Source organism: Epinephelus lanceolatus, chromosome 24, assembly GCF_041903045.1.
Source record: "Epinephelus lanceolatus isolate andai-2023 chromosome 24, ASM4190304v1, whole genome shotgun sequence".
Lineage (NCBI taxonomy): Eukaryota > Metazoa > Chordata > Actinopteri > Perciformes > Serranidae > Epinephelus > Epinephelus lanceolatus.
The window spans coordinates 6,984,777-7,045,724 of record NC_135757.1 but is presented as its reverse complement, the minus strand read 5'-3'; the positions used below and the strand labels follow the sequence as shown (position 1 = coordinate 7,045,724).

The 60,948-nt window shown below is 42.3% G+C and overlaps 3 protein-coding genes across 5 annotated transcripts in view; 1 reads left to right on the top strand and 2 right to left on the bottom strand.

The window, feature by feature from the left end:
- Positions 1-3,927: 3,927 nt before the first annotated feature.
- On the bottom strand, positions 3,928-14,861 carry gucy1b2 (guanylate cyclase 1, soluble, beta 2). Its single transcript, XM_033616351.2, has 17 exons — positions 14,841-14,861; positions 13,816-13,889; positions 13,629-13,723; positions 12,523-12,683; positions 10,202-10,301; positions 9,828-10,000; positions 9,636-9,732; positions 9,451-9,554; positions 9,205-9,306; positions 8,998-9,091; positions 8,672-8,868; positions 8,420-8,543; positions 8,194-8,342; positions 7,417-7,563; positions 6,077-6,231; positions 5,714-5,895; positions 3,928-5,400 (listed from the first exon to the last, which is right to left on the bottom strand). The coding sequence occupies exons 1-17, from the start codon at positions 14,859-14,861 to the stop codon at positions 5,210-5,212; spliced, it is 2,166 nt and encodes a 721-aa protein (XP_033472242.1). The 3' UTR covers positions 3,928-5,209.
- Positions 14,862-17,735: 2,874 nt separating this feature from the next.
- Positions 17,736-32,755, bottom strand: sonb (SON DNA and RNA binding protein b). Of its 2 annotated transcripts, none has more exons than XM_033615436.2 (20): positions 32,642-32,755; positions 30,169-30,384; positions 29,960-29,994; positions 28,878-29,077; positions 27,887-28,074; positions 27,489-27,697; positions 26,757-27,030; positions 26,433-26,626; positions 25,745-25,897; positions 25,409-25,581; positions 25,169-25,303; positions 23,072-23,161; positions 22,618-22,836; positions 21,892-22,002; positions 21,676-21,792; positions 21,431-21,578; positions 20,423-20,491; positions 20,113-20,228; positions 19,508-19,609; positions 17,736-18,433 (listed from the first exon to the last, which is right to left on the bottom strand). In XM_033615436.2, exons 1-20 carry the CDS (start codon positions 32,722-32,724, stop codon positions 18,356-18,358), a joined length of 2,910 nt encoding a protein of 969 aa, XP_033471327.1. In that variant the 5' UTR covers positions 32,725-32,755; the 3' UTR covers positions 17,736-18,355. The 2 variants fall into 2 exon arrangements, with proteins under 2 accessions (XP_033471327.1, XP_033471328.1); XM_033615437.2 differs by having other exon boundaries at positions 23,072-23,158.
- Positions 32,756-45,578: 12,823 nt separating this feature from the next.
- anos1a (anosmin 1a) overlaps positions 45,579-60,948 on the top strand; it is a 21,479-nt gene continuing 6,109 nt past the window's right edge. For both annotated transcript variants that reach the window (XM_033615638.2, XM_033615637.2), the window contains exons 1-5: positions 45,579-45,787; positions 48,407-48,454; positions 58,070-58,135; positions 58,983-59,205; positions 59,700-59,884. In XM_033615638.2, coding sequence (XP_033471529.1) covers positions 45,590-45,787; positions 48,407-48,454; positions 58,070-58,135; positions 58,983-59,205; positions 59,700-59,884 — 720 coding nt within the window. In that variant the 5' untranslated portion in view covers positions 45,579-45,589. The remainder of the gene's footprint in view (positions 45,788-48,406; positions 48,455-58,069; positions 58,136-58,982; positions 59,206-59,699; positions 59,885-60,948) is intronic.

The following is a 60,948-nucleotide window of genomic DNA, read 5'->3' as shown; positions in this document are numbered from 1 at the left end:
AACAAATAAAAATGGACTTAAAAACTAATACTAAACTAAAAGCTTTATTTGACGATCGAAGGGATCTCTCTGGTGTGTACTCTGTGAACATGTCAGCTAAACCATTAAAACATTTAAAAACAATAAGAAGTATTTCAAAAGAAATTCTTTGTTTCATTGGGAGCCAGTCAAGAGAAGATACAATAGGAGTTATGTGGTCAAGACCTTTCAGTTTTTGTTAAAACTCTGGCTGCTGCATTGTGAATAGACTGGAGTTTATTTAATTTCTGCTCACAGTAAAGTGTGAATCAGCTTTTCAGAGTCTAACTGAGGTGATAAAAAGCAGTCTTTCATTCCTCAAAGCCTTCGGTCCTACAAACAGATTCTCTGTTTTGTCATGACTAAGCTGTAAATAAAATCTTTACAATCAAAAGTCTGATATCTGCGATGCATTGGATGAGGTCATTTAGTGGGCTAAATTTATTGGTGGACACAGATATGTATGACTGTGTGTCATCAGCATATAATTGATATGTAATATGATATTGTTGTATTATGGTCCCAAACGGAAGCATGTACAAATTAAACAACAAAGGACCAAGTATTGACCCCTGAGGGACTCCATATGGAATCCCAACCTCATCAGATTTAGAATTACCGATAGACAAAGAGAACAATCCTCCTGAGAGATATGAAAACCACTTTATAACAGTGCCTTTAAGGCCTACAAAGTGTTCAAGGTGCTGAAGAAGAATAACATGGTCCACAGTGTCAAATGCTGCACTGAGGTCGAGGAGTACCAGAACAGAAACATTGTGATTGTCAATGCTAATTTTAAGATCATTAACAACTCTGACCAGGGCAGTTTCGCAACTGTGGTTAACTTTAAAACCAGACTGGTAAACATCAAACAAAATATTATTTAACAGATACATATGTAATTGTCAGTAAACAAGCTTTTGAAGGTTTGATATTGATCTGTAATTCTCAAAAACAAGTGGCTCAATATATTTCTTTTTACTGTTTATAATCTGAGGAATTTGGTGCCTCAGTTCCCCATCTAAATATGGATAAGTACACCATACAACCCTACAACAAAAAACTCCCACCTATCCCTTTAATACAAGCTATCAGGGTGGGTGTTTTGGGTGAAGTGTCTCTTAAATTGCGTTTCTTAAAACTGGAATGGGACTCCATCAGCTGAGCTGATCTCCTGGTTATTGTTAGACCTTTTTCTTCTCCTTGCTAACATCTCCCTCCAACCCTTGGAGTCTAAATTTATTCTCGCCCTGTGCTTTGCAACCCTGTCTTTACCAGATGCATCTTTTAAAAAGCATTTATACCATAAATATTTATGAAGTTTCAGCCATGTATGTAAGCACTAAATGTCCTTCATATTAACTTTCAACAAAGAAGTTGTATATATGTGTGTGTGTGTGTGTGCATGCATAAAATTACGCTGAGGTGTTGACTTGTGTTGTGAGCAGAAGGGAGTAATAACTTTGTGTGTGTGTGTGTGTTTGAGCCAACAACCTTATATAAGAAACGCTATGCTCTAGTCACCTCACCTCTGTCACACACACACAGAAACACACACCGCATGTGTCATTATGGATTGAAGTGGGCTGATTTTGGCTCAGCCATTATCTTCTTACACAACCCACTACAGTGAAGAGAGTCTGTGTGTGTGTGTGTGTGTGTGTGTGTGTGTGTGTGTGTGTGTGAGTGTGTGTGTGTGTGAGCACTCACATTACTCATGTGCTTATGTGCCATTTCAAGTCATTTCTAAAATTGCACACTAATAAAGCCGTGTGCTCCATCTATCAGCCCTCTGCTCTCTCTTTGTCAGCAGGGCTGGTTGTGATGTGTGAAAGTCTGAAATGCAAAACTGATGCAATTGCTATCGCTTTGAAACCTCGAGTCACTGACAAAACAATTCCTTTAACCTCGGTGCAGGACTTTCTCGAGGCTCTTATTTTCTTTATGCCAACATGCATAGCAGCAATTTCATCAGTTATGTTAAGATAAATTAAATCTGATGATTATCACAAGGATGTTTTCTCACACAAACATCATACAGAGCAGAGTCATGCCTTTCTGGTTATATTATATGTAGTAGAGTCCGACCACCAGATGGTGGTGTAATAACCTTAGGAAATACAACTTCTATGTCCAAAATATTGAACACAATACACAATATGCTAAAACATATGTAAAACTGCCCAGTCATCTGTTCAAGAACTCAACAGGGGCACTGCAACCTTTGATCATAGAAAACAAGTGTGGCACACCCTGGCTCCATATGCATGTCTTTTATTTTGATAATGAAGTTTTGGCCTTTGGGCCTTTTTCAAGATCAGCAATCAAAACAATCGCATCTTGAAGAAGGCCTAAAGGCAAGAAATGCATATAGGGACGTGTTTGGACTGCAACCTTTGACATCAGAGAATTTTCAGACTGATCTTGGGTTGCCTCATTTTCTTGAGGCTGCTTTCACACCTAACCTGATGGGTTAGATTAAAATCATTCTCGGAACCCATCGGCTGTATTCAGCATCTGACTTCCAGCAGATGGTGATACAGCCTCTGGGGGCAGACCCCCGATTTTTTGGTATTCCGGTTTGAGGAGGCGAATTTCCGTTTCTGACTTCCATTTATATATAAGTAAATATGCTGAACCATTGCGATGGATTCAGATTTTGCAGTGATGCCAATTATGTTCCGCCTCGTTAGTTCACCGCACGGACCGTTTAACCTGGCAACAACTGCAGCCAGCTCAAACGTGATTGGTCAATATCACGCGGACTACAAACGGCCTACAACCGGAAACCAGGGCTCTTTCGCTCTTCTTCCGGAGGCAAGATCTCCGGGGTTTGCCTACAGACTCTACATTCACTGAATGTAGAGTCTGTATATAGAGACTAGATTAAAACGAACTCAGGTCAGTTTGCTGGTTAGTACGGTTTGTTTGGGCTAGTGTGAAAGCTGTCAATTGAACAATGCTGGGTGTAAAGCATCACAAAAGTAATGCATTACAGTAATATATGTAGGAGCAATACCTTTAGAAAATGTTTGCACTAGTAATAAATTTAGGGGCACCACCCTTGATTATGAATTCTCTATACAGTGATCTTACTTCCTGCTCAAAAGAGATCTCTACAGACAACGACTTGGCGATAAATTAATTTTTATTTAGGATAAATGGTCAACAATTGAGTAAATGAATAGTAAACAAGGATGATATGAAATGACACAACAGTATGTGTAAATGGATTAAGACAAGAGGTAACCCCTTTGTCACTTATTTAGTTGGGCGACAGTGAGAAAGAGTATGTGACTATAGATAAATTGGGGACACAGGGATGCGCAAAACCATTCACCTAACAAAACCTAAATTAAGATCAGAATAACTAAAGTCCTTTTTAGATAGGAGTTGTGCAAATTTGCAGGAAAGCCCAATCAGTCTTCTTTCAGCGTTGGCAGTATAAAAACACCTACTGCCTACCTACTTTTGTTTATACAGAATGTGCCTTTTTCGGGGCAATGGGGGGCGTGAGCAAGTAACAAAATGTGTAGCTCAGTGGGTGACATAAACAGTGACGTGGGAGGGAAGCCGTGGCTGGTCAGTCCGGCGATTCTCTTGTAAGTCGGCCCATTCTTCACCATCCCTGTCATTTGACGGTTAATGGCCTCTTCGTTTGCGAGGACAAGGAGGGTGTGCAATTCCTTGTCTCCCCAGTTGCTCATCTTTACAGTGTCTGTCAGGTTTGCGTTTCCCTCTTGCTACTAGCTGCTCGCTAATTCCTGCTATCAGCTGTTTCCTGTTTATCCACCGCCAGTGGGTCGCACGTGTGGCGTCATCAACAGCTCCTCCCACAAGTCTTCAACAGCCCCTCCCATTGCGGAAGGCCGCCTCAGTCAAAAGGGGCGCCTCAGATCAACTCGCCAATCCGGCTCTATGTGTCTAAACGCTCGCAGCTGGATGGCAAATCGGCCCAACATTCGCGGAAAATCTGGCAGTGTAAAAGGGTCTCCTATTCGACATCAATTCTTATCACAACACAGCGGCTGCATCAGGTGCGGGAAATTTTGCCTACTTTGAGCAGAGTTGGCTCCAGGTGACGTTTCTCCGAGGACTCCGGACTGTCACTTTGAGGCTCCCAGACTTCCCAGCAGAATGACATCGGCTGGAACACATTGGTGGAGGAGCGGTTGAGCCTGACTGTGACGTCTTTCAGGTGGCCCTCAAACGTCGGTTCTCTTAGGCTGAAGAAAGTCTCTTGGTTTGGCCAAAGAATCCCTGCTTTGCGGACACTCTGACAAGTGGCTGGCAGCCGCTGGATCCGATGAATCTTGGATTTAGTTGCAAGTCGAATAGTCGCTCATCTATTTAGCTGCTCGCTTAGAATGAGGTTAAAAACAATCTCGTCGGCCGTTCGATATTATTATCAAAGTTATTATCAATACGTAGAAAAATGTTGCAACCGGCTGGCTTCGTCGTTTCAGGTATAATGTTGAAAGAAAGAAAGAAAGAAAGAAAATTCAGGACAGACAAGACAATCCTGGACGTGTCGAGCAAACGAAAGGGTTACGCAGGAACCGAGTTTAAGGGCGTAACGGGTTAAGGCATAAAGAGTATAACTAGAAGGAGGGACAGCAAAAGAAAGAAGAGAAATAAAAGTAAAATTAAGTAAAGGAACAAAATAAAGAGGAAAGAAAGAAGTAACAGGAAAGATAAGTGCGGAGATGCAGCAAGCTTAGTAGTTTTATCCGACCATGTTGAGTGGGTGTGTTTGAGGCAAGGCGGGTCTCTTAGTTTAGACATTACTTTACTTCGGAGGAAACTTAATGAAGTATAAATATTTTGTGCACAAACAAACCTAGTCTGCAGTTACTTCAACATACTAAATGTCGAAGCACATATTAATAAAGACCAGTTGATTAATCAATCCAACTATATTTTAACTTGAAATATAATATGGGATTCCTTACGGGAACCCTTCTTAACTATCGCCACAAGATGGCAGTATGGCTCCGTGTTAAATGAGGGATTAAACACATGAAATTACTACTCACTCATACTATAACCTACAAGAGTGGGGAAAAAATCATTCAACTAACAAACAAGGAATACGCACAGTTACAGTGTCAGAACATGGATAAAATGTATATCCCCATGTCTTAAACAATCAAAATTTCAACGGGCAATAAGAGGCTCAGGTGGTTCTCCGTCAGAATAAAACACAGAGTCTGCTGTTGAAGTTGGTTGCCGATGTATTGTCGGTGGTGTCATACGGTGGGGTGATGTCCCAGGCAAAGGGAGTGACGGTGTGCAATCGGCTGGGGTGGGGGTTGATGGCTCCATCTGAGGATGTGTCGCTTGGCTCAGGCTCACTTTTCACATCAGGCTCTGTGTCTGATTCTAAATAAAAAGGGAATGTTTTTAATTTTACAATTTGATAAACCATTGCACCCACACCTAAAAGTCTCTGACACTCAAATCCATCCATGGGATTTATTATAAGTAAAACAAGCAAACAAGACAATAAAAATCCCACAGAGAGGTGCTGCAGGACCATGAGCACATATAAGATTGAAACAGAAATCAGTGAGGCATTGTAGTGCTCCAGTCTTGATGGGCTATAAGCTTTGCAATCCACCAGATGTCACTGTGCTGCTGCGTTTGAAGCCCATAAGCTTCAAGTCTCTCTTCAGAACAAAATTAACCTACCTACCTGTTTTGTTCTGGCCATAGAGGTGGTCCCTGTACAGACAGGTCCCTCCAACCTCTCTTCCCATGATGCTATCTTCTGACACCAACGGGTTCCCCACCAGGAAGTAAGTGGTCATCTGGCCTTTACCCTTCACCTCAATCTGCCCACGCTCTTGTATGTTGAACCCAGCATCCTTTAACTGACTAAAGAGGGAATGGGGGCACAGAAAAAAAGTATGTAAAAATCTGGGGAAAACAATTAATACCGCAGCCCTGACAGGGATTAGGGACTCTTAACAAAGTGCACCCCTGGTTAAGGATCCCTGAAACAGCATACATGCACACACACACACACACACACACACACACACACACACACACACACCTATATGTGGAAGTGCTGAGATGAATGTGGTCAGGGACTCCATGACTCTCCATCCTGGAGGCAGTGTTAACAGTGTCTCCAAACAGGCAGTAGCGAGGCATCTTCTCCCCCACCACCCCAGCTAACACTGGACCAGTATGGAGACCCACCCGGATCTGAAATACACGCGCACACCATGTCAGCAGATGCATGCTGGCTGGAGTACATGAGCACAATAATGGTCTACATTGTGACATTAATCCATGAAGAAAGTGTGACATCCTGTCGTAGAAAATCACAGTTATATAATCTTTTGAATAACTCAAAAAACGGCATTGTGACCTTTGACATCAAAGGTCACGGTTCAGATTGTCCATTTGTGGAGATTAGAAGAACCTGGGATGTTCCAGTTTCTTGAGGTATGCTGGTTGCCCTTTCACCACCAAGCTCTGATCAGTTCATTCTTGAGTCCAAGTGGACGTTTGTGCCAAACTTAAGGAAATTCCCTCAAGGCCTTCTTGAGAAATTGCATTCATGAGAATGAGACGGATGCAAGGTCACAGTGACCTTGACCGCAGACCTTTGACCACCCGAATCTAATCACTGTGCAGTCCATTTGGATGTTTGTGCCAAATCTGAAGAAATTTCCTCAGATGTTCTGAGTATTATGTTCATTGATTGATTATAAGATGGATGCAAGGTCACAGTGACCTTGACCTTTAGCCACCAAAATCTAATCACTTCATTCTTGAGTCCAAGGGGATGTTTGTGTCAAATTTGAAAAAAGAAGAATTCAAGCTGTTCTTGAAATATTGCGTTTATGAGAATAAGACAGGCGGTGTCACAGTGGCATTGACATTTGACCTATGACCATTAAAATCTAATCAGTTTGTTGTTGAGTCCAAATTGATGTTTGTGCCAAATTTGAAGATATTCCCCCAAGGTGTTCTTGAGATATCACATTCACAAAAATGGGACAAATGGATGTACTAACGGACGTATGGATGTGTACAGGGACTTATGGGTACTTACAGGTATTTACGACTTACGGACAACTCGAAAGCACAACACCTCCGGCCATGGCTATTGCCAATGCGGAGGCATAAAAATTGCTGAAAATACAGGTGCAACGCAGCATAATCGTGACCACAACCAGCATTACTTGGCAAGTATGCAAAGGTGCAACAGATTTGAAATTTTAACCAGAAGGCTAGTTTGTCTATGTAAAAATCTTTCCATAGGCACTGACAAGAAGACACCTCCCCTCACTTGGTCATATACAGTATATGGACAAGATATCATTTCGGAAGAACATATGAAACGCAGTTCACAAATGATCTGAGATGATTAAAAATTCCTACCTGTATGGGTTTGCCTGTTACAGGGTTGGTGACCTCTCTGGCAGCTATCTTCATACCCAAAGCAAAGTTTGCCACTCTGTGAGCATGGGTTTCTGTTGGGACTGGAACACCACCCACCACCATGTATGCGTCACCAATTGTCTCAACCTTTAGGAAACCAATAAATCCAAATATGCTAATAAACCCAAACTAATATGATGTTCTACAACAATGTTTTTCTAACATCAATGCAGATTATTACATTTTGAGCTCATAAGCTTAGCTAGCTCAGTGGTGCTAGGTGAGCTTGAGTAGCTGAATTGATTTCTGGAAAGAGACATTGCTGTTGAGTTTTTCAAATGTATTTCTTTTTGGCACCTTGAGCACCACAATCATTGAGTCCAAGTGGATGTTTTTGCCGAATTTGACAAAAATTCCCTCAAGGTGTTCTTGAGATATCTAGTTCATAAGGATGAGATGGACGAGGTCACAGTGACCTTGACCTTTGACTGCCAAAATCAAATTAGTTGATTGCTGAGTCCAAGTGGACGTTTGTGCCAAATTTGAAAAATTCCCTCAAGGTGTTCTTGAGATATCATGTTCATGAGAATGAGATGGAGGTCACAGTGACCTTGACCTTTGACCGCCAAAATCAAAATAGTTAATTGCTGAGCCCAAATGGACGTTTGTGCCAAATTAAAAAATAAAAAATAAAAATCTGCAAACTTGATATATTGCATTTACAAGAACGAGACGTGCAACCTGAAAACATATCAAATATCAAACTCATGATAATACCTTGTAGATGTCGTGTATGTTGGTGAGTCGGTCGAACTTGGAGTACATGGAGTTGAGCATGTGAACAATATGGATGGGCTCACAGGCGGCACAGATGTTTGTGAAAGTTACCACGTCACTGAACAAAATAGTGCACACCTCGAACTCCCCTGAAAAAGACGGACACTTTGACAGAGAAACACATAGACATGTAAAGACAGACAGCCAGGTTGACAGACGGACAGACCTGCTTCCACGCTCTTCCCATCCTTCAGCTGATTGGCTATGTGGCGCGGCAGCATGGAGTACAGCAGAGTCTCTGTCTTCTGTTTTTCTGCTTCGAGGTGCCGTGACAGGATTCTCAGTTCCTCCTACAGACAGACAGAAACACGCACAAGTATGATGAAGACAGAAGTTCTGTTAAACAATTACATGTGATTTATCATGTTTGTAAACTGGGCTGCCACTTTGAACAGGAACAGAAAACTTGCTTTCCTACTTTTTTCCTCTCCAGCTGGTTGGTGAGCTCCATCTCAGCGAGACGTTGCTGGTTGAGGAGAACCAGGTCTCTGGTGACGTCATGCTGGGCCAGGTCAGCCAAGTGGAGGCCGACATCTTGAAGTTCCTGGAGGCTTCGAAGCTTTGGGGAGCACAGGTACAACATACAGCCGAGAGACTCCATCCACAACATCTGACCTGGAGATAAATGGAATACAGGTTTACCTGTGCAGGTCAGATATTATTTTGCAGCGGTTGCTGACGCTGCTCTTGGGTACCCTCAACCCTACCTAACTTTTCCTAAAAAGTACTGTGGTTAGAACTCACCTCTCAGTTTGATCGATGCGTGTTTGTCGTTGTAGCCCTTCAAGACAAACTGACTGTTGATGAATTTCCTGATGCTCTCAATGGTAAAAGTCACCTGGAGGACAGAGATAAATCACAACTGAAATCACCGACAAAGCAGCGATATTTCACGACTTCAGAATAAGAACGTGCTGACACTTTCGACCTCTTGGACCTGCGACTGTTTACCTGTGGGTGTATGATGGTAAAGCATTGGTCCAACGTAGCATCTCTGGCCTGGAGACCTGGAAGGAACTTTTGGATGTTCACCCCCGTTTGCCTGACCTTCAGCTGATGGACAGCCCAACACAGAGAGACAGATAGGTGACAGAAACACAAGGTATTAGGAGTTCAAGTCAAATATGATATTTTTAGCATGCCAGTGAATTTGATTTAAAAAAATACCACCAAGCACAAAGACACATGGAGCCTTACATCCTCATCAAAGACAATATGGAAGGGGAAAGCATTGCAGAAAGCTTTCTCTTCCACCCACAGCTTGTTTGGATAACATGGACTGAAGGTACAATGGAGGCTGCCTGAAAAATAAATCAAGCAAACCCATCAGTGGTGGAGAAGTTACCCTTAATAGTTGACACAGGAAGTAGACAAAAGTTAACCTTTATCTGAGAGAACCACGGCTCTGATCAGGGCCCAGCCTCTTTTTCTCCCAGCCAGTGACACACACCGCTCCCTCATTGTTCTGAATAACGCCTCCTGAGGAAAATCACACAGACCATAGATGAGCCAAGAATCAATTACACATATATCATATAGAAACAGATCATGCACATACACCCACAGAGACCCACCCCTCTATGACTGGAACGGTCCTGGTCTCTAGTCTTGCTAGCTTGGTTAGTCTGTTTGACCAGAAACACAACATGCTCCTTCTTCCCTGTGCACTCCATTTCCTCGGATTGATTGAGAACCACCATGGTCACTTTGCTGTCAAAAAACTCTCTGGCAACCGCCTCCATGATACCTGTAGCAAGGTGGGGAAATGGAGGGAAAGGAAGGAAAAAGGAGTTTGAAAAAGATGGAAGAAAGTGAGCGATCAGGGTGTAGTTGATGGTTCAGTCGTTGTCTACTGTACAGTAAAGCACAGGGTTAATTCGGAGACATTCACGTTGCTGTGCTAAAGATTCTGTGTGTAACAAGTATTTCCAGATGTGGTTGATCTTACCAGGTACAATATGGTACAGGCCCTTTCTGTCAGAATAGTAGTGAAGCAGCATCTTCCCATCGTCTGTCATCTCCACTCGGAAAGAAGGTGCATTCATTTCCTTAAAGGGAGGGTATGATTCAGATGCAGTTTAAGTTAAAAAAAAAAAAAAAACAATATTAAATGTCTACATGGCAGAGTTCATAAAATGCCTAGAGGTCTACAAGTGGACTGCATGGTTTTTCAGAAACACATCCTGAGCTACTTTGGTCATGCTGGAGATGAAGACATGTTATTTACAAAGCTTCCATTCAGAACAGATCCAGAATAACACTCATCTCTACAAAGATCATGCAAAATACGATTGGATACTTCAGAACATTTAATAGGAAAACAGCAGTTCATAGCCTGATATAGTTCACTGTCCAAGTTGATGTGTGGCTTGGTGATGTTGCTTCACTAGCGTGAAGCTGTGCTATGCACTGTATGTGACACAATTGACCATCAAATTCTGGTAAAGAGTTAAAGTTCGTTCTGGAGTTCCACAAGGTTCTGTGCTCGGACCACTTCTGTTGACTTTATATATGCTTCCCTTAGGTAACATTATCAGAAATCACTCTGTAAACTTCCATTGTTAAGCAGATGATACACAATTCTATCTATCATTGAAGTCCACCTTGGCTCGGTTCGGATCGGATTGGATTTAGGTGGAGCCTTCCATAAAACTGATTGCTGAATAACGCTTACTGGTGTTTGGGGCCAAGAACAATAACTTCCGTCTTGTCTGAATTTAACATAAGGAAATTGGAGCGCATTCAGGGTTTTATGTCTTTAAGGCATCTTTGACGTTTAGTTAATTAATCTGTTTCCTCTGGCTTGATTGATAGAATTGTGTATCATCCGCATAACAATGGAAGTTTACAGAGTGATTTCCATTGATGTTACCTAAGGGAAGCATATATAAAGTCAAAAGAAGTGGTCCAAGCACAGAACCTTGTGGAACTCTGGAACGAACTTTAGCATGCAAAGATGATTCACCACGAACGTGAACAAAGTGAAAATGTTCAAGTCTCTGTAGCACAGTTTGACACTAGTGAAATAACATTTTTAATAAAATGACCCACTGAGGACCCAGAGAATATTGTTGGAAGTATATAGGCAGGGCTTGATGCTAACTTTTTTCCCAAGGACCACATGTGCTCCTAAGTTGAAAAAGTAAGGAGCGCACAAAGAACTTTAGGGGCACAATGTAAACGTGATGCAAATAGACATTTACAAGCAAAATTATTTAATGAATTTGTATACAAAATGTACAGGAAGATAAAATCATCAAGTTTTGAAAAAGTTTTGCAATTTAATTTTGTCTTTAATGTTATTATCTTATATATATTATCTTTGCAATATGATTATCTTATATAATGTTATTACTATCCTAAAACATTCTCCAGGTCCTCTGAAACTCTGCAGGACTTATTTCCACCCTGCCCAGCAGCGGTACCGTGGCGAACGGTCCCTAACTGCGGGGAGAACAGAGCAGGCTTCCCCGGAGGTCTGCCGCTTTTCCCGGTCCCTCTTCTCCACACTTTGACTTATTTCCACACTGCCGACAGTGGGACTTACATTCAGAGGCGGTCCTGGCTAGTTTTACGCCCTGGGCGAACCGTCCCTCGGCGCTTTTTGGTTGTCCAGGTACTACTGGGCAGTCATGACACCAACGAAAGAGGAAATTACTGGACCTGGAGTCGGACTTCTGTCGCCGATAAGCCGTTATCTTGCGCCGCAGAGCACTATGAGCCTCTACCGTATTCCTGTCTGTGACCCCCGTTCAACCCACAACTGCCAGGATTCACCTTTCCTTTCTGCTGCTGGTTGAAACGTGATAATAGGGGCGCCCCAGCGTCCACTCCACTAACTTGATGTGGAAATGAGTTTTGTTTTTTTGTTTTTTGTTTTTTTTGGAGGGTGCTTGTGCGCCCTCACATAGAATGCGCCCTGGGCGGTCACCCACATTGCCCATAGCAAAAACCGTCCCTGCTTATATTCATTGTGCCGACAGTGGCTTGGAAAACCGCCCATAACCGTGTCACACGGGGAAGAGGGAAGAAGGAAGGCGGCTGGAGTTCTTCCAACATCTGCAGTTAGATCATCATATTTTTTTACTGACAAAAATATAGGCTGCTTCGGCTGATTTTTTTATGCGCACATGTGCCCCTAAATATTTTTTACAGTTCGCACACACCTATTTTTAGTTGCAAACGCGCGTGAAACGCTCGCACTGTTGAGCCCTGATAGGGTCATTGCTCGCAGGATACAAACTGGACCTATGACACACATGAGCATACCTCATAGGACAGAGCCAGGTAACTGTGGAGAGCATCCAGATTTCCAATGAATTCAATGAGATTTGCTCCCAGTGTCCTCAGCATGGTGTCATAGCCCGCGTGCTTACAGAACATAAAGAAATGTTCTCCAAAAAGCTTAAGAAATACATCTGCAGACACATCTGAAAAACACATAAAGAGGCAAACTGTCACTGAAATATATACACACATATATATATTGATAAAAATCATCACATATCATTTCATAGTCCTGTTTGTATTATTATAGCACTGGCAGCAAACAGATATTCAATTACAGCAAATTCCCAGAGGTATGTACAGACAAGATAATCAGACCTTTGGGAAGAGTTCAGTACCCTGTTGGCATTCCCTAAATAAACAGTTCTTGTTAGGTTTTACACATCTGTGCTCAGGGGCCAACTATTTCATAATCTATTAGTGTAACGGCAAAATATGATCTATATCTCTATTAATAAATAACTTACTTTTCATGTACAAAACTTTTTGTAGCTGCTGCTGTGTAAACGAGCCATCCTTTATAAATGTGTAGCGTAGAAAACATAATAATCTCTTGCATTAGATTAAATTAAAACAGGACCTGAAACTACAGTCTCATGGCGATCCTTTCTACACAGCAACTGTTGAAAAAATTGAATAAATACATAAGAATGCTTTAATTGTGTTCAGTTTTAAGGCAGTGATTGTGCATGCACAGCTGTAAATATGCTCTGGGTGTTGGATTTCATTGGGGATATTATTAACACTTGAGATACGCCATGCACACACGGACATAAGTTCACACCTCAGACACAGGCTTTCAGTTTGTGCAAAATATTGTTTACACTTAATAAAAGCAGAAAAAAAATTAAAAATAAAAAAATGCACGTGACCATATGTAAAACACAACGTCTAAAATGATGTAATCTGAGTGAGTGGAGCACTGGAGCTGTCCATGGTTCTGTAACACTGAGTCCATGTTAGTGAGTGGAGCTGTCCATGGTGCTGAAACACTGAGTCCATGTTAGTGAGTGAAGCTGTCCATGGTGCTGAAACACTGAGTCCATGTTAGTGAGTGGACCAGGATATAGAGGAAATAGCACCCTTACCCAGTAGTGAACAGGCCTCCTGCACCAGGTTGAGGGTCAGGATGTCGTCATAAACCGTGTACGTCATGAAGGTATCCTGGACCTCTGATAGAGAGCTGTACAAAGACCTTGACTCTTATTAACTTTGTACACTAATGTCATAATCGTCACAATTATCATCTTGATCCTCATAAGTGACTGTACACACCTCAGTTTGTCCCAGGTCTCCTGGCCAAACCTCTCCATCACCAGAGACTGGAGGCAGCTGTTGATGAAACCGTACTGCAAAGAACACAAATACTTTGTCTGGTCACAAATGACCGCACAAATAAATACTTCATTTCCTGCTTTCTGGTGAATTTTTCTGCATCCATTTCCAACAGAAATGTATTTATTTATGTGAAGGAAATCCAAATTCAGGTGGCAGGTGATGAATTCAAATAAAAATATAATCTCTCAGGCATCTGTGCTGCTTTCAAATATTTATTATCTTGTAGATCAGCTTGTCTTATTTCCTGTTATCTCTGCTGAGTCAACACACGTGTTTTACTGTGTATTAATGAGGGAGCGTGTTCTGCAGTGAGGTTTAAATGGATCTGGAGGTACAGAGTGGAAAGGCTTATTTTATATTTTTGCCTGTTGTTACATTTCCATCAGAACCCTTTAATTTAACCCACAGTCCAGCGAAGTGCTTTATTTCCCGTTGGTTCACAAATTAAATAAAGTTCACATTTTTTAAAATTCAATCCACCGCCCAAGAATTTGTAAACAATAAAGATTGTGTATATGCAAAATCCACTGTGATTTCACTATATAGTCACATACTAATACTTAAAATTATCCTCTAAATAAGCTTTAAATATTCATGAAGAATCCCAGAGAACAGACGGCTGCAGATATGTGCTCCTCCTCTCCTTCTCTGCTTCTCGGCACAAGGCATGTGCAGCACCAAACCGCATTTTAGATTTATTTAAATAAATTATCAGAGCCGCAGCATGGGAGATCTAAACATTATTTCAAAAGAGTTTTGGTCTTACAAAAGTGGTAAAGCAAATTGGCTTCTGTCTTTGTTCACTCTGGACTTTCCTCTTTGATAGAGCTTATAGTAGTTAGGGCTGGCTCAGGCTTGCCTTGTACCAGCCCCTAGTTAGGCTGACTTAGGCCTAGTCTGCCGGGGGACCTCCTATAATACACTGAGCACCTTCTCTCCTTCTCTCTCTCTCCTTTGCTAACACTCATGTCCTGTAACTGCATGTCCCTAACTCGGCTTCTTCTCTGGAGCCTTTGTGCTCCACTGTCTCTCAGATTAACTCATATCGCAGCGGTGCCTGGACAGTGTGACGTGTGTGGTTGTGCTGCTGCCGTGGTCCTGCCAGATGCCTCCTGCTGCTGCCATCATTAGTCATTAGTCATACTTCTACTGTTATTATACACATATGATTATTGTCACACATGTATACTGCCAGATATTAATATATTATTATTAATTATGATATAATTATATTCATTAATGTTGTTGTAAGCCTACTGCATCTCTCTGTCTCTCTCTCTCTGTCTCATTGTGTCATACGGATTACTGTTAATTTATCATGCTGATCTGTTCTGTACGACATCTATTGCACGTCTGTCCGTCCTGGAAGAGGGATCCCTCCTCAGTTGCTCTTCCTGAGGTTTCTACCGTTTTTCCCCCGTTAAAGTTTTAGAGTTAGAGTTCTTCCTTATCCGCTGTGAGGGTCCAAAGGACAGAGGGATGTCGTATGCTGTAAAGCCCTGTGAGGCAAATTGTGATTTGTGATATTGGGCTTTATAAATAAAATTGATTGACTGAAAGATTGAAATTAGTCTGGCTGTACTGAGATGTTTTAATAGAATGGAAACTAAAATGCAGTTGTCAGGCGTTACAACACGCTTTAAATTGATAATTTATGCCATGGGCCAAAATTAAAAACTAAAATATTAAATTAGAAAAAAGAGATAGAAAAGAAAAAGGGATCTTATAGTCAGAGGACAAAAGTGCTCTATCTGTGCACGTTCCTGGACTACAGAATATATCAAATACAACACAGCTGAGACATAATGCATTAATATGCAAACAGCAAACAGTTTCTAATTAAACTATGAAACCCCCACCCTTATCACAATTACACACCCTTCTCCTCAATTCTTTGTGTTCCAGTCCAATGACATATAAATATTTAAATATATTATTTCTTTTAGTTTCTCTAACATACACTTGATGCTGACAGGGTGTGTATTCTTATTATGCTTCCTTTCCTGTTTGTTTACTGCCGTTGTGCTTACAGCAGAAGCCACGGTCCACAAAGAGCTTATAAAGCATCGAAGGGATCTCACTGCTGAAAGGTATCAGTCAGGAGAAGGGTACAAAACATTTCTGTGGCATTAGATACACCATGGAACACAGTGAAGACAGTCTCCAACAAGTGGAGGGAATATGGAACAACGTTAGGTCCCTCCAAAACCGATGAAAAGCCAAGATGGAAACTGATCAGGGAGGCTGCCAAGAGGCCTACAGCAGCACTGAAGGAGCTGGTTGTGTGCTTTATGTGACAATAATCTCCTGTATTCTTTCTACGCCTGGACTACGGGGTAGGGTCGCAAGACAGAAGGCTTTCCTTGCAAAGAAAAACATTTAAGCCTGGCTATATTTAGCAAAAAATTACACCCAAAAGCATGCAGGGAAATGTGTTATAGTCTGGTGAAACCAAGGTGGAACTTTTTGGCTGTAATTCTAAAAGGTACCAGCTTCAAATACCAGTCAAATGGCCCAAAACCCTCAGGCTGAAGATGAAGAGGAATATCACCTTTCAGTGCAACAATGACCCAAAACATACATCAAAATCAACCAAAGAATGGCTTCACCAGAAGGAAATCAAAGCGTTGGAATGGCCCAGCCAGAGCCCACACCTAAATCCAATTGAAAATCTGACCTGAAGAGGGGTATGCACAGGAGATGGCCTTGCAATCTGAGTCGCAGCACTTTTGCCAGAAAGACCAGGAAAATATGCTGAAGTGAAGATGTGGCACGCTTCTACTCAAAAAGACTGAATGCTGTGATACAATCAAAAGGTGCTTCAACCATGTATTAGATTAAGGGTGTGCACACTTATATATTTTCACCCCTAAACATTGTTTTTGTTTTTCAACTGAACTGGACAGATTATGTCACATTAAAAGGTGAAAAAAGTTTTTAAATTATTTATCTTGGTCTAATTTTTGTTCCATGTTTACATCACATTTTAGCAAGACTGCGTAGACTTTTTATATCCACTGTATTATCTTTGGAGAAACATACTGCTAAATCACAGTAATATGCAGGCATAATTATTCTCAGATCATAGTATATTGCTGTAATTTAACAATAGTTTACTGTGAAAATGATGCATGTAATTTACTGTAAATGTACAGTAAAATATTTTACAGTGTATGTATGTTAACAGATTTTTGCAAAGTCTGGAAAAATGATGTGGATTGAAATGTCCACTTTAGATGTTCTTTGTTTATATCATTGATATATTAAGAAGATATAGATACAATTCATGTGGCTCAGAGCACGAACTTGACACCGAATGGAAGTGACTGAGATTTCAAGTGTAACTGTATGGCTGTCTGGTTCTGTGACCCCTGGGCTACAGGTGCTTTTAGTGGAATGAATAGATTTGCATTTAATGTTTGTACAGCCACTCATAAATATCAATGTCATTGCTTTGTCCCAACCAAAACCTCAAAAATTACAATCCACGGTTATTGACAAAGTTTTTAATCTGTCAAAACATGAAGACATACTCACCATCTCTGTGTGATGTGATCCTGATGAGTTCTTCAACCACAGCTGTGCAAACGTAGAGCGAACTATATACTACTCTCTCTCTCTCTCTCTGTCTGTGTCGGTCTCTCTAGAGAGCCAAATTCGCACCTCCTTTCATTGTAGCTTGCTCCTGTCTACCTGCTTCTACTTCTTACAGCTGGCTGTGGAGGCAAAAACATCAGAGGCAAATATCTATCCTTAATATATGTATCCTTAAAGAGGGACAGCCGAGATCCTACCTGGGTCACGTTAAGCACTGATGCTGAAAGACACACAGTAATGACTCTTCCTCGACTAAGTAACATAAATAGACTCTTTATTCTGTGTACACACTTTCAGACGGTCAGTTCCATAAAATGTAACAGCCTCTCGTATGAGAGACATCATGTTAAGAGGAGGCCACAACTGTAATATCAGGCCAACGGAGAAGTTAACCAACAGAACACATTTACAGATATACTTTTCATTTAACAGCCCAACTAGGCTTTGCTTTGTTGTGACCAACAAAACCACTGCAGAGCAACGAGTCCTGTTCAGTGGGTCATCTAATAAATAGGCTGAAATGCTACTTTATCATACATACATACTTACATACATACATACATACATACATGCCGTCCACTTTTAATACGATGGAGAGTCTTTTTCAATCCTAAAAACCTGGCAAAAATAGATTTGCCACCTTGTTATGAACATAGTGACTTTAAAAATGAGTGTGATTCTGTGGGTATAAATCCAGTTGCAGGCAGCTTCCGTACAAAGATACTCTGTGTCATGAGTATACTGTATAAATACATCACCAAAGTGGAAATGATGGACTGGTTATTTAGTCGTACTCAAGTGTCCCACAACTGACAAGAGAATACTGTGAAACCGTTGCAGAGTGTGTCCCAGTGTCAGTGTGCCACGGTTGTGTGTGTGTCTACGTAGAGAACAGAGGGCCTGTAGAAGCAGCAGTGAAGACAGGGCCGGTGTACAGTCCAGGTCCATCCACAGGAACCTATGGACAAAACAAAGCACACTTGAAACAGGCATAGATTAATCTGATACCACGTGATTAGCACACAAACCTATTTTCTTAAAATGAACACCAGGATTTTAAATGATAGGCAAGACAAATTCTGTGCTTAGAGAAGCGATTCGCATGTGTTAACCCTGCTCTGGATTAAATTAAACGGCAATTTAGGACAAAGAATCTTATCAGTCAAATCATGTAATGATTTTGGCTCCTTTTCTGTGGATACATTTTCTAGTTTCAGTCTGGGGGAAGGCACGGTCTGCCTCACAGGGTCCAAGACTTTCCTCTTTCATAAAGCTTATAGTTAGGGCAGGCTCTTACAGTTAGGGCAGACTCTTAAACTTAGGGCTGGCTCTTATAGTTAGGGCTGGCTCTTACAGTTAGGGCTGGCTCTTACAGTTAGGGCTGGCTCTTATAGTTAGGGCTAGCTCTTACAGTTAGGGCTGGCTCTTATAGTTAGGGCTGGCTCTTACAGTTAGGGCTGGCTCTTATAGTTAGGGCTAGCTCTTACAGTTAGGGCTGGCTCTTATAGTTAGGGCTGGATCTTACAGTTAGGGCTGGCTCTTGTATTTAGGGCTGGCTCTTGTATTTAGGGCTTGCTGTTATAGTCGGGGCTGGCTCAGGCTTGACTTGAACCAGCCCCTAGTAAGCCTCACATAAGCCTAGTCTGCCGGTGGACCTCCTATGACACTCTGAGCCTCTTCTCTCTCTCTCTCCATTTGCAAATATTCATGTCCCATTAATGCATTTTACTGACTTTATGTCTTTATGCTTTCTTGTGGTGTAGGTTGCCTTGGATCGTAGTTGCTTCTGGATCGTGGGTTGTAGTTGCGCTGCTACTGTGGTCTTGACTGATGCCTTCTACTACTGCCATTAATAAAATCTGATCAATCGCCCAGTCCTTAAGTGTGTGTGTATTTCCCCATGTATATTATAATACATGCTTTTTACGGACCTGACTGCGTGGGGAAAATCCAAACAGAGATAAGACAAGTAAAATAAAGTGAAATGTTTGAGAAGCTCGCTGACTGTTTACATCATTACTTTCAATATTACCTCTCCCAGAGCCTGCAGTGCAACTGTAGCTGCCATGGCCTTGGCATGTTTCTTATTGGGACTAGCTGTCTGGGGCTGGTAGTCCACGCCGTTCACTGTGACCTGCAGACAACATGACACAAGTTAAGACAAGTTTTCATTTAACCTGCAAAATATTTCAACATGTACGACATGAACTGGGGTAAAATTTGATACAGACATTCATGGTTTCAAGATGATGAATCCTTCGACTGGTGATCCCCTGATCCCCTATAGTGCCACCATCAGGTCAAAATTCTAATATGTCCAATACCTTGGTTTATGAGCAAATACCTTAAAACTAAAGATACTCCCACCAGCATCTGCACGAATTAGCAAATGTTAGCATGCTAACACACTAACTGAACAGGTTGCACATGGGAAACGTCATGCTGTCTGTATGTATCAGCACTGTCTTTGTGATCACGTTACCCACGTTAGCATTTACTTCAAAGCATTCTTGCGCCTCAGTGCAGGCGCCCACAGCTGCTCGAAGACTCTTTAGTGGCATCTAGTGATGAGGTTTCAGACTGCAACCAACTGAAACTGAGGAGTAAGAACACACACACAGGTTTAAAATGACCCACCTTGAAGAGGAAATTCTTGCGGTGGTCAGGACCACTATGGTGAACCATGACGAAGTCTGGCTGCATTATCCGTCTCTTGTTACACAGCTCGATGAGAGCAGACACTGGGTGCTTCCCTGTGCGTAAATGGAAGGGCAGAATAAGATGAAAGAGCTCAGAGGTAGAGCGGGTTGTAAATTAATCAGAAGATAAGTGGTTCGATCCCAAGTGATGCCTGTGTCAGGGTTAATCTCTACATCTGTAGTAAAGTGTGGGGCTAAAGGCTCATTTTCACACTACATGCTGTGACTGTTTGCTGTGCATCTTGTACCCATCAGATCCTTGGTTACCACCAGTCCTCCTGTCTGCTTCTGTGGTTTCTCTCCTTCAGCAACAAGTCCTGAAACACATAAAAATCGCATCAGTGCTGTCACAATCTCGTGAATATAGCCACAAGCAGCAGTTGTGGGTTCAAGCCATTACTCCGCCAACTTCAGAAAGTAGCCCAAAATATAAAAACGCAAAGTCCTCGGATGTGAAAGAAACTTGGTGAGCATGTTCAAGACTTAATGCAGGATGTCACCACTGAGTTTCATTAGGATTACTCAAGACAACTTGGCCTACTTCCTGCTTAGCCCCGCCCTTGATGAGACTTTTTTCATTGATGGTGGCCATGCTTTTTTACATATCTTGCTCATTTATGATAGCAATGTGTACTCCTGTCCCACAAGGCTGTTCACCAACTTTATAACTGAGACAAAATTCAAAAACATAATTTCATATTAATGGTTTTACATTATGCAAATTCGCAAGAAATCCATCATGGCAGACTTTCATGGTTAAAAGGCTTTTTGTGGAGCACATTAAGCTGGATATGTGTCCCAGAATTCAAGTCAGCTGGGACTTATGGTATGAGGGGCACGACCCTTCCAAAATTGCGTTTCTGGGTGCTAAATCCAGCGCCACCATGTGGCCGACTGAGGTCATTACAATGGCAATGCTGACTGCCAAAATTTAATTTCAAGCCCATGACACTATAGTATTTCAAGTCCTAACCATTGGAGGATCTCCAAGACTTATTTTCCATTGCTAGCACTCAGCACCCAGAATGCCTTTTCCCTTTCCCCACAGGCACTAGGGGAAAGCATCCATGAGGTACTGGGAAAGGTCTGGATGAGCTGACAGCCACTATACCATGTCTTCATGAGGAGATATGCGTCTGTTTGATCACCTGGGACCTGTTTGTCTTCACTATCCTTCTGTAAAGTGCACAGTGTCAAAGCTCATTGTGAAACTCTGCACCGCTATGATGTCGGTCCAGTGTTCTGTGGTTTCAGACCTTTGCGGTCGACCTTGAAGTCGATAATGATCGGCTCCACGGTTCCCTCGCGGTTCCTCCCAAGGCCCTCTCCCGTCTTCCAGCCCATCTTTCTCATCAGGAACTCCCCGACACCGCCCGACACTGGAGCTGCCCTGAGGAACTGGTCCTGGCCGAGACACAAACAGACAATGTGAGACATCATGCTCATTTCTGGCACATCTGTCTCAGTGGTTTTGTATCCTTGTTGGTGTTTGTTGTGTTACCTTCTTCAGCCATGCTTGTGGTCCGCTGGTGGAAAGCTCCTCAGAGCTGAGGACCTGAGCTCCAGTCGAACCAGTGAAGAGCCCAGGAACAGTGTTAGACTGAGCCCACGCATCCACCTGTCAATGAGGACACTGACATGAGCTCAAACAGTCACAGATCCAACAGTCTGATCAAGAGGACTGTCTACTTTTTAAGTGTATGTACTAATAACATACCTGCTCTTGTGCCCGGCTGAGCATGCAGATGGCGCTGACATCATAGGGGTTCTCAGCCAATCGCCTCTGAGCTTTGATTCTCTCTGTCACAGCCTGAGAGATGTCTACTGGCTGCAGAATGAGAGACAGAGAGAGGAAACAGAGGTGACAAAGAAATAGTATTATGAGGAGAGAAAAACTGAGAGGGCAAAAAGAACCCAATTTCAAAATGTAAAAGGCTAAGTCAGTCAGTCAAGAATGTGTCTGCACTCAGAGTTTAAAAGGGACAAACCACAGACTGTATAAAAGCATCTCAATCGCCCCCTGGTGGCAGAATGCAGTACATGTCATAAACCCTGCCCCATTCAAGAAAGACTTTCTGTGGAAAGAGGGCTCGAAGGAGGGGTTTTAAAACGCTGACAAAAACCTGAAATCATTTTTGGGACTGACTTTAAGCAGGGTGCAAATGAGAACACACACAGCTTTGCATTGACGATAATTTCAATCTGTTGGATGTGTCACAACCAACAATTTCCTAATAAACTTTGATGTAATAGCTTAGTGTTTAATTACAGCTCTGTTCCCAGCAGTAAACCTCCTGCTGAAAAGTCAGTGTATTGTTGCAAGAATGACTACTACTTATCCTAACAGTGGGATGCTCCATAAATGACTCTCAAATCTGACTTTAAGGGAGGAGTGTTTTTGCTCCTAGTTCCTTGGCTCTGGATCTATACTTCCACTTCTTACCTGCAGCAGCGGGTCAGGGAAAACGCTGTCTTTATCTGCCGCAGACGCCGGCTGTTCGACATCCTCCGGTAACCCTGGCGCTGCTGCTGTTTCACCTGACGATGAGGTGGCTGTCGCTATGGGAACAGTGCTCGGGGCCTTCCTGGAGCCAGCTGCAGCTTTGTCTGCTGTTTTGTCAACCGGAACCCATTCACCGTACGCACCCAGCGCCTCACCCTCCTGGATGGCAGAAGACATTGCTTTACTCATAAAACACTATCAAACCGCTGAGCAACAATATATTCAGATATTTCATCTGTAACAGTTATTACACAGTTAATCGATAGCATGCTCTTGGTGTTCTTGTGATATCGTGTTCAGAAGTTTGCTGTAGTTCAGCACGAGCTGGTAGATTTTAAAACTACACTGTTAAACACTGTTTTGAGATCCAAATCTAATGCACATCTATTCAGACCTTCTTACGATGTTGGGAACCTGACGACACAGGAAACTCCTTGGCCATGCCCGCATCACTACGCACTGCTGGACGAACTGTCGTGTTCTGCTGGGAAAAAGAGGACAGAGTGTTGGTTTGGTTTTAAGTACTAAACCTCACATTAATTAATAAGGTACTGGCACATGTGTGTTAAAATCATACACCAGGACATCTCTACTACTCTACATTGTTATTTAACTCACTCGTGAAAGTAACGTGACCATGAGAATGTCTCCCCTTCTGTTCTTGACTTTTTGACATTAAATAACAGCCAGAAAAGTATTTTTACAGAACATTATGTTGTCACAGTGATGTTGACCTTTGACTTTTTGGATATAAAATGACATCACTTCATTATTTTATTTTATTTTTTTCCAAAAAACATGTTTTCTGAGGTCACACTGACCTTTGATCTCTGACCACCAAATTTGAGTCAGTTTACTCCTAAGTCAAAGTGGTCGTTTGTGCCAAATTTGAACAAATTCCCTTACGTTATTCTTGGGTATTGTGTTAATAAGAATAAGATGAAGGCAAGGTCACTGTGACTTTGACCTTTGACCACCTAATTCCAATCAGTTCATTGCTGAGTCCAAGTGAATGTTTGTGCCAAATTCGAAGAGCTTCCCTCAAGGCGTTTGTGAAATTTTGCATTCACGAGAATGAGACGGACGAAAGGTCACAGTGACCTTGACCTTTGACTGATGACAACTATAATCTAATCGGTTTTATTTATTACCTCCACCAATGAGGTTATGTTTTCGCCGACGTTGGTCTGGTTGTCTGCAAAATAACTCAAAAAGTTATGAATGGATTTTGATGAAATTTTCAGGAAAGGTGGATAATGGGACAAGGAACAGATGATAAAATTTTGGTGGTGATCAGTTGAAGCAAAGTAGATAAAATTATAAAATAATAAAAAAGTCTATCGTCTGACAGCCTTAGCAGCAATTCCAATTTCTAAGGAGACGGTGAAAATAGCGCCACCTGGTGCCTGGAAAGCACGTCTTGTTCTACTTGCTAAATACTGTTGTAATTCTAAAGTTGAAATTAATGTTCTGTGTTGGAAAAAAAAGTGAAAAATACAAAAAAACATATTATATTCTGTGTTGGTACAAAATAAAAACGAAATAAATACACCACAGTGTCTCCATGGTGAAGACATATAAATAATGATAGTGATGCAAATAACCTAATTGTGATGCAGGATGCAAAATCTGATGCAGAGGGGGAGGGAATATCACCTACTTGGCGGAGGTCTCTTTTCTAGTTTTCTAATCAGTTCATCATTGTCCAAGTGAACGTTTGTGCCAAATTTGAAGAAATTCTCTAACGGTGCTCTTGAGATATTGTGTTCACATTGTGTTACAGCTCCCCTTGTTTCTTTTGGTTCATATCTGATGTACGAGTGGGGCTATCACAATCATAAATTATTTCTCTGACAATCGATTAACTGTCACACAAGTTATTACGATTCATGATTTAATTATCATTTTTCAGAATGAGTGTATATTTACAAAAATAAAGTATCAGTTTGCAGATTAAATATCTTGTCTCTGTATTCAATTGAAAATATGTTTAAAAAAAGATTCGCAAATCATTGCATTCTGCTTTTAATTACTGATTACTGAGCGCCTCAAGATAAACAGTTGGGGAGCTAATCCTATAGTCATATGCCATTAAACCATCGCAGAAGAAGAGATGATGTGATTAATGAGCGCCAGTTAAACCTCAGACGGTTGAAAACAATCTGAAAAAGTGATGGAAATATTGAATTTATGTTTGTTTCATGTACTTGGACTAAAATTACTTTGATTGTGGAACAATTTGATACAAAACAACTGCAGCCAGCAAAACTCTCAAGCAATAATGGGGCAGACATCTTCACAAACCCTCCACTCAACAATTTTCTCTCTCTCAGTGTGATATATTATGGGAGTAATGTTTCAATAGAAAAGGGGAACAATACCTATAATTAAGATAATATGCTCACACATGCCTTAACAAGGGAGCAAACTGTCATTCATATTAATATATAAACTCATATAAGATGCAGTGTGGCCTGTGTGTGGATGTTACGTTGATGCTGAAGTTGATAGCTTTCTGCTCTCGAAGGGCCGATCCTCCGAAGGGTTTCCCTTCGTCCTCCTCGTCTGAAACATGAGGCATCGCCACCGGCAGCTCTCCTTTACTGTCCACAATCATTTTGCATTTCTGCAAATACACACAAACACACAGCAAATGACATACTATCTTAAAGCAATACTGTTTTACCACACCACTGTTTGGATGTTCCACTTGGCTGCTCTGTATTCTTACATCTGTAAACTCCTTAATGCTGATGCTGTTGGCCTGCTTCGCCACTTTCCTCTTCACCTCCTCCAAAGCAGCGATGTTGGTTTGGGCGGAGACAGGAGGTGGCTTGTTGGTGATGGACGGCAGTGGGAGCAGTGAAGACATGCCCATGTTGGACAATGCTGCTGTCATGGTGGCTGTAAGGAAGACAGAGACACAGAGAAAGAAAACAAGTAAGGGCCTGATGAAAGACAATGACGAACACAGCAACTTAAAACAGACTTTTTTTTAGGTCTGAAGGGATGACCACATCAGTAATTTTAGAAAAAATAAAAAATGAGATACGAGTCAAGGTCATACCGGCAGTCATACTGGCCATAGCAGCGTTCATCGCCATGGTCGGCAGAGCCAGGGGAAGCACCGTGGACCTCAGGCTGGCAGGGATGGGCATACCTGCTTTGGCACACATGGCAGCAGCATTGGCCTTGGCGATTTCTAGCAACTGGTCCTTATCTGAGGAAACATGAAGAACAGATATAAATACAACAACAAAGGAATCAATTAAGTGAATGGATGTGTTGATTCAGTGACAGCTCGCACTAAGGTGAGGTTACATCCCTGGGGTCTTCTTCTTGACCAAGTAACCACGCTTTTTCTTCACTTTTTATCAGTTTACAAACAAGAAATTTGTTTCCTATACCATCTGGGATGGAATTATGGATTGCTCTAAGAATGTGAGACCTTTTAATGTATAAAGACAATTAGCAAGGCGGACATTTTATTGTATTTCATAATGAATAATAATGAAAAACACCAGATTTGACTGTGTTGCAATGCAGTGTAGTTACTCAATTACACCACAAGAGGGACTATCACTCAATAAGCTATGTGCTAATGCATAACAGTTGAATAAATAAATGATGTTTGAATGACGTGCAGGTTATTAACACGTCTAAGCCCTGCATGTGCGTCACACTGAGTCAGAGTGTGGGAAAAGCTTTCCCAAGTCAGGATTCAAACTTTCAAAAATAAAAACATAAAATCTGACCCAGTTCACTGATGCGTTGAGGACTGTTGCTTGAACTACAGAGTTTCCGAGTGGGGGATCTGTTTTTCCGGAGGATGAGCACAGGTGAGTGACTCGGCTCTCGTTTCCAGCGGTCCCTCTGGCTGTATGTCGCCCTCCTCCGGCCGCGTGATACCGACTGTGAGCGTGACCTCCGTGACCGCCGGCCCGCTGACCTGCACAGACGACATGTAGTTTAATTCATTTGGAATTCAGACAACCTGGCCATCTCCAATATTGGATTGTTGGGTTAGGGAAAATTACTCAAATTGTCAGACGCCCCCAACCCCCAAACAGTCACGGTACCTCGACCGTGATCTCTTCTTCTTCGAAGGACTCCTGGATCTTGACCCCCTCCTGTGGCTCCGACATGGCGACTTGGATCTTTTCTGCCTCTTTGATGACTTTGACTCTTTCTTCCTCTGTGGGGAATTGGATGGTTTCCTCTTCTTCTTTGCTGGTGATTTAACAGTAGCGTCCGAGGACCTGGGGTATTTTGATGCTTTAAGCTGAGGGCAGCTGGGCTCAGTGGTCTGGTCAGGTTCAGTAGATATGGACTGGGGTGCGCCAGAACCTGCAGCTTTGGCGTTGGACAACAAAGTACATTACTTGGACGATGGACAGATCTTGAAGAACTGCACAAAGCTATTATCTAGTGATGGCCAAATGAAGCTTCATGAAGCACCAGTTGTATTTGCTGAACCCACTAGATGGCGCTCTTGGTGTAATGAAAAAGGCTCAAGGGATGGCAGTGCAGTTTGGTTTCAACCCTTTGTTGAACAAAGAGTGCCAGAGTGGAAACCAAAAATAAAGAAAATGCTTCATAAAGCTTCATTTGGCCATTGCTAGTTGAAACCAAACTGCATTGCCATCCCTTGATCCTTTTTCATTATATCAAGAGCGCCATCTAGTGGGTTCAACAAATATAACTGGTGCTTCATGAAGCTTCATTTGGACATCACTACAATAATAATCAAAGGTTATTTATTTATAAAGGTGTTTACAGTATAGAAAACGATGCCATCAAACATGTCCTACCTAGATGTTGTGTTGCATTATCTGCTGTCTCTTCTTTGTTCTCCGGTGGCTTCTCGCTCTGGTCAGTGCTCTGCAGCTCTGTCCTCGACTCTGTCAGCTCCTCTGCTTTGATGCTACTTCTGGTAGGGCTGGAGGCCAGTTGAGGGGGCTGGAGGCCTTCTGGAGGACCTTGGGTAGATCCATCCAAAGCTTCTCTCTTCTCTGAGGAGCTGCCAGCGGCCACATAAAGTAACATGACAATGAGAAAAGTCCTCTCTGTTTATGTACCATGTGAGTAACCATTCATGGACACTTACGCTAACCTCACATCTCGCTTACATCTCGCTTCCTATGAGAATTCCCACTTAATGTTATGTATTTCTTTCAAGAATCAATCAACTGCTGGTTCTCCTTCGTACCTGGAGCGGGTCCTGCGGCGCTGAGAGCCAGATCGGGAGCGACTCCTGGATCTTCGGTGGTGTCTAGACCGAGAGTTCCTCCTCACTGAACAGGAATGTGAATGAGAATGGGAATGTGACCGTGAACGGGAACGACAGCTCCTCCTGCCGTGTCTTTCCTCACCTCCTCTTGCTTTATTGGAACTGTCCTGTTAGTGAGCGATAAAGAAAGAAAGGCTAATTTTATCATTAGTCTTTTATGTCACTGATGCGTATATCAGTGATAATCACATTCTGCTCACAAAGTCACCTTATTTCTAGTGATGGCCAAATGAAGCTTCATGAAGCACCAGTTGTATTTGCTGAACCCACTAGATGGCGCTCTTGGTGTAATGAAAAAGGCTCAAGGGATGGCAATGCAGTTTGGTTTCAACCCTTTGTTGAACAAAGAGTTCCAGAGTGGACCCAAAAAATAAAGAAAATGGTTCATGAAGCTTCATTTGGCCATTGCTAGTTGAAACCAAACTGCATTGCCATCCCTTGAGCCTTTTTCATTACACCAAGAGCGCCATCTAGTGGTTTCAGCAAATACAACTGGTGCTTCATGAAGCTTCATTTGGCCATCACTACTTATTTCCACCCTAAAAGATGGACCCCACAGGTTCAGAGATAAGTAGTGATGGCCAAATGAAGCTTGGTTTCAACTAGCAATGGCCAAATGAAGCTTCATGAACCATTTTCTTTATTTTTTGGGTCCACTCTGGCACTCTTACTTTCAAAGGGGTGAAACCAAACTGCATTGCCATCCCTTGAGCCTTTGTCATTACACCAAGAGCGCCATCTAGTGGGTTCAGCAAATACAACTGGTGGTTCATGAAGCTTCATTTGGACATCACTAGGGATAAGGGTTGTTTTTAGGTAAGGGTCGGGGATAAGCATGTAGTGATTACATATATGTTAACTAAGATTAACTAACATCACGACAGCATGTGTTTGTTTTTAGTGTGTTTACCTGTTTGGGGATGATGTCAGGGAGCTCCTCTCGTCGCCTCGGAGATAAGCTTTGACCGCAGTTATTATCCCTCTGCTTTGACACAAACTCAGAGTCCGATTCCGACGAGTTCTCGTCACCTTTCCGTCTTCTCTTCTTCTTCTTCCTCTTTCCCGTCGAATGCCTCTTGTGGCATCTGGACTTGCTCTCGTGATCCTCACCTGGACACACAGTTCAGCAGCTCTGTGCCAGTATAGCATGTTTTGTATGACAGAAATTACTCTACGGTGCCTTGATAAAGTATTCAACCCCCCCTAGTGTTTTTTATTTTGTGCATTGGACCTACACAACAGAGTCAAAATTGGTGAAGTGTCTTGATGAAGTGTCAATTGTAGTCTTATATGATAAGAGTGCCTTCTTCCATATGCATTTTGGCAAACTCCAACCGTGTTTTCTTATTTTTTTGTTAAGCAATGGTTGTTTTTCTGGCCTCTCTTCCATACAGCCCAACTCCAGACTGTTGCCTTTCAGAACAGGTGTATATACTGAGATTCAACTTTGAATACTGGTGGAAATTGTGAAGCTAAGTAGGGGTAGGAGCCACTAGACTATCCACGATATGATAATATCACAGTACTTAATTTGTATTTGTCATATTAATAATTCATGGAATAAAACAAATTGATATTAGGCACTGTGTCACAGTATGATATTGCCGCACAAAAACATTGCGATACTGTGCTGTATCGATCGTTTCCCCCATCAACGGTGATTGGTAGAACCAGAGCTTATTTAGGAGCTTCATGGCAATTTGACTTCATCAGTTTTGTCTATTTTGTGTGGGTCCATTACATAAAATCCAAAAACACATTTATAGTATAAGTTCTAATGCAAAAGTATAGGAGAAATGCCAAAGGGGTGAATACTTTTGCAAGGCACTGTATACCTACAGATGATATATAGACAATTATATACGAGTGTGCTACACAGACTGTATATAAAGATAGATAACATGACAGCTTCATAAAGCAGAACCAAAACATCTTGATTGCTCCTTGGTGGCTTTTAGTACAGCAGATTAATGCAATCACAGAGAGTCTTACCTTGCCCCTTATTTGACTCTGTTGGCGTTCCTCTCCTGTGAAGTAAAGATAAACCTGATTTAGGGACATTTGGAAACAACAGGATCAGAAGCAGGAAACCACTCACGCCGTAAGGCCGATAATGCACAGGGGTTGACCCTATTAATACATGACAGCCAAAACATCTGGATCACCCCCGTTAGTTCGGACAGCCATTCACAAAGTTTCACCTCGGCTGGTGTTTGGCTCCTCCGTCCAACTCCGCCCCCGACTCCGAGCTGCTCTCCTTCTCCCGGTTCCTCCTCTTCTTCTTGCGCTTGTGTTTTTTACGCTTCTTGTGTTTCTTCTGTGAACCGCTGCCCCTCAGGTCCTCCTGTTTGTCTCTGTCGGAAGAGGCTTTGTCGGCTCCAACCTTGTCGATGCCGTCGCCCGCTCCTTCAGCAGCACTGGTGGACACACAGAGACGGAGAAGGAGATTTTACCAGTGGTTTTAATGCTTTGGCAGATCGGCGTAGTTTTTATATTCATACAGGTAAAGTCTGAAGGTAAATGAGTAAAACCCAGGGCAGATGTTCTGGTGCATGTTGTAGATTTGAGAGGTTTCTAGGTTTTATAAAGCCAAGTTACCCGGATCATTTTAGACAACAGCAGCAGCTACTTTTGTGTCGGACATGAATAAACACAGAATACACTGATTTGCAAATCTGATGCTTGCAGCACATCCTAACAAAGTTGGGACAGGGGCAACAAAACACCTGGAACATCCCACAGGAAAACAGCTTAACTGGTGACAGACTTAAGCATCACTTTTGAATATGAATGGAGCATCCTCGAGAGGCTCTGTTGTTTGCAAGCAAGGACGGTCACTTTGTTAAGAAACTGTGAGCAAACAGCCCAGCAGTTTAGGAAGAAACTTCACCTACACACAGCTGCAACAAATTTAAGGATTTCATCATCCATAGCATCCATGGACGTCGTGTCCTCCGGGCTAAAGAGCAGTGATGGCCAAATGAAGCTTCATGAAACACCAGTTGTATTTGCTGAACCCACTAAATGGCGCTCTTGGTGTAATGAAAAAGGCTCAAGGGATGGCAATGCAGTTTGGTTTCAACTAGCAACGGCCAAATGAAGCTTCATGAAGCATTTTCTTTATTTTTTGGGTCCACTCTGGCACTCTTTGTTCAACAAAGGGTTGAAAGATGTTCTTCAAGATGTGTCCATCGTCCAAGTAATGTGCTTTGTTGTCTAATGCCAAAGCTGCAGGTTCTGGCGCACCCCAGTCCATATCTACTGAACCTGACCAGACCACTGAGCCCATCTGTCCTCAGCTGAAAGCATCAAAATACCATTAAGACCATCATGAAGCTTCGTTTGGACATCACTAGCTAAAGAGGAAAAGGACCACCCAGACAGTTATCAGCTCAAGGTTCAAAGCCAGCATCTGTGATGGTATGGAGGTGTGTCAGTGCCCATGGCATCATGGGTAACTCACATCCGTGGAGGCACCATAAAAGGTACATACAGATTTTGGAGCAACATATGCTGCCATCCAGCCGACGTCTTTTTCAGGAAGTCCCTGCTTATTCCAGCAAAAGTGTGATGTCACACAGTGGTAAACACACTCTTGTCCCTACTCTATTATCACATGTTGCAGGCATCAAATTCAGAATTAGTGTATTTTCACTAGGGGTGTAAATTGATTTCGATTCGATTCAGGAGCCTGCGATCGATATGACCCAATATCATATGCCCATCAAACACAATCGTTTACATCAGCTCACAAAAACAACTAGAATATGATTTGACCATTTTATTTCTGAGCTCTTCCAGGTATCAGGCATTTAAATGAAAAACAGTATTCTTCTGTAACAAAAAATAATAAAAATAGACCTGTTCACTAAAATGGTGTCACAGACGTGCTATGTGAATTTCAAAATAAAGGTGTATCTTTAAAATGACGATATGGATCGATGTTTTCATTTTTGCATCGATATAATCGGATCGTTAATCAATGAATCGATGTATCGATGTGGATCGATGTATCTTTACACCCCTAATTTTCACACACACAAACCCTACAGAAGTCTGTCAGCTTGAACATTAAACATCTTGTCTTTGGACTGTATAGCATAACATAAAGTTAGAAAAGGTTTCCAAATCACTGCAGTCTGTATTTAGCTACGTTTTACACAACTTATTTTTAGATTTAAGGTTGTAGCAGGTGGTTATAGTTCAGGAACACAGGAAATGACTTTGTCTGCAAGGTGCTGTAGACTTGCTAAATAAATAAAAAAATATAAATTCCTCCCTCTGAAAGCAAGCAGAGGGAAATAAGGTTACTTTCTGCTTGTTGACAGATGCATGCACCCTGGAAGTTAGCTAGCTAACATGTAACACTGTGTCAATTACACAGACTGTCACAGTAAACACAAACAGCACCGCTTTACCCGCTTAATAAACTAGGTACTTTAAACCGGAACCGTATATCCACCGCAGCAGCCCTCTTTAAAACACCGCTACTAGTTGCACCCCGACGTTTACACGCATAGTAATAAAGCATTAGCTTGTATGGTAATGTTATATTTGGCACCCAGAGCGGCAGCCGGCCGCTGTAACGTTAGCTGTTTGCTAACTTCTCTTCGCTAGCTTGCTAGTTGCATTTAACTGCCGCTAACACCGAAACAAAATACAACAGTGACGTACGCTTTGTCTTCATTCTGGTCTTCAATTTCTCTGATTTTATTCAATATAAAATCTTGGAAAATTTGCTCCAAGTTGGCCGCCATGTTTTGGTGTGCATCTCATTTTAAGTCCGGGTAGGAACTGTTTGGTTCTCCGCTCTGTTCCGGCTGTCTTTTCGTTCCTGATGCTTCTTCTTCGTTTGAATTTCCTGCAGCCTAGGCGCAGCATGAGCGTGTTGCTGCCCCCTGCAGGTCATTTGCGGAAGTGTATTTGATGACATATCCTTAAACAGAGTCCAAGCACAGTTTTTGTGGTTTCACACGCTGGTTTTGCGCTAAGAATTGATTGATTGACCCAAATTTCTCACTTGGTATGCATTATTGATTTCTCCTTGCTATGTGGGACGAGAAGGACCAGGAAAATATATAAAAAAGTGAGCAAAAAAATCCCCATATGGAGCCACATGGATCATTTTTAATAGTCACAAGTGTGTGATGAAGCACAGTTCATTTCAGTGTATAAACATGGTTGTGCAAAAGCAAAATTACAACCAATACAACATTTATTTAATGTTTTGTAACTCTATGGGTTAGGGGTCATTGTCAAAGTCTAAAACTGTTCCAAAGTGGTCAGTTCAATGCCTGAACATGCCTCTGCAAAAACAAAAACTCTGTATGAATGTTCCCTGCTCCATACTTGAAGCTAGGAATGTCCTTTTTGTCTGTAGGAACAGAAACAGGAACTGAATCCGGAGCGTTGGACAGCCAGGAGCCCCAGGTCAGCTCATCTGAGGGACCTGAGGGTAGAATAAGGGGTTAGGAGGTCTGCGATAAAGGATTATGATATTTGAAATAGATAGACCAGTGATCTGATGCTACTTCAAGGACCCCATCACAAGGCTGTTGGCCATGGCAGGTGGATAAATGAATGTCTGTTAGGACAGGAAACTGTTATACAACCATTGTGCAAACTGTTTGACTTTGGTAATGCAGTACAATGCAATCATACTATTGCAGAGGCAGCAGTTTAACTGAAATACCAACGTTTATACCGTGTAAATGTTTTGTTTCAATGATATTTTCTTACGTACCTTACCTCACAGAGTTCTGGCTGTGATGGTGGGATGAAGCCTTATAAAGCTATGGGCCTTCAAAATCAGCAGCACAGTGACATCTGCTGGTTTGCAAAAGGTATAGCAGTCCTTCTAAGAGCTACAGCACCTCAGTAAAAACAGTTTAATAGTTAAATCTTATGTGTAAGTGAAAGTCCAAGTTCTGCATGTTATTTATTATGCTGTCATTTTAGCCCATAAGCTCATAGGGATTGTTTATGAGGGGGAGGGATGTCAAATATTTTTTTAAGGACTGGGGAGAGACTCATGTTGCTATTTTTTTTTGTACAAAATTAATGGTTGTATTTTAGTTTTATTGTTCCGCTAATTTTCTAAAAGAAAAAATGCCTTCCAAACATTTTTATCTTGAAAAATCTGTCAAATTGCAGCATTTATCACTGACAGAAACTGTAAAAACAGAAATTATCGCTGGATTTTTAAATTTGCGACAGTCCTTGGACACATTATGTGTGACGAACGTTTCTGTCAGAAAGAAACAAACAAAAAAATACATAACTAAATCTTAGCATAAATATTAGTGATGTCCAAATGAAGCGTTAATTGGCCATTGCTAGTTGAAACCAAACCGCATTGCCATCCCTTGAGCCTTTTTCATTACACCAACGGCTCGTCCCAATACCCCCCCTTAGCCCTACCCCTTGGCCCTACCCTGACATTTGCGTGTTCTCGCGAGGGGTAGGGGTGTCCCAATTCCTTTTTGCGTGTAGGGGTAGTGGGTGTGAAACTAGCCCTTCGGAGTGAGGGATTTCAGATGCTGACTTGCCAGTGAGGGGTAGATGTTGCCATGGCTACCACCGAGCAAGAGATGGGGAAAAAAGTTCACACATAGCTAACGTTACCGTCGTCAGGTTGCTTGTTAGCTAGCTAGCTAGCTCGCGCTATCTGGTGTTTGTCATCTGTCCTGTTCTGCAAAATTGTCAGACTTTTCACATTACGATAACACGCCAGCTAGTTTGACTATGCTGCCTCGTAATGTTAGCTAGTTAGCTAGCTAGCAGAAGTCCCCTGTCGTCTGTCGTTCATCAAACAAAGCATGATGAATAATGCAAACGCGATAAGTAGGATAAACTCAACCGGAGACTCCATTGTAGATGCCGGCTGGAAATGTGGATGGCTCGCAGCTTCCTGTTTAAAATAGTTACGTATGCGTGAACGTAACCGACGCGGTGACGTAGTGAGTGGTGTCCCAATTCCTAGGGAAAGATTTCTACCCCTACCCCTCGTTGCTTCATTTCGAGGGCCAAGGGGTAGTGGACAAGGGGGGGTATTGGGATTGGGCCCACCAAGAGTACCATCTAGTGGGTTCAGCAAATACAACTGGTGGTTCATGAAGCTTCATTTGGCCATCACTAGTAAATATGTCTTATTTAAAATTTGGCCAAAAATAAACAGTTTGCACCAACTGACCAGCATGCACAACAAGAATAATAAAACCTCTCAACTCCAGGATTTAATCTTTAACTTTTAACTTTCAAACATCAAAGAGTAAGTTTTAAAAATCTAACAACTAATTTATGATGGAGAGAGGGTTGTCCATTTTCCGCCAGTCTCTCAGGGAGGCTCAAGGAAAAATATTTGTAGCTTCAGGGAGGGACAAAAAAAAAAGTCCCATCCCATCACCCCTCCTCTGACAGATAAAAAACAGTCCTTTAGAAACCAATTTCTAGCTAAGAAAGGTGTAAACTGGATCACAATGAAGGACAACATGTGTGATTAGAAACAAATTACAGTTTGAGAAACATGACAATATTGAATCACTACAAATGAAAATTTGACTTTCATTCTCTTAGAATATTGTCTCCACACAGCAGATTCTCAATTTCAGCCTCTTTCGAGATTAAAAAAAAGCGATTTCCATCAGTGTAATTAGGCTGTCGTCTCTGCCCAGAAGCTCTCAGAAACACTTTTCTTTGTAAGAAACATGTCCTTCATGGTTATCCAGGTTTACAACATGATTTGATCTGGTTGTCTTTAAAAAGGTGTCTCCAGAGTCGCTTATTTTGTTGTGAAAAGCTTCAATTAAATTCAAAATTCAATTTGAGGCTCTTGTATAAATTACTTTGTCCAGGGTAACAGACTTCTCTATAGACCATCTGCCACTATTTGTCCTCTTATCTTTAGTGGAATGTGTCAGATTTATTCTCAGACCCTGTAACAGTTATTTTGATGTGATTTCAATTATTAATATTCACCTGATTAAAATGTATCTGTACAGCCCTGCTAGGTCTTTAGAAGCATCCTAGTTTGAATCTCTAGTTCTCTGTGTGCCAGTCCGTCCTTGCTGCCTTATACTTTCAATACAGCAGTGCAATCACCTGCAATCAACCACAGGAGCATGCTCTCTGCCTGTGTTGCAGATAGAGATTGGTCAGGACTGATTACGACATAACTGACTTTCCAGCTGTGTTGCAAAAGAGGGACGTACAAGGAATCTACCTACTCAGTCATCAGGTGTTTGTGAGTCACTTGCAGTCCATTCAGAATGAACCCGCGACCCACTTTTGGACTGTGGCCCACCAAAGGGGAACCACTGGTTTGTGACCATCTCAAGGCACACCTGTGTAGTAATGATGCTGTTTAATCAGCATCTGATATGCCACACCTGTCAGGTGGATGGATCATCTTGGAAAAGGAGAGGTGCTCACTAGCAGTGATTTTAATTTAATTTAATTTATGACCAAAGTTTGAGAGAAATATGTCTGTTAAGTTCATTAAAAAGTCTGAGATGTTTAACTTAAACCTGTGAAAACTGGGAGCAAAAACAAAAGAGTTGCATTAACATTGTTGTCTGGAGTACTTTCAATGTGCTGATGAATCCTTGATCCAAATCCTTGATTTAGAGTGTAGCATTGGACTGTCTGATTTGACTGAAGACCGCAATAAATCAGTGCAACTCAGGTCATCAGTCTGTCAGTAACTGACTGAATACATTGTGCATTCCTGTTTTGCAACACAGCCGTCAGGTCAGTTATGTTGCCATGACTCGTGACCAGTCTCAGCTTGTCAGCACAGACAGGTCTTTGTGGTCGATTGCAAAACCATATATAAGGAAGAGCAAAGATCTGTGAAGCCAGTGCTTCTCTGGAGAAAACAGGAACACATCTCAGACTGAGCATCTGATTACAAGGTAACAACCCATCTTTGCATTTACAGATAGAGCGGTGCTTCATCTGCATACAATGTAATTTCTGTTTTAAACACTATTTTAATAGTTTGTACAACACCTTTATCTCTACCCTGTTCATCCAAACTACCAGCACAATTATTCATTTGTTGAAATGTTTAAAGTTCTTTAAGTTGATCTGACAGGTAACCTCTTGTGGTCCTCTGTAAAACATGTTACAGAGCTGCATAAAGTTAGAGAAGATGATTAGTCATACAAAATGTTTGACACATTGCATGTCCTGATTTCGGCATGGCAGCGACTATTTTCAGTGGCAGATTAATCCACATTTGGTACTCTAATCTATATCTTTGTCTGAGGATGCATGATATACATTAAGTAGTCATACATGAGACATGAAATACAGTGCTTTTCAATCTATGTAATCATTCATTTTGCAGATTAATTAAAAAAATATATTTTTTGAAACTGATAAGAAACTTTGCTTTTATGTATTATTTGAATTTTAGACATCAAGATGAAAGCTGCAGTGTGTGCCATTCTCTTGCTGATTCTATATCAAGGTATGTGTGTTTTTATGCTTTTCATTACTAGATATAATTTTATTATTCTCATCATTGTTGATGCATTTTGTTGTCTTTAAAATGTCCGACATGTAAGGGACTCAATTTTATTGTTGGACGATAATCTCTGTGCTTTCAATATTCCTCTGGATGAGGACATAGTTAGTCCCTGTTCTTACAAGGTTTTTGAAAATTAACAAAGATATTACCGGAAAAATATATGCATCGCTGTGTGATGCCAATATCACTGACGAAACATATTGTTAGGTTTTAATTGTGAAATGTAATTTAGTTAATCACTCGTTTGAGAGCAGCTAGCAGTAATAACTTGGTGATGGATTAATACTATTTGTGTGTGTGCGTGTGTGTGTGCCGTCCACAGGGGAAGCACTGCAGTGTAACTACTGTTTCTCAAGGGAGAGTAGTGACCTCTGCACAGCAACCAGCGTCCAGACCTGTTCAGGCAGAGCTGACGCCTGTGCTGCCGTCATATTCCAAGGCGCGCTGAGTAAGTCCCACTGTGGAGGCTGAAGTGTGCTGAAAAATGATTAGCTTCCTCTGTTGTTATTTTCTTTCCATTGCTCTCTTAGTTTAATAAAGTTAAGTATTTCATAAAATTATATTAAATAGATAGAACGACAAAAATATTTGTTGAAGTATTTTGAATGAGGCACCCTGTGGAAAACCTACTGCAGGGTATCTGCAGGTCCTTAACATCCTGAGACCCGAGCTTTTGTTTGGTATGCATTATTAATTTCTCCTAGCCACAGTATGTTGGATGAGAAAGACCTGACAGATATAAAAAACAAAACAAAACTGAGCATTTTCTTTGAACAGTGAGTAGTTTGTGTGTGTGTGTGTGTGTGTCTTCATATGCAGATATAGGGTTTATTTTTCATAGTCACTATTGTGTAATAAAGTATGGAACTAATTATTTCAATGGCTGAACATTGTTGTGCAAAAACAAAATTACAAACAAAGCGGAGAGATATGAACCAAGAGAGAATCCATTCTTATCCTCTCGAGGGTCGTGGGGGGGGGGGCTGGAGCCTACCCCAGCTGTCACTGGGCGAGGGGCAGGGTTCATCCTGGACAGGTCACCAGACTATCACAGGGCTGACACATAGAGACAGACAACCATTCACACTCACATTCACACCTACGGACAATTTAGAGTCACCAGTTAACCTGCATGTCTTTGGACTGTGGGAGGAAACCGGAGCACCACCGTGCCGCCCCAAGAGAGAATATGACAGTAAAAAGAATATAACACTGGAAGATACCCACTTCATGTTGTTAACTCAATTCAATTGTCAATTGTATTTATAAAACCCAATATCACAAGGCCTATATCAGCCTAACTAGGGGCTGGTTCAAGACAAGCCTGAGCCAGCCCTAACTAAACTTGGGCTACCTTAGATTGCTGAAGCCTCATATTAGCCGCAGATCAATTTTGGAGTACAGAACAAGGGACGCTGATTTTGTCCCCCATCACTTACTTACTTGATTACTTGGTAGTCCATCAAGAGATCCCTGAACGGCCAGTATGATCAGCACGAAAAGCTTGTTCACAGGAGCCTCTGATTATTGATTCACTACAGACATGAACCATCCTTCAATCCAGCCCTGATAACAGTTTGATTTAACCTCTTTTATCATTCCAGGGTCCTCGTTCCGTCAGTGCATGAACATGGCGGTGTGTCAGGGCTACCTCACAACACCCGGCGTGTTCGCCAGATGCTGCAGCACCAACCTCTGCAACTGAGCCTCCTCCCTTCAGCCTGGGATTTTACGCTCTCTGATCAAACTCTGTTGACTGCATATTGCTGTTTAACTGCTGCCATGAATACCAAAATCTGCTTCCTTAAATGGAATTAAAAAGATGAATTGTGTTTGTACACAGCTATACTCACATTGTACCATTTGTGCCGGGTTAAATCTGAACCAGTGACGCTCAGTGACACTGGATGGCACCAGAGCACTGTACAGAACAATAAGCATTCACTTTGGCCAACGCTGCATATGTCTGTGTGTGTTTTTAAAGAGCATTATTAAAAGACAAATAATGAAATACGTGACATTTTGAAAAATGAGTTTTGTTGTCTCTCCTCTTCAAATGATGGAATTGACAATTACGACAAGTGGTGAGGCTTATCATTCATTAAAGCAAAATCAGTTTTGCTGACGGCTTAATAATGTAGCGTCTGTTGAGCAGAACACAAATGCAATACTTTTTCCAGTCGCAGGCAAAGATCAGCGGAAATAAAATGGATGTGTTTCCCTTTGTGTGGGCTGAAGCTTGTGTGCCTTATGAGATGATGGCTTGGCTTGTCACTTGTAAGAGTAATTTAGGATCCAGAGGCTATTGTACATTAATCAGCCTCTAAATAACTGTGGCAGCCACTGTTCATGTAGGGAAAACATTCTGCTGCAAAAAGTTCTCCAAAATCAATGAAAGGATGACTAGTCAATCAATCAATCAATGTATTTGCAACATTAAATTGCATTAAATACAATATCATCCATCCATTCTTAACCACTTATGCAAAGCCAAGTTGCGGGGGCAGCAGGCAAGAGCAAAGTACTCCAGACGCCCCTCCTCCCAAGCTCTTCCAGCTCCTCCTGGGGGACCCCAAGGTGTTCTCAGGCCAGACGAGATATATAATCCCTCCAGAGTGTTCTAGGTCTGCCCTGGGGCCTGGGCGTGTTTGAAACGTCTTTTAAGGAGTCACCCAGGAGGCATCTAAATCAGATGTTGAACCAACCCCAACTGACCCCTTTTGAGCAGCTCTACTCCGAGCTCTCTCTGGATGTCTGAGCTCCTCACCCTGTCTCCAAGGCTCCCAACTACCCTTTGGAGGAATCTCATTTTGTCTGCTTGTATCCATGATCGCATTCAGTCACTACCCAGAGCTCATGACCATAGGTGAGGGTTGGGACGTAGATGGCCCAGTAAATTGAAATTGCCTTCTGGCTCAGCTCACCACAACAGTCTGGCAGAGCGCCTACATCACCGCAGAGGCCGCACCAAACCACCGACCCATCTCACGCTCCATTCTACCCTCAGTTGTGAACAAGACCACGAGATACTTGAACTCCCTTGCTTGGGGCAGTAACTCTCCCCCAACACAGAGAGGGCAATCCACTCATCTACAGAGTTTACCAAGCAAATTTGAGTTGCCAGTAGAGGGCTCTATAACAATAAGTAATTTTGGGCATGTAGATGTGTTCAGGGTGGCCCAGGCATGAAGATTAGACAGATTAGACCATGTATGCTAGAGTTACAAATTTGATGCCTCACCATGGTCACATGGTTCGACAAAAACTCAAACTTTGAGTAACTTTGGATGTCAAAGGTCATAAAGTGATACAAAATTTGAAGTCAACTGGTTCAAACTTCTGGGAAGAGCTTGCTGAAGTATGACCCCTGGAAAAGGCCGAAATGCACAAAAATTGCACAGTAAATTCAAAATAGCTGACTTCCTGTTGGGTTTAGGGTATGGCTCCAAGAGACTTTTTTGTACATCTTGGGATGTTACTTGTCCATACCAAGTTTTGTACATGTAGGTGAAACCAGCTTCAGGGGCTGCCTCATTGCAACTTTATAGTGATGCTACTGAGCCATTTTTTCACACCCAATCATGACACCCATATCAGATGTTTCACTAGTTCTGATTGCTGCAACCTTTCGTGAGTTTTAGAGCCCCTCGAATATACGACTCATCTCAGAGAATGATAATAACTCCTTCAGTTTCTGGCCTTAATAATCAAGCAAACATCCACCACGCTGCTGATGGAGAGAAACCCCAGAACGTGGACCTCCTCCTCCCCACCACACACTCAGTAAAACCACGGGGAAATGATCAGCCTCATTCTTTATGAGGTGTACCCCATTAAACGGGGCTTCCCTTCAGTAACAAGTGCCTGGAAGCACTGTGGAAATACCATTCAGCTGTCCATGTGGAGCCTTTAAACTGGGATTCCACCAGAGAGGAAGACACTCACAAGCACTGACAGAAGCAATGGAAAACACGTGTTGGGAAACCCGCAACAGAGTTTGATGCCTGTGGGTTTTTCCAGGCAGATACCAGTGGAGATATTTATTTATCATTCACGTTTGTTTTCTCTTCGAAAAGAATTATAGAACTGATTTTTCTGGACATGTCAAGACTATTTAAAAGATGTCACAATGTTCCTGGTTTTCAGCATTTGGATCATCAGTCAGATCCTGTTGCTGCCCCCCATAACAATGACAGGACATCTGGACTTTATCATTTCTTGGTGTCGAAAGAGTTGTAATTCCACTAAGTTTTCAAAAATCTATAAGCTGCAAACCCTAAAACCCTACTTCCGGCCCCTTGCTTGGAACATGTCCATTTTCCACCTAGGCCTTTGTTTTTATCAATCAATCAAACTTTATTTATATAGCACTTTTCGTACAATCAGAATGCAACACAAAGTGCTTAACAATATAAGAACAAAAATAAAAAAATGTTCTAACTTTGGCGATGATTTTAAGGCCGCTTCCACGAGACCTGAGGGTTCTAGAGGGTTCATATGATAAAAGCAAATCTGATAAACCGGTAGGACACCACGGATGAGGAGATGTTAATCATAATCAGATCAGATCTCGTGGGTCCTCGTGACTCCCGCTGTCCGGCGGAGCTGCACCACTCCGCACAGCAAACGCAGCCGGTGGGTGTTGATGGACGGCGGGGCACGCAGCGGATAACCAGCGCAGCTGTTCCGCAACGGACATGCATCCAGTGGAATTCCGGCGTAAGAGCTGTATAAACCCTAAAAAGGATTGTAAGATCAATTCTGAACCACACAGGAAGCCAATACAGTGACTTTAAACTTTCTGGTCTTCGTCAGCATACGTGAGCTGAGGAGGATCAATCAATCATCTGCAGCAATCAATGCAAGCAATAAAAGCATGCATCAGTGTCTCTGTGTTGGCTTGAGAGAGAAATGGTCGCACTCTGGCAATGTTCTTAAGATGGTAAAATCCAGTTTTGGTTATACTTTTAATATATGGTTCAAAACTAAGTTTTGAATCAAAGACAACTCCAAGGTTTTTCACCTGTTGACAGGCTCGTAGTGCCAGTTCTTCCAGTTCTTTTTAAGTTTAAGCTTAATAACTAAGACCTCGGTTTTGTCCTGGTTGAGTTGAAGAAAGGTTTTTGCCATCCATGACTTGATATCTAAATCCATTTAAAAAGGGCATCAATTGGCCCTGAGTCATCAGGAGACACAGCGATGTACAGCTGTGTATCATCAGCATAACTAAGAAAACTGATGTCACTCTGTTTTTCAGAGTAGCTCTTTGTTATTCTGATCTACTTTTTCGGTCAGTTTGTTTACATGATGGTTTATCATGTTAGTCTGACAAAAACTTCCCATAAGCATTGAGCAGAGTGGCGCAGCGGAAGCGTGCTGGGCCCATAACCCAGAGGTCGATGGATCGAAACCATCCTCTGCTAATCCTAAATGCTCTGGATGAGAAGGATGTTCCTCTCCCAACTCGTTTTGTCTTTCTCTGCAGTCGATACCGCCTCGCCCCTCCACCACCGCCAAGCCCGGCCTTGAACTGTGTTTGACACGTTGATAAAAGACCACCATTTGCCCTGGCAAACTGGCACACCAAACTGCACACACAATGAGTCAATTACACTGTCATAGTGCGTTGTTTTTATTTGTGAAACGTGAAGTCAAGCCCTCAGCAGGGAGCTCACAGGGATTTTCTCCTGCCTGTTGTGGGTGGACCACCAGAGCAACAGCTACAAACAGATCTGGAGTCACTCACTTAATTAGCACCTTATTTTAGGAACGCCCCGAGAGACAGAGAGCACTTCACAGTTGTGTGCTTAGTGTCATTTATTTTTTAAAGAAGGATTCAGTCGATTGCCTTCTAGTTTTTGAGACTGTACGTGCAGAGGTGTAATGAACCTGACTCTCTCTGAATCAGAGAGGTAAAAACTCTCAGCTGCGAAGGCTCATTAGGCCAAAGACACATACTATAAAACCTGAGCGTGCACACCACAGAATCAGTGTGTTTGTAGGCATCTCGTTAAACACTGCAGGATGCTCCAGCAGAGTGAGCGGGGCCCCCCGTGCCAGGCATGAGAGAACCTCCAATCCAAGGTGCATCTCTTCAGAGTTTCCCACACGTCATGTTTTCTCCTTCCCTGGGGCGAGGAATCCAGCAGTGCCCTGCCTGGTTATGAGAGATATGTTTATCATTACTTTAATAGACGAGTCCATAAAAATGTTGTTGTTTTGCAGCTACCACTGAACATTACAGATGGGATTCCCTGGAAAACACATCGCCTGTGACCCCCTGACTTTGGCTGCGATGCGGAGAAAACACTCTCACTCTCACGTGTGTTTAAAATCACAGATGCACCGACATAAATGTTTCCACTGCATTAATAGAACAGCAAGAGGTGTGGGGAGGTTTATGCTACAACATCTGGCCTTACTGTAGGTGTCAGCACCCCTGAGTGCTTTTCCGATGATGGGTTTTGGCTCAGTTATGGCTTCCTATGAATCCCTAATGGACATTTTTGGATAAACAAAGGAATAAAAGTAGCAAAAGTAACCCTCTCTATTATTTAGTAGGCTTTGCTATGTAGTTATGTTGTTGTGGCCTTGTGTAATATTTCAAAATAAAAGTAGGTACTGTTTATACGACCATGATTTCAACTGAAAACGGTAAACTTTAGTTGCGTTTTTGCCGATCGTTTCCACGACAGCGGCGTTTTGGGTGCCTGAAAACGCAATGTTTTGAAAACGGGTTCCAAAGTGCAATTTTTTGGAAATGGCACCGTCTCCATTGACATGTAAACTTGCAATATGCATTTCCTCTGAAAACGGAGACTTTCGCACATGCGCATTACGCTTCCAGTCACTAGGCATGCACGAGAAAGTCGACCATCACAACAACAATGGCGGACTCCTGAGCTCTGTTTGTGCTGCTCACCCTGTTGAATTTATCAACGCTTCCCCATCATAGTGTAGATTTACTGTAGCAACTCCACCTCGTCGTCCGTCCAGACAAACGTTCGTGTGGTTGCCATTTTGTTTGTTTCTACATCGCTGCTCTGTAGAAGGAAGCGTATTTTTGCGGATCCGTGCGCACTGCGATTGCTATCAAAACGTTGTCGTCTAAACGCGGAACTTATTTCAAAACGAAAGTGACAAACGATTCTGTTTTCAGTGGATCATTTTCGTGTAAGGCTGGTGAACATCTAGTTCACTCACTCACTGACTGACTGTTCATGCGGTCGTATTGTGTGCGACTCCATTCGCGAATGCTTATTAAAACTCAAGAAAGACAGCCGACGTGCGAAGACTTTTTCTTTAAACTGTTTATTAAATAATTGTTTTGCCACCACAATGGCCTTAGGAGAAAATAGTAGTGCCTGCTGTCAGACTGAAATGTTCGGGTCCGAAGACTCACGTCTCATCTAGCCAATCAAACTTTACCCCAATCTCCTTCGGTCATTTGTGTTGCTGCTGCCAAACTTTAAATCTGTCTTCTGCTCTGCTCCTGTCAGCTGTCACTTAAGGCGGAATCGTCACGCCCTCCTTCGCTCCATTCACCTCCAGTCACCTTATCAAAAGCCCAGTCCTCTTCACATCCAGATCCTCAGCTCCCTCATCTCATCTCATCACCACCATTACATCACCAGTGTCAAGACTCCACAGGGGGAGTCTTTACAATGGGGTGTAATTGCCAAAGACTTTTCACATTTCTCGCACTTATGTGCACATGTAAATACATTCTTTTCTCTCCTAACCAGTCTTTCCTGATTGATTTGATGGTCACTAAGTGTGTGCTCTTAAATATGGATAAAGGATAAAAATGAAGAACTAAAATGTGACTAAAACTAAACAGTATTTTCATCTCAAGACTAAGACTAAATCTAAAATAGCTGTCAATGACTGACAATATCATAATAAACCGATATATATTCCAACCCCTCTCTTGCACGTGCTGTGGCTGAGGCTGTGTGCTCACTGACAGCTCCCTCTCAGCATCCTGACCCAAACTGTGTCCGCCTAGCTCCCATAGCCCCTCCCTTGGCTATATAACTCCAGTTAAAGTGGATCTCCATCAGATTACTCCTCACTGCATCCAGGAGAAGATGCTGGCCACAAGCAGCGGCGTCATTACCAGCCTGTCCCTGTGGATTATTTTCCTCTCCGGCTCGGGTGTGGGTGCGCGGAGGCAGCGCGATGATCCTGATGATGAGGAGTCCTGGTCGGAGAGTGTTTCCAGGGCGACATGTGTGTCACGGTGCCTCAGTTTGCACAGTGTGGCTGCGCTCTTGACGCCGCTGCAGGTAGGAGGAGGAGAGAAGTGTGTGTGTGAGCAAAAAGTTCATCAGTCAGAGTGATTTACTGTTTTTAGCATTAAATGCATGATTCTAGGAATTTATTTTGAGAGACAAATGAAACAAATTTTAGTCTTAAAATCTTTAAATGAATCCAGTTAGGATAATTCGTGTATCAGAAATTAGTTTGTATAAAAATTTCATCTAGATATTTTGCATATCACAGGTTTAAGGGGTGATTTACGAGCACACTTACTCCACACTGCCAGAAATACAGTTCTGATAGGGACATACTTCACATATCTCAACCTATTCTCAAACTTTAAATGGGTACGAAGTTCAGTTCACTGCCTACTGGGCTCAGAGCTGTGCTGCAGGATGAACAGAACGCCAGTTTAAGGTACCTAATGCCGATGTTTGACATACTCCAGGAAAGGTGTTGCCCTGGAAATCGGATTCCACTGAATCATTTAGCCCTGAAAATGGATGGCTCTGCTTTGTTGCGCCTGTACCTGGCATTTGCCAGCAACAGGAGCTGCAAGGGCTACGCTGAAGAGAGTACGGAGGCCTAGGGTTGCAGGCCTGGGTGGAGCCTCCTGGGCGAAGGCCATCTGGAAGGGTGGGGTGATAGTATACATCGCCCTAGCTGATTGAAAGGGAGTCAGGATCAGATCGCTGAATCTCTCTGGATAGGCAGGACAGCTGAGGCTAAGGAGGCATAGCACAGGTCGTCCCCTTATCCGAAGGTTGGCAGTTCGATCCCTTACTTCCCCGGTCCAGATATTGAATTATCCTTGGGCTAGATACTGAACCTTAAATTGTTCCTGATCGCTGGGCCGTGTGTGTGAGTACCTTGTATGGTCACTTTGTTGCTGGCCATCATCCATATTGACTTTGCTGTCTCAACAATACTGATGAAGCAATATCACATGAGAGGGAGTGCCTATGTGTGGCCTTGTGCCTATGACCGAATCACAGCTGTGCCGATAGTCAATACGACAGCACGACCTCGAGTGTGATATTGCTTTCATGACTGTCTTCTGATAGAATGATATCCAACGAGTTTGCACCCCACAAATGACGTCACATCCTTAAAGTACAATTACGTAATTAACGTAAAGTTGCGGAGGTTAGGTTTAGGAAAAGAAACATGGTAAGAACGTACCTTCGACAGTGAAATTAGACTCTGTGGACAGCTGCTTCGGTGGCATACATGTGACGCCGATAAGTAAGCAGCTAAAGTATTCAGGCATCTTTCCATCACTCCCTCCCTTTCTCATAACCCATTTAAATTTATTTGTGGAAATATGTTCCTTGTTTATTATGACAAACCTTAATATCAGCTAATTAGCGATTAACATAATTGACGGCCCAGAACAACTGCTCTGCAATACGCTGTTCTGCAACGTTCTAAAAACCTGTGGGTTTGTCACGTCTTCGTGAAACTTTGGTCTGAACTGGGCTGAAAGTGGAGTGACATATACATCGTTAAAGTCCCAGTGCTGTTATACTGTATATCAGCGCGCATGGAGTGCCTCCTGTCCAATCAAAATGCTTGGTGAGAACTAACTGTTGTATAAATGTCACCAAATATCCATGTCCTTTAATCGAATAACTGATTTAATTTTTGAACACATAAACATAAACTTTTTGAATAATAGGGACCAGAGCAAACAATAAGGCTTGTTATCCTGATTATATTAATTTATCCCTCCTCTGTCAGTAACTATGTCTTGCTCCAAATACACACACACACACACACATATAGATAATACAGCGAGTCCCCTTTTTGCTCCAGGCTTCAGAGTGATGGGGTCAGCATTCCTGTACACTCACTTAGAGCGATGATAACCGCACTGTATGATGGTTCAGTCCACATAAAGGAGAAATCCGACTAAATTGCAAATCCCTGCTGCTGTCTTGATGTTCTTTTCCTTTTTTAGCTCGACCAAAAACAACAGCTAAACTTCCATAAGGACCTCCTGGCTTCAGCTCCAAGCCTCCAAACTGTATCTTAGATGCATCTAAAGCATTCCTCTCCATTCCCAGTCTAGCTGTACCCAGCAATCAGGCCGATCGAGTCAATCATTGGCTGCTGGAGTGTGAAACACAGTCACATTGATCTGGAATCATCCTTCCAACCCTCTGACTGATAGGACAGGGGCGCTGTAGATGTTCACTTGTCCCTGATATACAAATGGCCATTTTGCAGGTGAAGGATTCCTTTCATACCTTAATGAATCCAAGAGATCAGACAACAGGAGTGCTTTTTAGACATCAGTTCGCCTCTCAAGTCACACTGGAAAAAAAAACGAGCCTACATCATGACTGTTTTATGTGACTTGACCAGTGATCCTGGATCTGCGCTCGTTATTTTCCAGCAGTGGCCTCAGGCTCACAGCATGGAGCCATGAAGGACATCAAGTCCCATAAACTGGAGAGGAAAAACTTCATACAGAAAAATAACAGTTGTGATATACAGTGTGAACTCTGGAGCGATCTTCTCTTGACAAACTGGCATTTTATTGCCAGTGCTGTAACCTATAATTTGGGCATTAAAATGTATTTTCCTGCACATTATCCAATGAAACAATTACAGATTTGTGCTCCTCTCTGTGTCCTCCTCAGAATAATGGATCCTTGGGCTGGTGTCACACTCATAAACAGTGCTCAAAGGTAGGTAATGTCTTCCTCATGAGTTTATTATGCCCCCGAGACAGGTACAGCTGTGGCCAGAGGCATTATGGTCTCTGGTTGTCCATCTGTTGGCACATCCCATTTTGTTAATGCGATATCTCAAGAATACAATGAGGGCATTACTTCAACTTTGGCACAAACGTTCATTTGGGCTCAAGGGGAACTAATTTGCTTGTCAAAAGTCAAAGATCAAGATCACTGTGACTTTAAACTTCTCATTCTTGTGAACGTGATATCTCAAGAATGCATTGAGGGAATTACTTCAACTTTGGCACAAACCTCCACCTGGGCTGAAGGGGGAACTAATTTGAGCTTGATTGTCGAAGGTCAAAGATCAAGATCACTGTGACGTGACCTTCTCATTCTTGTGAATGCGATATCTCAAGAATGTATTGAGGGAAATTTGGAATAAACGTCCACTTGAACTTGATGATAATCTCATTAGATTTTGGTGGTCAAAGATCAAGGTCACTGTGACCTTGCATTTGTTCCATTCTCATGAACACAGTATCTCAAGAATGCCCTGAGGGAATTTCTTTAAATTTAGTATAAGCGTCCACTTGGACTGAAGGATAAACTAAATACATTTTGGTGGTCAGTGGCCAAGGTCACTGTGACCTTGCATCGGATTCTCATGAACATGATATCTCAAAAGGCCTTGAGGGAATTTCCTGAAATTTGGCACAAACGTCCACTTGGACTCAACGCTTAACTGATTAGATTTGGTGGTCATAGGTCAAGGTCCATGTGCCCTCACAAAACATGTTGTTGGCCATAACTCAATAATTTACATGCTAATAATGACAAAATTTAAGAAAAATGTCTCATTTGGCACAAATGGCCACTTGGGCTCAAGGGGGAACTAATTTGAGTTTGGTTGTCGAAGGTCAAAGATCAAGATCAAGATCACTGTGACCTTGAACTTGAACTTCTCATTCTTGTGAACGTGATATCTCAAGAATGCATTGAGGGAATTTCCTCAAATTTGGTATCAACGTCCAATTGGACTTAATGATGAACTCATTAGATTTTGACAATAAAAGGTCAAGGTCACTGTGACCTTGCATTTGTTCCATTCTCGTGAACACAATATCTCAAGAATGTGCTGAGGGAATTTCTTTAAATTTAGCATAAGCGTCCACTTCGATTGAAGGATAAACTAAATAGATTTTCATGGTCAAAGGCCAAGGTCACTGTGACCTTGCATTCATCTGATTTTCATCTGGTCCATGTGACCTCACAAAACATGTTGTTGTCCATAACTCAAGAATTTATATGCTAATAATGACAAAATGATAATAATAATAAAAACAATAATGATAATAATAATAATAATAATAATAATAGTAATAATAAGGTGACTTTGATATTCATAGCTATTTCTTCTGCTTTTATAACTTTGGGAATGCAATACAAAAATGTGGTTAATGTAAATGCATATTATTATTATATTGTGAAAACAATATTAAAACGTACAATAAAACTGGAATAAATGTGGCACACCAGGTTCTGTTGCACTTTGTAAACCACTACCATACACTACACTACACTACACTTCTCTATACCTGAAGCACAATTTGTATTTTAAGTCTTTCCCTCAGCTAGTCAGTAGAAAGATGGAAGTCATGTGGGACAATAAATCACTCACCTCACATTGTTTTTGTACCTGCCTGGATGCATGTTTGCAGGCACATGTGTACCTTTACATGAGTGCTTGTTTGTGCAGCCATAAATCACCCCCAGTGCAAACCAGTGACATTGTGCCCTGTGTGTGCGCATGCTGATGTGCTGTGATGGTTATTACTTATTTCTCAGCTCCAGCATTCATCACCAAACTTACTACATCCATCCAGTTTCCCGGCTGATACTTAAATGCTTATAAATGAAGCAGACAGATGGAATACATACTTGGCAAGCTCCCCCCTATGATATTGTGCCCGAAACAATAAACTTCCCCAGGTAACTTTCATGATAATATGCTCAGATAATTTTATTTCACATCCACTGCACAACTACTTAGCTTTTTAGATATTTAACAGCCCCCATGAGGAATATTGTCTCCTTGTTTAACAATGATATTAACACGCCTCAGCATCCTCTTCCTTTGTTAACTGTGCGTTTCTAGCTATGAGTAATTGTGATGACATGTTAGCGCCTTGGACATCTCCCCAGCTGCATTATTCGGAGCTTCTACAATGAGACATCCTGGCCTTTTTAATGAATGATCACAGGGAGGAAATACTTTCGTGGCGGCACGAATTAGTTCATCATACCCAGAGCTGCTTCATCCATTTATGTGTTAAACAGGATAGGATTAAAATTTCCATGTTTCACCATGAAACAGGAAGTAGTTTGTAGTTTGTAAAAAAACAAAACTGTAATTTTCAGTAATAAAGTTTTTTTGGTGAAAATAAAAGTGAAAATCACATGAGATAAGGAACATTCATGTATTCATGTTCCCCCACTGCTTCTGCTAAGCCCATTCCCTTGGCTGTGGTTTCACTAGATCATAGGTAGGGACAGTGAGAATCTTGTTCATCCTTCCATGCGTGTCACTAATTAAATGGTGAGGCATCTGGCTACTTTAAGAGAATCATAGTTACTCACGCCGTCTTATCTTGTGCTTATCTGCGCCATGTCCGGATGAGGCCTACACACAAGACTCTGCGAATGCCCGTCATTCCAACCAGTAGAGTGCCCTCACATGCAGTCCGCCCCACAGGTAGAAACCCTAGGCACTGCGAAGATACTATGCTGTTACAGGTGTGGGTCTTGCTGTAGCAACTTCATTAGGAAGAATGGGAGTGATGAGGTAGAGTACCTCCATTCAGTGTATTTCCCTTTAGACTCAAGGACAGTCGGGACCTTTACCAAATGTGTGACATACCCACATGCATGCCAGTGCACTTGGGTCTGACTAACAAAGACATCTTGTCTGTTGTATGTCCACCAAACATAGCGTCTGGAATCAGGTAGAACACCCTACCCTCCAAGTTGACTCTTGATCCTTGGGAGTCTTGGAACCAGTGTTAATTATGCCATGGGTACTACGAGACAGTCACCCAGTGTAGTTGCTGGCCCATGTGCACTAGGTGACTGTTAGGGCCAGCCCAGTCCGCAACCTCAGGAACACCATCCAATTGCAAAACCCAGTGAGAAAAATTCCTACAGCCACTGAGGGCTTGCCGGGGATGCGCAATGCCGAACACCGCCAACTCCCAGGCCTACACTGGCTAACCCTGGAGAACCCGCACCCTCCCTCTACAGCTGGTCATGGCACAGGACACCACATCCCGCCACAGGTGCCTGACAGAGCCCCAACAGCAAACCACACCCTTGCGTGACTGCAGGCTTCACTTGAGAATCAACTGCTCCAGCCTAAACAGAAATACAGTCTAATCACATGTCAACTGAGTGGTGGATGTAAATAGGTGACATGCCCCCATACACACCACAGTCTGAGACCCGGGGGCAGGGCGGCAGGTCTCAGACTTGACAGTCACCCAGTGTAGTTACTGGCCCATGTGCACTAGGTGACTGTTAGGGCCAGCCCAGTCCGCAACCTCAGGAACACCATCCAATTGCAAAACCCAGTGAGACTTACTTCATTGTTGTTCACTGCATCCTGTGTCTTCACTTAAAGGGACGAAGGCATGGGAGTGCATGCGACACCTTCGTCACGGAGAACCAGTCATGTCCCGGCCTTGCGGCCAAAGACATCCAGCAGTCTGTTTGTTAAGTGGGGTGATTACAGACCAACTTAGCCGCCCCATCAGGGAACATTGCCCACAGACCACCATGTGAAGGTATGGTCTAAATGACTACCTACTCAGTATTGGTTATAGGCCAAGTAAGTTGTTATACACTGGTATATTGGATATTGGCAAAAATTCCAATAACATGTTATGTATATATCATTAGTTATCCTTACCTTTTATATAAAGGTATAATTTTATTTCTGGACACTTTGCTGTCACTATCAGGGTAAATGTTGTCGATGCTTTATTAAAGACTTGAAACTTTCAGTAATGTGTCAGTCCCAGCTCTGATGTATCTGTGTCCAACTCTTAAGATCAGAAAGGCCTGATGAGAAGCTTGTTGAAGCTTGTTGCTGTGAGACAGCCCATCGCTTTGGCTTGTGACCATTTGGCCCCAAGTCGTCCTCACGGACCCTGGTGGTAATGAGTGCTTGTTAATCCTTCTGTCACTATCTCCTCCAGGCAGACAGCCATTTGCAAGTGCCAGAGTTGATTAGCAACACACTCCCACACAGTCCAGCTCCATTCAGCTCTTTAAAAAAGCTAAGGATGGCACTGCATTGGAACCGTGGAGGAGACATTGTGTGTATTCACTGACACTGGTGTCTGAGCTCAAAACTTAGACAACTGGCATTGAGCGCGGTGTAACGACTTTTTTCAGTAGCACTTGGCAGCCATTAGTGGATTTCAGTGCTCCCTACAGCCTTGTTGTGATTGTTTGACTGAGAGCCAGACATTCTCTTCTTTTACTCCTCCTTGCAAGTCACATTATCAAACATATAAAAGTACTTTTGAAATAATTTGCTTGCAGTTTGTCCCTTGGGAAAAACCAAGGTCTTGTCTGTGGATGTTTAAAGGTCTGGAACACTTTCAAAGACAGTGTGAGTTGTTGAAAAAGGAAGCCAGAGACAAACGCAGCGCCTGTTTCCTCTCCGAGGAGTTTGTCTGGGCAGCGAATCAAACAGTGTCGAGCACCGAAAGAACAGCATTTTGCACGGTCAGCAGAGAAGTAGTTCGCTCGATTATCTCCGGTTGGTCATGGAGGAGTAGTGTGTATCCACCGCCAAAACACACACACACATAGATACACAGCTTTACACTGCAGCCAAATAAACATAAGTCATGTTCTGTGACCTAAAAGAACAGCTTGGATCCTTAACTAATTCCAATTTGAGTCTAAATTCTGCAGCAGAGACAAAAATATTTATACCTTTGGAGACTTAGGTGCTTTCTGAAATCTCTTTTAACCGCACCACGTAATTCCCCCCAGTCATCACTCTTTGCGGCACAGTGGAATGGAATGCTCGATATAAGCTTGAAATGGGGTGGAAAACTAACCGACGCTGGGCACGAGAATGGGAACGTCAGTCTGGATTAGTGGACGAGTCGTCCTGTGGAGACCAGGGAGGGAAGATGGGAGATGGCAGGGCTGGCACAGGGCTATCAGACATGCTTCAAGGAGTCTTCATTGCATAGCAGGAATAGCCGAACTGCATGTGCACTATGTAGTTGATTTGGCAGCAACTCCCCCCCTCCTCTGCGCTCTTACCCTGTAGTGATGCAGCAGCATTTTAGACAATGTGACAATAACATTTAAACATTAAAATAATTAGGCTGGTCACAGTAATAACAATGAGTTCACTGTTAAGTTCAAGTTGATATTTGTGCCAAATTTGAAGAAAGTCCCTCAAGGCGTTCTTGAAGTATCATGTTCACGAGAATTCAACAGACAGGGTCACAGTGACCTTGACCTTGGACTACCAAATCTAAACATGTTACGTTGGTTAAAGCTGAACCCAAATGCAGACAGATAAGATGATTTGACACAAATCTTTCAATGAAAAAAGGTCAGTGGTTAAGGGGGTTCCAAGAGAGTGGGGTGTTGGGGTCTTGTTTGGAGTGGAAGGTCTGGGCAGGTGAGGTTTCCGTGAGGTGGTTGGCCAACTGGCGTCTCTGGTAGAAAGAGAACAGGTGTAAGTCTTCGAGGTAGGCAAGCAAACTAACTAATATCTTAAACATAGTGGCAAGAAAACTGAACAAGAGCTACATGTGTGACTCGTCACTACAATCCAGCGGGGACTGGATGCAGGCACTGAGTATTTGTTGTGGAGAGGAGTGGCTTGATTGGAGGACCGGTGTGCTGAGAGCAGGAGAATGACAGAGTCAGGGAGGGAAGGAAAGGCATGTGTAGACAAAAAACAAAATACATCAAGCACACCACATTCTACATTTGAGATATTGCGTTCACGGGTATGAGATGGATGTAAGGTTACAGTGTCCTTGACCTTTGACTACAAAAATCAAATCTAATAAGTTTGTGCCAAATTCAAATAAATAAATTAAAATAAACACCCTGAAAACGTAATCCAGTCACGGATTTCAAATGTGACTTCCATTTATTTTTATGCCTCCACCTCGGTAATAGCCATGGCAGGAAGCATTATATTTTCAGTTGTGTCCCATTCTCGTGAACGGGATATCTCAAGCATGCTGAAAAGGAATTTCTTCAAATTTGGCACAAACGTCCACTCGGACTCAACAGCAAGCTGATTACATTGTTGTGGTCAGAGGTAATATTCACTGTGACCTTGTCTGTCCCATTATCATGAAGATATCTCAAGAAGAACTTGAGGCAATTTCCTCAAATTTGGCACAAACGTCCACATGGATTCAACAATGCACTGATTACTTTTTGGTGATCAAAGGTCACTGTGACCTTGGTCTGGTTACATGTTAAAAGGGTTTACCATAATCACTGTATAGTTTGCCATGCTGTACATGAGCAAAGATTATAGTTGCTCTCTGTTAATATGAAACACTGATGGCAAAAACAGCTTTTCATCCCCTGAGATGGTGCCACGGCAGCGTGGTGCCTACTTTTCCTCTGTAAGACAACAAATATGAGTACCTAAACTCCTGAGACATATTCTCTTTAGACCTCAATAAACACAAGTTTGTTTAGAGCTAACACACTCCTCTAACTTTTTGACAACTTGCCGCGTCCTTGTGACGCCGCTGTACATTGCTCTCCTCCCCACTGTTTCTCAGTGCAGCATGAAATTACAATCAGCGTACACTCCCTCCCCTGGGATGTTTCTGCTTACTGGTGCAGGATTCAGCTTTATGGTAGCTGTAGAGAGCGATGCTGTTAATTGATGCTCCAGAAACAGCCTGAGAACGCAGGACAACAGTCATTAGCTTTCCCTCACCTTTTAGTGAGTGCTTACTTATGATGTAGCAACAGCCATCTGAGATGACATTACACTACTGTTATTTACACAAGATAATATAGCAAACAACACGAGGCAGCAAAATATCAGACTGTTTGCTGAACAATACATTAAACCCTATCTCCAACACATTCTCACTCCGACCTCTTCATATATCAACATTTGGTCATGGAACTTTCCAAATCGAGATATGACGTGCAAGGTACTCTGGGTGCGTTGGATGTTGACGTTCTGAACTTCAGCCTGTTACATGCATTGTCTGTTTTCAAAATACACTTCCATTTTCACAAAAAACTGTACAGTTTGCATACAGTGCAAACTACTGTATGTCAGTACAACACTGCACATTACGAATTTTACGTTTTGCCAACACATGCATATGGTTGCAATTAGGCAACAAAAGCAAGTGGTTGGGTTAAGAAAAAAGAGAAGGGTTTGGCTTTACAAGCCTGTGTGAAATGAACACCTGCCTCCCGGGGGAAAGTCGGTGGTTGTTGGACCCATCCACCACCCCTCCCACCTGCCCTACTTGGACTTCAGCTGCCTAATTTTTGTTGTTGTTTTTGTTGTTCCCTTTGACGCTGCTGGGTACCGTTAAACAATAATGTCGAGTGGCAGTGTATCATGCCGACGTAAAAGGACGGCTTTGTTTGTCAGTATCGGATGCTGGAAGTTACTGAAGCTGGTTTTCTAAGACTTCGGAGTGAGAACAGGTTGATATTTACGGAAGCGTATTGCATTCACTTGACAAATAAAAAAAATCTGTTTTATTGAGTAATTTTATCTGTTTTTCAGAGTAATTTTTCATTTTTCTGTTTTTCAGTGTAATTTTTTCTGTTTTTCGTGGTAATTTTTTTTCTGTTTTTCGTGGTACTTTTTTTTCGGGGTATTTTTTTCTGAGTTAAGAGAGCAATAGAACAACAGATGCTTTCATTCCTTTCTTGAGAGCTCGATATAATGGAAGCAAACTTGACCCGCTTGTTTAGTATAATCCTGTTTTACTTTGTTTTGTTTACTCTCTTAACTCAGAAAAAATACTCAGAAAAAACGAAAAAATTACCACAAAAAACAGAAACAAAATTACCACGAAAAACAGAAACAAAATTACCACGAAAACAGAAAAAATTACTCAATAAAACAGATTTTTTTTGTATTTGTCAAGTGAATGCAATACACTTCCGTAGATATCTCCCACAAAGTACGACTAAAATCTGCCACTATTTCTTTGTCAGATTTAGTTTGGAGTAAATGTAATCACAACTTGGATTATGTTCTCTGGCAATGTTTTTCCAGTTTAAGAAGTGTTTCATTCTGAGACAGAACTCACACACACTAGATGCTTACACCTTAAAAGCTACTATTGAAAACATCAAAACACCAAGGACATGTTCCAGACAATTTTGTTAGGAATTTTGAGGATTTAATGATTTAAGGAGAAGTTTACATTCTATGATCACACACCAATTCTCAATTCTCTAGAGTTTCATGGTAGATAGTAATGATGTCCAAATGAAGCTTCATGAACCACCAGTTGTATTTGCTGAACCCACTAGATGGTGCTGCATTGCCATCCCTTGAGCCTTTTTCATTACACCAAGAGCGCCATCTAGAGGGTTCAGCAAATACAACTGGTGGTTCATGAAGCTTCGTTTGGACATCACTAGTAGATAGATGAACATTTCTCAGGTGGGTTGAGTTTTAATTCTGGAAATGGATCTCCACAGTAGGGATGCACGATATTGGATTATTTGACAATATCCGATATATATAACAACTTAGTTGGCCAATAACCGATGTCGGCATATCCATTTTATCCCCACCTAATTTTAGTGATCATTAAATCTCTTCTGTAGTGGAATTAACATCATATTATACATGTATACTCCTATCGTAATGGCTCACCATCAGATGGAGGCATGAAAGGTTACTAGAAGGTACCAGAAGTCTTTTACATAGAGTAAGGTTTTGAAAACCACCTGAACAAAATCTTAGAAAATTTTGAGGAAAATGTTTGTTTTCTGTAAAATTGTTATCGACTTTGAATTTGGACTATGCGGGGCTTCATAATATGGCCCCATTGTGTTTTCCAGCTGTTAAGTCCCAGTCTTAGTCAACTGCAGCATCTGTTCTCATGAAAATCTTCAGGGGAAGATTAAAAAACAATGTATGGTCACTTATGGCTCCAAAAATCCAAGACGGCAACGGCTAAAATGCCAGACTTGAGGCTTCAAAGCATGAGTCCACGAACCAGTGGGGTGACGTCAAGGTAGCTACATCCAATACTTTTATTTACAGTCAGATGGCCGATTCACAAGGTGATGCACTACAGGTTATTTTACAAAAGCAAACTTCTCATTTTACAGCTTTAATAATAAAAGTCACACGTTGAGTGGTTGAGTTATTGTTACCTGTAATAGAGCTCTTTCACTGGATGAAATAATCTCTCACTGACTCACTTCAGCATTCTGTGCGAAGAGAAGCTGTCTGCCGGTAAAACATTTTACCCTTTAATTAATCTATAGAGACAGATTCACCTCAGAATCTCTCTATTCATATCTGACTGTAATTTGTATCACTGCTCACTCCCGTTGCTTTCACGTCCACAGTGCCTGGAGCCCTGCAAAGACTCCTGGGAGATGAAGAGGAAAAGCAATTGCAGAGAGATGTGTGAGGTATATGCAGCCTTGCATGCTCTCTGTGCACTGGGAGTGGGAGTATTATGGGCTAAGAAACAGCCTTGCATGATTATGTGGAACTATTGATTTAACTCCAGAAAATCTGTTAAACATTATTTTCACAAAATACATCCGAATCAGAAGTGTAGAGGTGATGGAGGTCCAGTGCAAACACCTCAACATTAATGAATCAGTAGAGTTTTCGGTGAGACACTCTGCATCAGCAATCACACTCTCATTTATGTACTGTTAATAGCTCAGATTTCTGGATCCCTTTCAACCATAAAACTTGATCAGATTATGTACCTTGTCCACTTTTGTGTTCGGATCTGCTTTCGACAGACTTGGCAGAGATGGCTGCCATCTTGTTTTCACATGGATTAGTGTATTTTGCTTTAGCTACCACAAGATGGCACAAAAAGTGTCCACAAATGAGGACAATGGGTCTAAATGAAGCAAAATGAAGTATAATATGCAGGAAACCCAAAATATAATGTCCTCATATGAGTACACGGGGTCTCAGGAGATTAAATATTTTCACGTTTGTATACACGGATCAGCCAAAACACTAAAACCACTGACAGGTGAAGTGAATAACTTTGATTGTTCTGCTGAGAAACCTTTGGTTCTGGCATTCATGTGGATACCACCTGACATGTTCCACCCCTCAAACACCGTTGCAGACCAAGTACCCCCCCCCTCAATGAATTTGATAAATATATAACAGTGGAAGCCCTGAGAGCAAAAATGGCACACATGTTCAGAGAGTTATAGGCCCATCAGTTAAGCACAAAATAAGTGACCCGCTCTCTGATGCTAACTGGTCTTCCTCCAACCCATTCAGCGGGTGTTTCCGAAGAAGCACTGGGAGTGTGTGACCAGCTGTGAGTTCCTCCAGTCTGTCCTGGCGGTGAAACAGGGCAGCTGTCCACCTCCGGAGAGAGCCAGCGGCTTCGCAGCAGCCTGCGTGGAGAGTTGCGACCATGACCGAGAATGTCCTGCTCAGAAGAAATGCTGCTCCAACGGGTGTGGTCACACCTGTCAGTCTCCCAAAGACCTGTACAATGGTAAAGACTTTTACTTGCACTGAAGTACTATAACAGTGTAGTATCATAACTTTTACCTCTGTAAAGGATCTGAATATTCCTTCCACCGCTGCCTCTATGGTTGAGGTTTGGATAAGATTAGGAGCAAAGTCTTATTTGTTAAACAGAAATTGATTATCATCATCTGCATAGAATTACACACAGCCGCACTGTCAAATCAGAGAGCGAAACTTGAACACACACATCATTCCTGCTGTTTTTATGATGACTACAGTACAGCTATTTTGCCTTCTCACACTGTGGCATTGAGTTGAGCCGTAAATCCCCACAGTCCTGGGAGACCCCGACCAGACTGACAGCTTTACGCGTCTCTGCTAGGACACGGCCAATATGTGCTGAGAATTACAGAAGATGGTAGCAGCATCACGTCAACATGAAAAAGTAAAAAGTTTATGTATGTATTTTCGTGGACGTGTGTTTCAAGGCTTGGTAACAGGATACCGTTTTTCTCCCAGGTGCTCCTCTGAAGCCGAGGAAGGAGCTGGGCTTCAAAGAACTCCCATCTGGTCAGCTGGAGGTGCGTTGGTCCTCCCGCTTCAATATCTCGGCTGAGCCGGTTGTCTACATCCTGCAGAGGAGGTGGAACTTTGGCATCCAGCCCAGCGAGGACACTGCCACCCCCTGGCAGGTGGTTGCACAGGTTAGTTCACTCACTGCACCCAATGAATAATGGACACCTTTGAACTGAATTATTGTCATTATTCCTCAAGTTGTCTGTGAGAAACGGAAGGTAAGTCCATAAATAATTGAACAAAGGTCTTGGAGTTTCTTTGCTTTTGCTTGATTAGGTCTTTGGAAAAGATTTCTGCTGATCAAGCAGATAGTGAAGATGAATCCTCCAACTGTTTGGCTTTCTTTAGACAGTATGATAGTAGATCTGATCACGTATCTCTAAAAAGTCAACCTTTCGTGAGCTCATTTTTTCATGCACACCGCTGGAATACCAGTTGAGGTTTGTTTTAGATGTGAGCAATGACCAAATAATTGCCCCATTAAGAGATGAAGGTCCGTTTTCCAACTATCAAAACACAGATGGCTTTGGATTGAAGACACAGTAACTCTGACAGTGCTGCCAAATGTCAGGTTGAACCCATAATTCCTGTATCCTGCAGTGCCTGAGCCCTGTGCTTTAGAGACATTTACACTAAGACAGCTCCATTTGAAAAGACATCTTTTCATTTTGGCCTTCTGCTCACACTGAGTCAGCATTTTCTCAAGGGATGCACGATATCGGGATTTTGCCGATATCTGATATGCCGATATAGAACCGATTGCATAGTTACTTCACACACTCTCTCAGCTGAGGTCAGCACAAGCAGCAAAGCTGTATTGATTGACGTCTTCAGAAAGGAGTGCTCCAGAGGCTCAAATCAATCCTTCACCAGTGCCTCAAGCACCAATGGCAGGTCTTGTTTCCTGACCCTCTTGACATCATTGAACTCCTGCTCACTCTAATGGCAGCAAAGCATCACGTCGAAGTGTCTAAAGTAATCCCACCGCTGCTGGCGTCTAATTTTGGGCAGCTCTTGGCAGCGGCAAGGCACTGATGAGATTCCTGAAGCCGCAACACCATCTGTGAAGAACGCCGGTCAGTAGGCAAGTTGCCATCGGTGAAGAGACGAGGATGGCTGACAGAATTATGGCACTGCGTTATATACTGTTGGGTTCGCACATATGGTAGGCACATCCTGATTGGCCAGCAAT

Excerpts from the sequence above, each read along its gene's own strand:
- gucy1b2 (XM_033616351.2), bottom strand. The coding sequence starts at position 14,861 with ATGCAGTTACAGGACATGAGT. Across the intron at positions 13,890-14,840 it reads TGCAGTTACAGGACATGAGT|TACGGTTTCATCAACAGCTG; the intron begins GTTAGCAAAGGA and ends TGTTCTTTGCAG. Across the intron at positions 5,896-6,076 it reads CTCAGCACTTCCACATATAG|TCAGTTAAAGGATGCTGGGT; the intron begins GTGTGTGTGTGT and ends TTCCCTCTTTAG.
- sonb (XM_033615436.2), bottom strand. The coding sequence starts at position 32,724 with ATGGCGGCCAACTTGGAGCAAATTTTCCAAGATTTTATATTGAATAAA. Across the intron at positions 26,627-26,756 it reads AAGAAGAGATCACGGTCGAG|GTCAGCGGGCCGGCGGTCAC; the intron begins GTACCGTGACTG and ends TCGTCTGTGCAG. Across the intron at positions 23,162-25,168 it reads CTATCAACTTCAGCATCAAC|CAGAACACGACAGTTCGTCC; the intron begins GTAACATCCACA and ends TCTTTTTCCCAG.